This window comes from Chenopodium quinoa, unplaced genomic scaffold (assembly GCF_001683475.1).
Source record: "Chenopodium quinoa cultivar QQ74 unplaced genomic scaffold, ASM168347v1, whole genome shotgun sequence".
Taxonomy (NCBI): Eukaryota; Viridiplantae; Streptophyta; class Magnoliopsida; order Caryophyllales; family Amaranthaceae; genus Chenopodium; species Chenopodium quinoa.
Window position 1 is genome coordinate 2,783,617 of NW_018742287.1, and position 72,089 is coordinate 2,855,705.

The window sequence follows — 72,089 nt, forward strand, 5'->3', positions numbered from 1 at the left end:
CTTAAAACTTAAGTAAATTAAAACATCCACAAGTTGGACCAATATAAACATATCCCTTTAAAAACCAATTTAAAATAAAGCATAGTAATGTTAGTCCACGAATAATAAATCAATAATTCAAAATATAAAACTAAGAAAGTATAACAGATAAGTTTATGCACTCATTCACTTCATGCTTCAAGTACTTGTCACTTTCTCTTTATTTTAACCCCTCTACTCACCATAGAAACGGGTCATAGTAGGGTCAATCCAAAGGAAAGTCAAATACAAACACAAAAGTACGAATCAGCAAAAGCTGAGTACATATGCACCTATAGAACTAACACACTAACTTGATCATCCTAGCAATAATAATTAAAACATGCTCGTCATACAATTCACAAGTTAACTTATCTTTGACTCATAACTAGCAATATTAATTATTAATAAATAGCTTTGGATTACGCATTGAACGGGTTTCCTTCCTTAATTATCCCTTAATAATAAGGGACCTCTCACTTGGGAGCTAACCAAGCGAGTACCAACTAGTTCCAGCGCATAAAAATAATAAAAGGAAGTATAACGTCCTGTACTCCTATAGAAGCAATGGTTAAATATAAAACCCCATAACTCCCCCATATGTTCATACTCTAGGTGTATACGTTCCAAGAGTTTTGGTGCGTATACTCTTACACTTTACGTGATTTATCAGTTTAACATGTAATGACTCCAACCAATCAATCAAGAATAAACATAACAATAAACAATACATACTTCCATTTCAATCTTGAATTAATTATTGAGCACATACTATTTATTTTAATTAAGGTTCCATGTCTAGTTTTGTGCAATAAATTGCATGATTACTATCTTGGTGCATAAGATGCACTAATAAACTTCCTTGACTTAAACTCAACTTATATGAGTGAGTAAATAAATAAACTAACTTCTTGACTCAACTCCAGATATATATGAGTGAGAAATAAAATCATGAATCATGCTCAATAATTGTAATCTTAGCTCTTTTAAACATACATAAGCCTTGCTTATTTAATTCATGCTTCCTTGATACTTGAAAATAAAACATACTTCCTTGATTCATACATATTCAACTTGTATCATGCCTCAAATAACAGATCCACATGCTTGCATAATAATTCATGTTCAACCAACATCAAATCCAAGCATTCAATCCAACAAACATGCTACTAATTCAAAAGCATTCAATCCAACAAACATGCTACTAATTCATCACTTAATACATACTTTACATTCCTAGAATGATACTACGCATACACTAATATTCTAATGCGCATATGTACCTTGAATAACGCCTAAACTCGGCCACACTCGCTAGAAATCACCTATCTCAAAGCTTCCTACAAATAAAATAATAACCATAATCAATCCAATATTCTCACAAATTTTCAGCAACTATTATATACTTTAAACTTTACTAATTAACCCAATTTAATGGTTTAAAAACCTTAAAACCTTTTCTTTAGGTGGGTACTTAAAACACTTTAAAAAAGACTTAGTTTTCATAACTTAAATAAAATTCCAGCATACTTATTTAATATAAAACATCACTAATAAACCAGAAAACCATATTTAAATCAATTGAAAACCTTTTTCCTTTTATTGGTAATCAAACCCTAACATAATATATAAAAAGTAGTGTGTATAATAAAATTCCAACATTAATTGAGGGCTTAAAACTCATAAAAAACATGTTTTAATCATTGATTTAACAACCACAACAACCTAGAATTAAACCCTAATCATAAAATTAAATTCTAAATCCTAGGGTTTGTAAATTGGGGTTTTTAATCAAATTAAAATCTGAAAATTATAAGAATAAATTTACAACATCAACTACCCAAAATCAACATCCAAATATAATTAAAATCATGCTTTGAATTAATTAAAACAATCTTGGAAATTAAAATAGGAGAAAGTGTTTTTTTTTTTCTTTACTACTGAAACCGCAAGGAGGAGAGAGAGGAGAGGATGGCCGCCGGTGCTAGTGGCTGCTGCTGGTCGCCGGTGTGACTAGTGGTTGGTGGTGGCGTCGGTGGTGGTCGTCGGCCGTGAGGAAGAGAGGAGAGAGAGAGGTGTAGGAAAGAGAGGAAAAAGAAGATAGAGAAAAAGCTTGGGGTTTTTTTTTAAATTTGACAATTGCTAATCCTTGAGTTTTTGGGGTATTTATATCTCCTTTTAAAAACAAAAATACTTATTTACACAATTGCCATTACTAATCCTATTTCTCCTTGAATTCTCCTTTGGGGCCAACCTATTGGGCTTTTAAAAACTCTTTTATTCCCAACAAGTTAGGTCAATACTTTAACTCTTTAAGTGATTGTTGGCCCAATTTAAAATACTTTATTGCCCTAATTATTAGCTCATATTATTTTATACACACTTATTTTATATGTAAATAATTAAATCATTTAAAATGAAATGAATCATTTTAATTTATAAATAAAATAAGTAATATATATATATATATGTATATATATATATAATATTATAAAAATACAGAGTATTATAGCTTTGGGTCCGTCTTTAGAGTCACCTTAGACTTTAAAATGTAGGACTTCAGCAATCCTTTCTCGGCCAATTTATCCAACATCCACTTGAGGCTATAGCAATCGTTGGTGTCATGGTCTACATCCTCATGGAAATGACTGTATTTGTTCTTGTCTCGGTATTTAGCCAGACCTTTCATTGCTAGAGGCTTCTCAAAGCTCACCCGGTTCTTGATCTCCATGAGGATGGAGTAACAATCCTTGTTAAACTCATACTTAGGTACGTACGGCTTAACTTCCTTCTTCTTTTTCTTGGACAGCTGACTAGAATCATCAACCCGCCATACATCCTTTCTCTTTTTACTCTCTTCATTCTTTTGAGCCGACTATTCTTGCCGACTCCCTTTTTGTTTTTCGGATCTCTTTTTGATCCGTCTGATTGCTTGAGGAGCAAAGTTCTGACGCCTGTATATAGGCTTCTACCTCCCTCAAAGCTTCAGGAAGAGTGAAATTCTCTTCCGGACGAGGTCAAACTTTAAATCCGACCCATCTTTCAGACCTTTAAAGAAGTATTTATAAGCAACCTCATCAGACAGGCCTTAAATCTGGATTCTTTACAGATTGAACCGCCTTGACATATGAGCGAAGCCCCTCCCTATCTCCTTGAACTACCGCTCAAGTCTATACTTGTTTTCTTGGCTGGTATGTTCATGGAGAACTTTGAGGCGAATGGGAACGCAAGCATCTTATAGTTGTTGATGCACCCAGGCGGTAAGTTATCGAACCACTGTTAGATCATGCCCTTCTGGGTGGCTAGGAAGCATCTGCACCATGTAGCATCATCCATCCTCTGTAGATACATAAGGTTGGTGTATGCCATTAGGTAATCCTGTGAGTTGGTGGTGCCGTCAAAAGCACCAACCAACACATTCTTAACCTATTTCTTTGGAGAACGCAGATGGTTGTTCTCTAAGTTTGAGCAGACAAAGCTGCCAGTCCAAGGGTTGGACTTGATATGTCGCCTGACCTCCGTAAAAGCCAGGTTGTTGGAAAGCTTGACCGAAAGGACTGTATGATTATTGGGGCACATACGACGCCGATCCTATAAGATTAAAACCTGTGCGGACGGACTGGCCGCCTGACAGGTACTCTTGTCAAGACTAGGAGTACCTCAAAGAGGTAATCCTGAAAGAGCTGCCTGGCATTTTCGACGTTGATGTCGTTTCAGATAACTACTGGTTCTTGCCGAGCATCAATGTAAGTCATTTTGCTGCCATCCGGTTCTTGATGCCGGATGGGCTTTCTCTTAGGCGTCTTATGAAGACGAATCTTTGTCTAGTCAATGGATGGGTTTCCCCCCTCCTGCCGCTTGGGGTGAGGAATGGCTTCCCTATCCTTGACCGTCTTTGGCCTCTCAAAGTGAGGAGGCTTCTTTGCCGACTGACCGTTGTTGGGACCAGCCGTATGGCTTTTGATTAAGTTTTTCATTTCTCCCTTGAAGTTAGTCATGAACTTAAAGAATTCTGAACAGGTGATGTGAGAAGTTGGCTCTTCAGTTTGAGACTTGTCAGCTGACTTGCTCGCACTAGCATTGCTAGCATTCCTCTCCTTTCTGTCCTTGGAGCGTATGCATTTAGTAATGAGGGAGTCATCCGGGGTCGTATGTGTAGGGTTTCGTAGTGACCCGACATTACGCGGATGGAAACCCACCAAGACCCGCCCCTTAATTAAAGCAATTAAACAAGCATAATAAACTTAATCAAACAAGATTAAGGACAAGAATTATACCTTTGACGCGTGCTTCGCTCCCAAGGAGCTCTTACTTCAAAATCCCGAAAAGACGAGATCTCCGACGGATCGTACCCTCGACCCAACCCGAGCGTCCTAAGTCTTGAAGGTTAGTCAAGACCCGGACAAAAATAACTATGAGTTTTACGAATCAAAAGTTTACTCTTTTCTAGAGTTGCCTTTTTAATTCCACTCAAGGTTGTTTCAAATCCCAATACCAAGCTTGGTATTTATAGGGAAATGATCCCTTGATTTCCAATCTCCCATCAATGTGGGAGAGTTGGTAAAATGACAATTATTTAATTCCAAAATTAAATAATTAATCAACTCAATCACAAATCGACACATGGCACAAATATAGAGAAAGCCAAGTGAGGACCAAGGCTTGGGGGGACCATTGCCTTGATTCCCAAGGCCATGTATTGGTCCCCACACACCATGCCCAAAACCGGGTCAAGGTGTGCTAGCTGGATGCCAGCTAGCGTTCCAGATGGGGCTGCCTGCTAGCGTGCCTTGCTTCCCAGCACCCAGCAAGCCAGCCAGTGCACGATGCTGCTGGGCTGTGCTGTTGCTACGTGCTGGCGCTGGGCGCTGCTAGCACCTAGTGCTGGCATTAGCCCCAGCAGCCCACGCACTCACTCTTCGCGCCTCATTGGTAGCACAGCCAGCATGCGTGCTGCTAGCGAGCCACGCATGCTGGCCACACTGTCCCTCGCACCATTCGCATACCCCATTGCACACACGCACTGGCACGATGCCTACGCTAGCACTAGCCAGTGCCTAGAACTGCTTTTGCTTGATGCGAGGCATGTGCACACGTACACGCACTCGCATGCATGGCGCTGCTGCCTAGCACCTAGCCAGGCATTGCACGCACACGCACCAGTCATGCGCCACGCACCACGCACTGCCAGCCCACACGCATCAATGCGCCTGTGGTGCGAGGCTGCTTGTGCGAGGCCTGGCATCACGCTGACGCGCAGCCTCTCGCATGTGCTGCGATGCTTGGTGCTGCCATGCGAGGGCTAGCACTCAAGCACACGCACATGGCGCGCCATTTCCAGGCAGCTAGCCATGCCAGCACTTGGTGCTTGCGATGGTGCTGCCAGGCCAGGCACGCACGCACGCAGCACCTAGTGCTTGCGATGGTGTGCCTGGTGTTGCCATGGCCTACGATAGGCGCCATATGCACCCAGGCACCACGCTAGCATGCTTACTAGCTGCTATGGGCTGCCCGGTGCCTGTGTGGCCTGCGATGGCTGCCATGCGCACCTAGGCACCCATGCTAGCTTGCGATGGGCTGCTAGGGTACGCCTAGGCTGCGATGGTGCCTAGCACACCATGGTGCGCCTAGCATACACATGGTGCACCTAGGTTTGCGATGAGCTAGCCTAGCCTAGCTATGGCTACGCTCATGCTTGTCGATTGTGATTTTGCGACGCTCGGTATCGACGCCCTAGGCTCGATTTCCGACGTCTGTATTCGTAAAACTCTGTCGACTCATTAAATCCTTTCGGATTAATTCGACGTCTCGGATCGAAGATTCGATTGGGTTCGACCCGAAGGGTTCAGTTAAGATTAAGCTGTAATATCAATTGTACCCTGATATTACTGATCGGAAGCGGCCTCCACCTAGGCATTCCGATTACTTGACCTTACTGAAGAATTACCTCTGTAATAATTCTGAACCCTCTATCGGAATAATACACTTGTTGGAAGGACACCGTTCCTTTCAATCTCCCACTTGTCCTTCCGGACAAGTGTGCATATTGTGTATAGCTCATTTTCTTTGTCTCTTAATGTTTCTTCGTGAACTGTAAGGTAAGATTCTTTGTCATCCTTAATTCGTTCAGAAGTGTTTCTCGATCTCCGAGTTCGACTGTCAATAAGCAGATGATTTCTAAAATCCATCTGAGCATGGCCATGCATTTTACAGTCTCACTCTTCGAGCGGCCTTTTAAACAACAAAACATTTTCCCTATTGTTAGTAGGGGGACAATCCCAGTCTTGTATTGTAAGTTCTTCTTACTAAGAGGACATAGACTCCTGAGTGTTCCCGTTATGATCCCCAATTGCGGCAGACGTTAGGAAACTTCACAGTACTCATGGTCTGAGGAAATAAGTTCCGATAGCCATAATGAGAAATGTACTTATGACAAAATTTAATTTTCTTAAAGTACCCTCATAGGTCTTATCCAGTACAGTTCTAAACTGTACCTGTGCAAATGATTTATGACTGTCACGTCCTTGCAGCACAAGAAACGGCGCTGTAAATCATACTACACACTAATCTATTGCGGTCATCAATCGTCCATCTGTTAGACGACCTCGATTAGGGATACTTTTCGATTTAATATTCAATGTTCACTTAACATGTGTTTCTTTATCCAAGACATGGTCTTGATACCCTGTTTTGAATATTTCCGTAAATCGAATGGACTCATTATTTAATTCTAAACCACAATTAAATAGTAATGGAGTGAAGGATAATTTCACACAAAATTAATTACTCCATTAATGAATGGTTTTAGTACAGTGTCTTACATTAAATCAACCCTGTTTAATTAAAACACTTGTACAGGGAATATCAAAGCCAATCTCCTATGTGCTTGATTCCCATTACCTCAACGTGTTTGTTGTGTTTCACTTGAGGCAAAGGTTTAGTCAAAGGATCGGCCACATTATCATCCGTGCCGATCTTACAAATTCTGATTTCACCTTCGGATTTCCATTCCCTTACCATGTGAAATCGTCGTTGCACGTGTTTGACCTTCTGGTGTTCTCTCGGCTCTCTGGCCTGAGCGATAGCTCCATTATTATCACAATAAAGGTCTATCGGTCCCTTGATTGAGGGTACAACACCAAGTTCACTAATGAACTTGCGAATCCAAACAGCTTCCTTGGCAGCTTCCGAAGCGGCCAAGTACTCGGCTTCAGTTGTAGAGTCTGCAGTGGTGCTCTGCTTGGCACTCTTCCAGCTGAACGCTCCTCCATTCAGACAGAATATATATCCCGGCTGTGACTTGAAGTCGTCTCTGTCAGTCTGGAAGCTAGCGTCGGTGTAACCTTCAACAACCAGTTCTTTGTGGCCTCCATACACCAGGAATTTATCCTTGTTCCTTTTCAGGTACTTAAGGATGTTCTTGGCCGCAGTCCAATGCGCCTCTCCTGGGTTCGATTGGTATCGACTCATTGCACTCAGGGCATACGATACATCCGGCCTTGTACATATCATGGCATACATGATCGATCCGATTAGCGAAGCATATGGGATTTGATTCATTCTTTCTCGCTCAACTGGTGTCTGTGGACACTGTTTCTTGCTGAGAGTTATGCCATGGGACATGGGTAAATGCCCTCTTTTGACATTTTCCATGTTGAATCGAGCCAGTACCTTATCAATGTAAGTACTCTGGCTTAATCCAATCATCCTCTTAGATCTATCCCTATAGATCTTGATGCCCAATATGTACTGTGCCTCTCCTAAGTCCTTCATTGAAAAGCACTTTCCCAACCAGCCCTTTACGGACTCCAATAATTTTGTGCTGTTTCCAATGAGCAGTATGTCATCTACATACAGGACTAGGAATGCAATATCACTCCCACTGACCTTCTTGTATACACAAGACTCATCTGGATTCTTGATAAAACCAAATTTCTGATGGCTTCATCAAATCGCAGATTCCAACTCCTGTTGGCTTGCTTTAGTACATAAATGGACTTCTTCAGCTTGCAAACCTTTCCAGCATTGCCTGGATCAACAAAACCCTCTGGCTGTGTCATATACACAGTTTCTTCCAAAATCCCATTAAGGAAGGCGGTTTTGACATCCATTTTCCATATTTCGTAATCGTAATATGCAGCAATCGCTAGGATAATCCGGACGGACTTTAGCATTGCAACTGGTGAAAAAGTTTCATCATAGTCAATCCCGTGGACTTGTCTATAACCTTTTGCCACCAGTCTAGCTTTGTATATCGATACATTTCCATCTTTGTCTGTCTTCACTTTGAAGATCCATTTGCAACCAATGGGTGTATAACCCTCAGGCAAATTCACCAAGTCCCAGACTTGATTTTCAGACATGGAGTCCATCTCGGATTTCATGGCCTCTTGCCATTTTGCAGAGTCGGGGCTCGTCATAGCTTTCTTGTATGTCGCCGACTCATCACCATCCATAACTAGGATGTCCTGATCGTCAGTTAAGACAATACCGAGGTATCTGTCTGGTTGAGATCTTTGCCGTTGCGACCTACGTAGGGTAATCGGTTGAGCATTTACATTGTCTGTTTGACTCTGACCAATCTTCTCAGATGCTTCCAAAGTATCTAGATTGTCAGTTTTGTCAGGTTGACATTGTTGCTCGTCCTCTCGAACTTCATCGAGTTCGATTTTCCTCCCACTTGTCATTTTGGAAAGGTGATCCTTCTCCAAAAAGACACCATCACGAGCAACAAACACTTTGTTCTCGGATTTATTGTAGAAGTAATACCCTTTGGTTTCTTTTGGATATCCCACAAAGAAACACTTATCCGATTTGGGGTGAAGTTTGTCCGAAATTAATCGCTTGACATATGCTTCGCATCCCCAAATCTTGAGAAAAGACCACCTGGGAGGTTTCTTAGTCCATAATTCATATGGAGTCTTTTCAACAGCTTTTGACGGAGCTCTATTCAGTGTTAGTGCTGCTGTTTGTAGCGCATGTCCCCAAAACGAGATAAGGAGTTCACTAAGACCCATCATTGACCGAACCATGTCTAACAAGGTCCGATTCCTCCGTTCGGATACTCCGTTCCATTGAGGAGTTCAAGGAGATGTCAACTCTGAAAGAATGCCACATTCTTTCAAGTGATCGTCGAATTCATGGCTCAAATATTCGCCACCTCGATCCGATCGAAGTGCTTTAATTTTCTTGCCAAATTGATTTTCAACCTCTTTCTGAAATTCTTTGAACTTTTCAAAGGATTCAGATTTATTCGACATTAAGTAGATATAGCCATATCTACTATAATCGTCGGTGAAGGTGATGAAATATCGGTAACCTTGCCTTGCGGGTGTGCTCATAGGTCCACATACATCCCTGTGTATTAGACCTAATAAGTCACTTGCCCTTTCTCCCAACTTGGAGAATGGTTGTTTGATCATCTTGCCTAATAAGCATCCTTCGCAATTTTCAAATGACTCTAAGTCAAATGAGTCAAGAACACCTTCTTGAATAAGTTTCTTGATGCGTTTGATGTTAATGTGTCCAAGACGACAATGCCACAAGTAGGTTTGATTCGACTCGATGGTCTTAGCTTAGTGGTATCATCTTTTTGTCATATGTAAAACATGCAATTTAATTGAACATAAATTTGTAAACTTGAAACAACCATTGTCAAAAGTCTTACATTCGAGATTCCTAGGTGTCCAACACCATGGATCATAATATGTTCAAACCATGATAAAACTAGAAATAGTTTAATTACACGTCATAGACAAAATAGTGCATGCAAGCACGACCGAAAAACCATTTTCGTCGTCTTTTGCTCTTGCACCAACACTTGATAAGCTTCTCACTTGGTCCCTGAAAAGGCAACATTAAGTGAGTCATACTTGGTATCCAATACCTTATGATAAGCTTAATCCACAAGTGTTAAGGAAGATACCTGAGGCGGATGCTCCATTCCTCTCCTCCTCCTCCCGAAAGAGCTTGCATTCTCTCTTGAAGTGGCCTTGCCTGCCACAGTAGAAGCAACGCATCTTAGCCTTAACCTTGAGATCCCTCCTTCTTGATGGTCTTTTGGTTGCCCCAAATGAGTTGGCCCGGTGCAGAAGCTCCACCACATTCTTTAAGGAATGTGTCTCCTTTGAATCGGAAATATATGCCTTTAATGCATCATATCCTGAGTGAAGTGAGCAAAATATGACCAGCCATTCCATCTTCTAGTGGAATTCCGAGGAGTTCCATGTGCTTGAAGAGCTTAGTCATTCTTGCCACATGGGGTCGGAGGGGCATACCCGGTCTCAACTTAGTGTTGCAGACCGTAGACCAAAGATGGTACCTCTCTTTTGAAGACAACCTTGATCCGATGGCTTTACATTCATGTCCGTAAGTGACCTAGTCACTTCAAACAATAGTCCATCATTGTTGTCGTTGAAACTCTTAGAGAATCTCACACCGACAACATCCCTTAGTCCTCCAAGGAACAAATCTGGGAAGGAAAATGGAAGTTTTTCTTTCCATTCTTCCGGGATGGAGTTAGCCATGAGTTGTGACACTAATTTGTAGTCTTTCGACCATGCACAATAAGTTTTGTCACTCAAGAGGGTCTTGGAACAGAGAGTTGGGAGGGAAGTATCCAGAACATACTCCTTGGAACAACTCCGGAGAGTTTTCCTGAGTTCTTCTTCCCATTCATCAAGGTTTGTTAAGTTAAGCTTGATAGCTAACTTATCGGGGAGTTCCAGGCACACATGGTTGTTGTTTGAGTTACTTGCAGACATGATTTCTACAATTGAAAGAATTTGAAGTGAAAAACCATTCATACATCAATAAGTTGAAATTTAAAGCGTTCATGCATTTATTCACACTTATTGAACATTTTATCCACACATTTTAAGATTGTCCCTTATGGGCGAGGATAAAATGATTCCGAGATCCCAAAGATCAAGAAATGGATAAGCATGCTTTGGCTTGTCTTAACCATTAAATATCTTAAGGTAAGCAATCCAATTGCTAATAGCTCCAAGCTACTCTCGGTTTGATAAAATGTCGCATCTAATGCATACTTGACATTTTATCTCTTTTGCCACGACATCTAAGGACTCCTTACTGATATCGTTGAGCTTAACCAAGACAACTTGTATACCTAGTATACCTTACGTTCCTAGGGAAGTAGTGATGCCTCGCTTTGGCGTAATCCATCACGTACGCGCATTAGTTCGGTAAGTGTTGTTCTTGGAATGGCAAATTTTAGCTCAATATTATTAAGGGACCTAGGGTTTCTATGTTGGTTGATTTAAGTGAACTTAACTAATCATCGCAACATCATAGAAAACCTAGACATGCATCTAGCAAACATATATATATATATATATATATATATATATATATATATATATATATATATATATATATATATATATATATATATATATATATATATATATATATCAATATATAAGGCATAAAATAGATGCATTTGGCAACTAGCATGACCCCTTGAAATCTTCAATTTCCATGGGTCTTCATCTTGACTTGTCTTCGTCGAAACGCCGTCTTGAGACTTCTTGGCCAAAATGAAATAAAAGAAGCTAGCTAGAACGACTAGATTAATCTAAATAGTACAAAAATACTTAACGGTACGCAGACCGTATTTAGATTTACAAAAATACATAACGGAACACAGTCCGTATTTTCTATCCTAGTCGGGCCCCACTAGTTGCCATTTTCAAACAACCTGTTTTGAAAGCAGTCTTTCATTCACCCGTTCACTATTTGTGAACGGCCCATGTAATTTTACGAAATACACAATTAAACACGCAAAACTAGTAACTAACTTAGGTCGTTTATCCAATTAACGTGCCTAATTAAAACTAGTCATAGTGGTTTAATCCATTATTTCTAAACGCAAAATGCTAACGCATTTAATTAAGCTCCCACTAAATTCCGCATCCGTACTTAATTAATCCGATTAATTAAGTCGGCATAACCCATAATTTGTCAAAATTTTACAAAATCGAAATTTTGAGGTTTTTAGCCTCGTTAAAATAATTAATTAAAATTATTAATACGAAAAAAAAAACGCAAAATCATAGCTCAACCTTAAGCAAGAAGGGCATCATCCAATGATGCTTGGCGCACCATGTCTGCTAGGCAGCCCATGGCCCCTGCGCCATGGTGCGTGGTGCTGGCAGCTAACAGGTACGCCTAGCACAGCCTGCCTAGCATGCTAGCACCAGCAGCATGCTACGCATGCCAGCAGCTTGCTGGCACAAGCATCAGGGGCTGGCTGGCTGGGGCTTGCTGCCTCGTTGCCCAGCAGCCGCACAAGCGTACCAGCAGCCTAAGGCCCCTGCGCGCCAGCACATGCACCACACAGCTGCCCCTCCACGCCACACAGCTACGCACCAAGCGATGCACAGCCTTATGCACACCACAGGCAGCCTACATGTGGGCTGCTAGGCAGCCCGGCTAGCCTTGGTGACACTTGCGGTTTTGCATCGTTTTGCGTGCATGTAACTCGGAATTTAATTCCGATTTGTGTGAGACAATAATCAATTCTAAATCAAATTTTAGAATTAATTTTGAGGGGAAAATAAAATAAAACAAATGTTAATTCTAACTTAAACAATTTATTTTAATTGGTGCACAAGCCCAAATTTATCCAAAATTTCAATTTTGAACAAAATTAGGTCAAACTTTATGCTTAAAATAAAATGAGCTATGTCCAAAATTAATCTTGCCAACATGCAAATTAATAATGGATTTGACAAAAGGGAGTTGGAAAAATAAATTAACCATCCAATGATAAAAATTTTCCAATTTGCATACTTGTGTAAAATACCAAGATTACATCTTCCAATATGAAGATTAATCAAATTTTACTCACAAGTAATTGAACTTAATGGATTTTAATCAACCAAAACATGAAAAAATCCAAACTTTGTTCAACATGGAATTAGGGTTAGGGTTCCAATCATTTAAACACTTAAACATTAGAACTTTAACATTACTTGGGAACTTAAAATACAAAATCACAACAAGTTTTCACATCTTATTGCAATTTATTTGCAAAATTGTGAAAAACAAGTTTATGTGATAACTTGGTATATCAACTTAAGCACTAATAAACACTTCATTATTATGCTCAAGGATATTTTAAAACCAGTAGATTAGTGATGCAAATGTGCATTTAATCTAACCTTGTAATGCTTGCATTAATCAAGGCTTAAAAAGAATTAAAACTTTCGTTGAAAAACGAAAAACCCAGATCGTTGAAAAACGAAAAACCCCAGAAAAATTGGGTTTCTGGTTCGAATTTGGCTTCTGGACAACCCTAGAAGGATTGAAACAATTCCAGAATGTCGATTCCACCCAAAAATCACTATTTTTGAGCCAAAATCTGTGTTCAACAGCCAAATCGATAATAAAATCGAGTTTTAAAATTTAATTAAAACGAGCATCTAATCTAATTAGATGAACATGAACCAGAAAAATAAATTCTTTAAAACACCTTAATTAATCAATAATTGCAAAAATTAAAAGGAGCGTGGCTCCGATACCGCTGTAGGGTTTCGTAGTGACCCGACACTACGCGGAAGGAAACCCACCAAGACCCGCCCCTTAATTAAAGCAATTAAACAAGCATAATAAACTTAATCAAACAAGATTAAGGACAAGAATTATACCTTTGACGCGTGCTTCGCTCCTAAGGAGCTCTTACTTCAAAATCCCAAAAAGACGAGATCTCCGACGGATCGTACCCTCGCCCCGACCCGAGCGTCCTAAGTCTTGAAGGTTAGTCAAGACCCGGACAAAAATAACTATAAGTTTTACGAATCAAAGGTTTACTCTTTTCTAGAGTTGCCTTTTTAATTCCACTCAAGGTTGTTTCAAATCCCAATACCAAGCTTGGTATTTATAGGGAAATGATCCCTTGATTTCCAATCTCCCATCAATGTGGGAGAGTTGGTAAAATGACAATTATTTAATTCCAAAATTAAATAATTAATCAACTCAATCACAAATCGACACATGGCACAAATATAGAGAAAGCCAAGTGAGGACCAAGGCTTGGGGGGACCATTGCCTTGATTCCCAAGGCCATGTATTGGTCCCCACACACCATGCCCAAAACCGGGTCAAGGTGTGCTAGCTGGATGCCAGCTAGCGTTCCAGATGGGGCTGCCTGCTAGCGTGCCTTGCTTCCCAGCACCCAGCCAGTGCACGATGCTGCTGGGCTGTGCTGTTGCTACGTGCTGGCGCTGGGCGCTGCTAGCACCTAGTGCTGGCATTAGCCCCAGCAGCCCACGCACTCACTCTTCGCGCCTCATTGGTAGCACAGCCAGCATGCGTGCTGCTAGCGAGCCACGCATGCTGGCCACACTGTCCCTCGCACCATTCGCATACCCCATTGCACACACGCACTGGCACGATGCCTACGCTAGCACTAGCCAGTGCCTAGAACTGCTTGTGCTTGATGCGAGGCATGTGCACACGTACACGCACTCGCATGCGTGGCGCTGCTGCCTAGCACCTAGCCAGGCATTGCACGCACACGCACCAGTCATGCGCCACGCACCACGCACTGCCAGCCCACACGCATCAATGCGCCTGTGGTGCGAGGCTGCTTGTGCGAGGCCTGGCATCACGCTGACGCGCAGCCTCTCGCATGTGCTGCGATGCTTGGTGCTGCCATGCGAGGGCTAGCACTCAAGCACACGCACATGGCGCGCCATTGCAAGGCAGCTAGCCATGCCAGCACTTGGTGCTTGCGATGGTGCTGCCAGGCCAGGCACGCACGCACGCAACACCTAGTGCTTGCGATGGTGTGCCTGGTGTTGCCATGGCCTACGATAGGCGCCATATGCACCCAGGCACCACGCTAGCATGCTTGCTAGCTGCTATGGGCTGCCTGGTGCCTGTGTGGCCTGCGATGGCTGCCATGCGCACCTAGGCACCCATGCTAGCTTGCGATGGGCTGCTAGGGTACGCCTAGGCTGCGATGGTGCCTAGCACACCATGGTGCGCCTAGCACACACATGGTGCACCTAGGTTTGCGATAAGCTAGCCTAGCCTAGCTATGGCTACGCTCATGCTTGTCGATTGTGATTTTGCGACGCTCGGTATCGACGCCCTAGGCTCGATTTCCGACGTCTGTATTCGTAAAACTCTGCCGACTCATTAAATCCTTTTGGATTAATTCGACGTCTCGGATCGAAGATTCGATTGGGTTCGACCCGAAGGGTTCAGTTAAGATTAAGCTGTAATATCAATTGTACCCTGATATTACTGATCGGAAGCGGCCTCCACCTAGGCATTTCGATCACTTGACCTTACTGAAGAATTACCTCTATAATAATTCTGAACCCTCTATCTTGACAAGCTGCACTATACGTCAACCCAAGCTGCATCTTCCTCTCCAGGACTTCGAAAGGGAACTTTTGGAACAAACTGAAAGCGGCCGAGAATGAGTACCTATCCCTTACGGGAATCGAACCCGTGTCTTCGGTCCATTTTCCCACATAGTTCGTCGGTCAAACCAACGATTTCTTCTCTATTCTTATATGATGATGAACTATACAATTATTGGATTTATACGAACGAACAAAAAAAAACAGCTTAAGCAATGAATTTGCTAATAGAATTACAGTTCTAGACAAAGGACTTTTTTATATAGATGTACTCGATAAAAAAACTAGATTATGCAATGATAAAACTAAAAATAAAATTGAATATTTGCAAAAAAAAGAAATAAAATTGATACATAAAAAAAAATACCAAAAAAGATAAGAGGAGATTCGCCCGCCCCCTACATAGAATAATACACTTGTTGGAAGGACACCATTCCTTTCAGTATGTACGTCGACTTTCGGTTCAGACTCAGTGTCATGGTCCGAATGGACCTCTACTCCATCCAGATTTTCTTGAATTTCCGGATACGTTACAGGTTCGTTAGGTGCCATCTTAGAGGTACTCTCCTCACAGACGGCGCCAAATATTTCAGGGTTTCCTGATGCGTCCTGAGGGAGAGTTACAGCTCCAAGACTGGATCAACCTGTACCTATACCTGAAACAAATGGAAGCTTTGGTTGTTCGGAGTTCTGCCTCCGACGATTAAGTTAGTAACGGATGAAGTAGAGTAAATGCGGAAAGTAAAAGTTACTCTTCTCGGATCCCGAGATCTAGGTAAATTTGCTGTTGTAATAACAAATAAAATGTGTCTGAAATTGATGTGATTGTAATAATCCCCCCTCCCAAGGTAATAAATGTCCCTATTTATAAGGCATGGGAGTGCATGCCCTACCTTAGGTCATTTTACCTAGGTAATTGGGTTGTGCTGTTTTTACGGCGCATTGAGATTTGGGCCCATGAAGGCCGCCATTTCCCTAATGATGGGAGTGTCACGTGTCTTATCCTGGTTGGCTCATTTTGAGCGCCTCCTAGGGTGACACGTGTCACGATTTGATTTGTCCACGTGTCTAGGGTATACACAAAGGAAATACCCATCCCAACGACCACCATCTCTTTGTCTTCCTTATCTACACGTTTATCGTCGTTCTCTTCTTAACGGGGAAACCACCATCTTCTTCTTCCTTTCTCAACAATAATGGCCTCAAGCCCTCAATGTTGCTTCGCAGCGGAATTTAAATACACCCTAATAGCAAAGAGTGTAAACTAGGGCCATACTAACTCTTTAGGGAAAGCATCTCCTATGCAACATCATTTTCAACCGCAACAGATTTTGGTGGTGGTGGACTGGTGGTGTTGGTGTGGCTCGTGGACGAAGAAGGTCGTTTCCCATTATATCTGTTGACCTTAGTCCCATTCTTATTGCCTTCATGCTGTTAAATCATGTAAATTTACTTTACTACCCCTATTTAACCCACTAAAAGACAACTTTGCCCCCCTATAAACATCAGGCTGATGAACTTGTATATATTGATTCAACTTACCTGAAAAATTAATAGCAGCGAGTAGTACTTTTTTTTTAAACTAGGGTGGTTAATGCGCGCGTCATAGTTAGCAATGTCCGGAAGTTCTTTTGGTTAGGAGTTGTTAGTAGTGTTAATTAGGAAAAATATGTGAACAAGTATTTTTAAGGGTATAACTGTCCACACTATTCTTAAGAGTTTAAAAAAACAATTAATATTAATGAGGACAAATATATAAATAATAAACATTTCGGCGATATAATCGTCATAACACTATTCATAAAGTGTGGTCATACTTTTAAAAAAAGTTAAACACGTAAATAAACATTTTTAGAGACAACACTATTCATAAGAGTTTACTTGTACTTTTAAAAAGATAGGGAAAAAACTCGAAATCCAATTTAGTTTAGGTGTCAAAAGTCAAGAGTTGGTCAATATATATACTGTTACTCAATTACTCATCTTGAGTTGTTGACTTCGTTCTATCTGTCCCCTGCCGCTGCTTTAACTTCCGCCACCGCCGTCGTTTGATTTTTTATTCAGGTTATCTTCTCTATTGTGCTATATTATACTCTAAACATTGTCAATTTATAACAACTCATGTAATCAAATTCTATATATATACATCATATAAATTGTATTTCTAATTGGAATATTCAATATTGAGAATTAAGGAATTCGGGTATAGATTAATTTTTTTTGTTTAGAAAATTGAATCTCCGAGTCATTCCTAAATTAATGGTTGTTCTGTTTATTTATTTATTTATTTTTTCGAATTCGGATTTGGAGTTCAGTCGTGGGTTACATCCGTGACTTATATGATGAACTTAAAATTTGTTTGTTGTATGTAAGTTTTGAGAAACAATCATGTTAATTATGAAAATTGGCTACACTAACGAGGAAGCTCGTAATTTTGTTGTATTGTTTGATAAGGATGTTTCTTAATTTGCTTTTGCTAGAATTATATTGACATAATTGTTAAATTTTGGACAAAATTGATCATAAAGCATTATAATTAATAATCACAGACAAATTAAGATGCGGAAGAGAAACAAAAGGTCTCCACAAGAATCGATAGCTGATGGCAGTGATGAAGTTGGTAGTTCATCTAATGCCCAAGAGCCTTCTTGGGATGAGGCAATGCCACGATTGCGTAGTGCAAATAGGTCATCGTATGTTATGCTGACACTCTTTGCATTACTCATTTATATCTCCTGGAGTGTTTATCATTATCAATACGAGGTTTTACCGGTACCTTTGAGTGCTGATAAGGCTGGCAAACAGGGATTTTCGGAGATAGAAGCTATGAAGCATGTCAAGGAATTGACTCAGTTGGGTCCTCATTCTGTTGGTTCTGATGCTCTTGACCTCGCTTTGAAGGTTCTATTTCTTGAATATTATGTATCAGTCTCATTGTTCGGAACTTCTTTTGTCTTCAAATCACGTGCCACATTTGGCTAGTGTAGCAAATCAATTATTATTATCGGCTGTAGAAGTGATGGTGGTAGTTGCTATCTACAATGTGATTGTTATATCCTGTTTCTGTTTTTAATAATCTGTTGTTTGTAGATGTTCTGAATAAAATAATTGTAAAATAAAGTGACTAAAGTAAAATTAGCAACATATCACCATATTATCCTTACTATTGGATCCTTTGCACATCTCATTAGCTAAATGATTAGTGGTGTAAGTTGATAATGTGTATTTCCAAGGCAAATGTAACCATTTTCTTTAACGAGGAGGGAGGGTACATATCAAAGTGACTAATGTGCTTTCATGTTGCTGAATGATCTTACACCCTAGACGAACTTGTATTCTTTTGTGTTTGAAAATTTGTATGTGAATGATCGTCAACAAGGAGGGCACTTCAACAGAATTAGCTTTGTGGCGTCTATCATCGTACCATGCACCTGTTTCATTTGTGCAGTTGTATTTTGTGGTAAAGTAAAATTGGTCTTTAGGTGGAAGTGATGATAATGTGAATTTCTCTCTAATAATCGGTGAAGGGCTGCTGTTCTCAGTTTACGTTGGTTGTAGAATATGTTTTGACTTATTACTAGGAGTGGTTACTATTTGTCCTACCCATGATGCCCCAAGGAATTTATTTTTTCCCATGATTTAGCTGTTGAACCCAATCTAAAAGGCGGTGAGAATATCTGAGTCAGCATGTAGCTCTCCAAAATGGAACTTGAGTGCCACAGAAAAGCCTAGCTTCTGGTACTGTTTGGTTTGTTTCTTGTTTCAGGGTCTCTACTGAACATACTAGCTCAAACATAGTATAACCTTAAATCTTACTACCGTTATGCGTTATCTATACAAACCATTTTCTTCAGTTTCTGTATTGTTTGTCCATTTTTTATGCAAGTTGTTATGAAGTAATAGAGCTAAATATAGGAAACCAATTCTCTGCTGGATGGTGTTTCATTTTTAATTGGTAAACTGCTGGATAGTATTAGTCTTGGCATTCATGCTAATTAGAAAGTCTGAATAGTTGTGATGTTTCATGACTGATCCACAAGAATCACAACTTGTTAGTGAAAAATTCCATTGGGGATTAGAAACTAAGCTAACTTGTTTCGACAAAATATATGTGTAGCTCAGTAGCAGTATATTTGGTTAAGGAGATAGGTAAATTATGATACTTTTAATTTGAAGGATCCTTTGGTATTAAAGTTTCTCCCTTGGTTTTTTGTCTGACTTTCATTCTTTAGTTTCTCTTTTGTTTTTTTTGTCTGACTTCACTCTTTAGTTTCTCTCTTGGTTTTTTGTCTGATACTCTGGTTTTGTTGGCCCTTAATTGTCTGGACTGCTTTATGCTCTCTGGTATTACAATTTGCACACTTAATAAGCCTCTTCTCATGGCTTTGGCATTACTTGCATTTCACTTGAGTGATACTTAAGATTTTGTCAACTGTGCAATTATTTTATTGAATATAGTTTCGCTGAACTTCTCATATTTATTCATTCTCATATGGGTTTCCTTTTCCTATTGGGAAGTATGTGCTGCTTACTGCAGAAAAGATAAAAAACACATCTCATTGGGAAGTTGATGTTGAGGTGGAAGAGTTTTATGTCAAGCAGGGTGCAAATCATCTTAATGGCGGCTTATTTGTTGGCAAGACACTTATGTATGCTGATCTAAATCATATTATCTTGAGGATCACACCCAAATACGAATCTGAAGCCAAGGAAAACACTGTTTTGGTTTCATCACACATTGATACTGTTTTCTCAACGTACGTATGTGGTTATAGTATCTTTCACTGTTGTTTTGACTTTTAACTGTCTCTGTATTTGTGACAAGCTTCTGAGGAAGGGTTTAGTATATACTTATTGTCTTGAAACATCTATATCTGTTTATGCATCTCTGATGGACTAGAGCTTGGACCTGTGTTGCATGTCTTTAAAGGATCGGATGGAGTTAATCTGACGCTAAAAAATAGCTAGTAGCATTTTTTGTTTCATACAAAATTCCAAAATACATCCTTCTTTACTCAATAAAAATTATACGCCCTCCACTGTTAATATATTTGCATTTGCTAATCAACTTCAGGAAACCACATCTTACTACTAATACATTATTACCTCACCAGTAGTTGTTAATAGAATCATGCCTACTGTTATGTTAAAAAGCTACCTTTACTATACATATTGTGTAAGAATTAAGTTCTGAACTTTGTTTTCCGTATTAGTTAGATCTATAATAGTGAAGTACATGTTATCTAGATGCTCTTTAGGATAAAGTTTTTATTTCTTTTGACCACGAGCCATTAGTGAAATGCGTTACACATAAATTCTTTATGAGATGATGTTTTGTTTTTATAAGTTAGGAATTCTTTGCTGGCCACAGTTTTTGTGTGAAGAAAACATGAATAATAGAGACATAGTGTATTGGTCATCTCCTGGCTGCATTGGGAGATTTTTTTAATTATAATTTCACTGTCTTCTTTAATCTCTCTTGATTCTTGGTTAGAGAGCTGAATATTTCTATTTGAAATCCTTCCTGAAGATTTCTAGTACGAAGAAAACTTTTTAATATATCAGATAAATGATTAGATTAGACTAATTTCAACATTCTAGAAAGTAAAACTCCTTTTGAGTGATGAAAATAAAATATAAGTTAGATATGAAACTGTCAAGTGCCTTTGTCTCCGTTTGCAAAAATTGACTATTCTCTTATTTTCCTTTTTTTTAGGAATGAACTTACATTCTTTAGGAATTGTTATATCTTTTTTATGTTTATTGGGTTTTGCTTCCTCATTTCTAGCTCAGGCCATTAGGTGATTGGGGTTTGACTTTGTCTTTAAATAACCAGGGCTGCAGATCCCCTTTTGAATTACTAGGGAAAATTCTGTGATGTCCACATGGGGATATAATGTGAACTCTTCTATGTTATCTTGACATTGCTGTGTGACAAACCATGGACCACATACCTTGCTCCTCTTTGGTTGACATAATAGTCATCTTTTGAATGTTTTTGGAGTAGACCGTGGTTTTCTCTCTGACTGAAACATGCATCAAGCTTTCTGTAACTATTGTAGTATTACACAATAGTTGTAAATCCTGAACCTTTGCCTAAGTGCACTGTGCATATTTTACTGAAAACTTATTTATTTGCTCTTTGTCTTAATCTGTTGAGAACTGTTTGTATTTTAGGGGAGGAGCTGGTGATTGCAGTTCATGTGTTGCAGTCATGTTGGAACTTGCCAGAGGAGTCTCACAATGGGCTCATAGTTTCAAGAGCTCTGTTATTTTCTTGTTTAATACAGGTGAGGAAGAGGGTCTTAACGGTGCTCATAGCTTCATTACCCAGGTATCTTACATATCTACATGCTCAAGGGGATAGCGTTTTCTTTCCATATTATCACGGGAAGGAAGAGAATTGGTATAGTAGAGTGGAATTTAAGTTTGACCTGCTATCTATATGCAGCATCCATGGAGCGAAACTGTTCGTGTTGCTATTGATTTGGAGGCTATGGGCGTTGGAGGAAAGGCTGGCATTTTTCAGGTCAAAAACTAAATATTTTCATGCCATAGGTTTCCATAGTCTATCTCACGAATAAAATAATTTAATTTAGTTAAACTCCATATTATTTTTTGTTCTAGTGCTCTATGCTTTTCCTTAAACTCTAGATTCTTATATTTTGTTGCTTATACAAATAATACTGCCTGCTTGCATTGGAAATAAGAAATCATGAGCTATTAAGTTGATGTGCTCTGTACATATATATTTTCAGGCTGGAACTCATCCTTGGGCTATCGAAAAATTTGCCTTGGTGGCTAAGTATCCATCTGGTAATATCATGGCTCAGGTTAGTTCCTTGTGTGCTACATTTGCAGTTTTAAATAAGAGCAAATGTTGGATGTATTTGCCAATATATACGGAATCATGACAAATCAATATTTTTATTCCCAATATGGCCTACATATAGCAATAAAGTACGCTAAGGCATGTGATCATGCATGAATATTGCCACTTTATTATTACTCATGGACCTGGGACCATGATGTGCATCTAAATGTACTCATAATTTTTGAACTTTATGTTCATTTTCGCTGCTGACAGTGGCGGACCCAGGAATTTCCGACTGGTGGGTCACAATCGATAATCAAGTATATAAAAAAAAAAAAATTTACCGAACAACCAAATAATAGTACTAAAAAATACATCCAAATATTCAAACAGTACAAAATACAACCAAATGTTCATATAATACTACAAAAGACAACTAAATAGTAATGCAAACTTATTACAATAGTTCTCGATGAGTTTTCATGTTTTGATATCGATTCATGATATCTTCCATGCTAACATTCAAAAATAAATCATTCTCCAAATAAGTAATTAAACAATCATTCAACATTTGATCTCCCATGCTATTTCGTAGTTTGTCTTTCACTTGCTTCATGCCAGAAAATACCCTTTCCACACTTGCCGTTGCGACAGGAAGAAGCAACACCAACTTCAAAAGTAAATAGACCCTATCATGAGTTTCAGACAATCCCGTTTCAACCAATTTGATTGAAAGCTCACTAAGATCCTTCAAATTCCAAAACCTTTCATCTCCTCTAACAGAACAAATGTAACTCTCAAGTGTATGACCAAAGATTATCAATTCTGAACTTGGAAATTCATTAGGATAGAATTTCGCAAGCTTAATCAATTTTTCCTTGTCAAACTTAGAAAAACGATCCACAGGACTCAAACAAGACATACACACAAGTAGTTTTTTAGTTATTTCGGGAAATCGATTTTCAAGTTCTTGCAATTGAAGATCAATGACACCAAAAAAAACTTCAACTCGAAAATGATGTAAATTAGACACTTGTGGGCATTTACCTCGAAACAACCTCCTCCCGGGAACAACATATTTAGCCTCCATATCTGGAACTGCAATGTCATAGTCACCAATAAAAGAAATGACCTTTTCCATATGAGAATCCCATCCTTCATCTCTCATTTTTTGCAAATTAGTCTTGGTTACATTAACCATGGCCATTGCATTCACAATGTCTTGATCGTGCTTTTGTAAGGCCACATTCAAAGCATTTGTTATCGCAAATATACTAACCATCAAGTGTGCCACAAACACAAAATCAAAGGACATCGGATGAATTGTAAGTGTTTGAGCTCTATTAGAATCTATTGTATCAGATACTTTTGCAATATCCTCAAGAGAACCAAGGATTACAGGGAATAAATCAAGTACATTCAAGATTGTCTTGAAGTGAGATTCCCAATGAGTATCACAAGGTCTACCTAATCCACGTTCTTGATTTAAACCTGAACCCGTTTCAAGTTCACCTAGAGACAAAGCATCCACCACTCTTTGAGCTTGATTCTCACGAAGAAACTCTTTCCTTTTTGGTGAACCCCCCACAAAGTTCAACAGAGGTGCAAGTACATCAACAAATAACCAAGCACAATCTGAATTCTTATTAGCTAGTGCAACTTGAGTCAATTGAAGTTGGTGAGCAAAGCAGTGGACAAAATAAGCTTCTTTACACTCATTCTCTATAAGAGTCCTAAGGCCATTAATAGAACCTTGCATATTACTTGCCCCATCATAACCCTGACCCGTACTTGAGAGAAAGACAAAGAATGCTCCATTAATAAGGATTCAATAGCAGTTTTGAGAGTCAAAGAAGCAGTGTTTACAACATGCACAATACCAAGTAAACGCTCACACACTTCTCCCTTTCTATTAACATATCTCAAACAAAGAGCCAATTGTTCCTTGTCAGAAACATCAGCAAGGATAGAAAACAAACCACCATCAATATCTTCAAGCATTGCTTTAGTTGTCTCTTTTGCACATGCATTTATGATATCTTTTTGGACTTTTGGAGAAGTAAGTTGACAATTACTAGGAGCATTTTTCAAAACAACTTTAGAATATTCAGGGTTACCTTTGGAAATAAGGGATAAAAGTGAAAGAAAGTTACCTCTTCTTAAGGAACTTTCTTTTTCATCATGACCACGGAAAGACAACCCTTGGAGTAAAAGCCATTGGATTGATTCAATTGAATCTTCAAGTCGCTTCCTATATGCATTTGTACTCTCAGCGGTTTGTTTTGTCAAGGCTTGTGTGATGCTTGACTTTTGCTTCTTGAACAAATCCATAGCTAACACTGCATTATTATGTGCACTCAAGTGTTTACCCACATATTTTCTTATTAAATCCGATCGATTCCATGATTTGAAACCATCACTAACAAAAGCATCACCTCCAAATGCAGTTTCATCCTTGAATAGATAACAAGGGAAACAATAGGCAGCATCCTTTTCCACACTATACTCAAGCCAAGTCCAAGTATCAAACCACTTAGCACAAAAGCGACGGTTTTTGCCAAAAATAGAAGTTTGAGGAAATATAAAGTCTTTGGGCTGACAAGGCTTTCTTTGAATGTAAATTCTTCTCACTAAATCTCTATCATCTTTATGAAATTGACTCATCTTTCTCCTCTTTCCTGGATCTTGTGGAAGATTAGCAAATTCATGTTCACTTAATCTTTCACCAAAGATTGGGGCATTAGGAGAACATTGACCTTTTTCATTTTGAGGGGAATTTTGAGTTGAATAATGAGATGGAGATGAATGTTGTTCACTTTCTTTGAGGTGGAGTTATAGTTTGTTCACTTTCTTGAGGTGGAGATATAGTTTGTTCATTTTGTGTTGGATGTGGAAGAGAAGTTGAAGTAGGATTCTTTTTAGCAAAGAAGCTAGTAATGTTTTGCATTTCATTTGGAGTGCGTTTTCTCTTCATTCTGAAAATTGAATGAATAATCAACTAAATCAAACAATATTCCCAAAAAAATTATTTACAAAGATCATTAGATCATCCAAATAGAAAATTGACAAGATTACAATCCTAACTAATAATTAACAAGCTTAAAATTGACAAGACTAAAATCAACAAACTAATATCTCCACTAATCTATACGGAACTTCCAGCCGAATATGCGACTAGCACCACTAAGCACTAACCAGTCCACACTGTAATCTAATTATAAATTTATAATCCTCCTTACACTAATAGTTAAATAGTCTAATTGCTGTCTTATACAATGTCCGGCATCACATATTCACAATTTCAAATAATGACATAAACAGATAAACTAATAAGTTCAATTTAACAGTCAAAACACAATTTACACAAATAATGCAAATTCAATGCACATTTACCGTATATACTAATTTTAAGAGACAAGTAATGCAAATTTGATCAAAAATTCACAAAAAAAAAAAGAATAAATTGATGAACCTACTACCTACCTTGCCGGACTGCCGGAGGCGGCAGGCGCTGATTGAGGCGACTAGGCGAGCAGCGGAGCAGCCAGCAGCACAGCCCGCACAGCGAATTGGCTGAATTAAATTGAAGATTGCGAAGTTTAATAAAATTAACTAATTAGACTGAATTAAATTGAAGATTAGAAATTAAAAATAAAAATTACAAACTTACTGGCGAATTGGCGATTGCGAAATGCGATTATGCGAAGACTAGAGAGTAGAGGCGAGATGATTAGATGAAGAAGTGAAGAACTGGAGTGGAGAACTGGAGTTGGAGATGATTGATGAAGGATTGAAGGGAAGAGGTGAATTGGCGATTTGGCGAAGAGAAGAACCGAAGAAGGCTAGGGTTTGAACTGAATTCGTGATTTGGGGAAAACTGATTTTAGTTTTTTTTTTGTTTTTTTTTTTTTTTTTTTTTTTTTCAAAAAAAAATAACTTTAAATTTTTTTTTGGGCCTGGTGAGTCACTTGACCCACCAGGTCTAAGCCCAAGTCCGCCACTGGCTGCTGAAGTAAGAAATGAACTATATGGCCGTAATATTTGAACTGCAACGATTTGTTTATAAAAATTTAACTACATGTTCGTCTAGCGCACATCTTTATCCTGAGACTAAGTTAATAATATTCAGACTTGTCATTGTGACTGCGAGTGTAATATAGAATTTTCTATTACATTGTGCACCTTCATATCGTTTTTGTTTCATTAGCTTCTTTACACATGAACACTTACAATTGATTTAGTGTCGCAGGATTTATTTACATCCGGTATTATCAAATCTGCTACAGACTTTCAAGTTTACCAGGAAGCTGGTCTATCTGGACTTGACTTTGCATATACAGACAATACAGCAGTGTATCACACAAAGGTTTGTTTGCTTGATTTCAAACTTATTAATATGTTTAAAGGGTCTCTTTTGGGGAAAAAAAATTCTCCCTCTGTCCAGTAATGTCTGCACACTTTGCAATCTTTGACTTAAACATCTGAATAAATATCAAGTGGTTTGTGAGGTTGCTTTTTCTTCTGGGATAGGCATAAATAATGAGAAAAAGCACTTGGGAAAGAATTCATATAGGTACCCTTGCTAAAATTCTTTAACAAAGAGAATAACATGCGTATCCATCAGGCCTCATTTGGTTGATATGGGAATTAAATTCCCATGGGAAGCATTTCATGGCAAGTTATTTCCCTAATACAATTCCTAGGGATTTCCTTAATTTGTTTGGTTGGCATTGTAGGAATTTAAAATTCCCATGAATTTTGATTGATCAATGGGGGCTTGGTAATATACTTCCCATATTTTGTGGAAGTATTCTCACCTCCTCCATTTTTACTTTTGTGTGTCAACCAAACAATTATCCAACTTATCAATTCCAATGAATTTCAATTTTCCCATTATATGTTGTCAACCAAACAAGGCCTTAGTTTGGTTTAGTTTATTTTTATATTGATTTTATGATGTGTTGTTATTCAGAGTTTTCATTGTACTTCCTCAACCCTTATTTAAATTTAACGTGGTTGGAGGGAGGTGGGGTTGCACAATTTTTAAGGAGAGGAGAGATAAAATGAGAATCACTAGCCAAATTAAACAATGTTGCAATTGTTTTGGAACTTACAAAAAGGAATATGCTGTGAATAAAAGGGAATGGAGGAAATACTATTTACAACATACCAATCAATGGTCATCAATAATTCAGATTGGTGCAGATTTGATTTGGGTCAATTTTTGAGTGGGAAAAAAAAAAATCTGTAAGTATAGTTTTGATTTGGTCATCATACTCATATTTTAATTTGATCCTTTATAGTGAGTGATTGAGTTTATGTGACCAACTTAAAAGCTTAAGCTAATCATATATTTTTACTTCCTCCATTTTTTTAATCGCACCATTTGGATTTTTTCACTATTCACACATCTATCTTTGACCATCTTTTGTATTTTATACGCAAGAAAAAATGTAGTCATGTGTTATTTTATTGGATTCGTCTTGAATTATGCTTTTCAAATATAAATCTTTACAGAGTACTCCCTTCGTCCCAAAATAACTAAGACGTTAGACTTTTTTTCACTATTCATATATTAACTTTGACCATAATATTTTACAAAAATAATAAAAACATATTTTGTCATAAAATATATTGTTAAATAGGTATTACTGGGACAGAGGGAGTATATTTTTACTAAAACCAAATTAAAGATATTAATATCCAAAATTTTTCATTGGCAAGTGTAAAACACTAAATGGTTCATTTAAAAAAAAAAAAAAAAGAGGAAGTATTATTTTTAATTCTGGCATTATATATTGTGTGGTCTAAATTCTGGGTAAGAAGATGCTGCCATCTGGCATGTCCACAATGTGTTGGTGTTTTTAGTCGGAAAGAATTAATTTTTTTGTTTATGCAGCTGTGAAAATTTGTCTAAAACAAGTTTTTTCTCTTATATATGAAGATAATTTTCTTAAAGAACAATGAAAAAGTGTAGGTTGCAAATTACACATTATTTATTATCAGTCAAACCTCCTAAGAAAATGATACTTTGCTAAATGATACACGTACGCAGGCTTACACTCTTACCAACTAATCAAATTTATTACGAGTAGCACCTGAATGATACCATGTAAATGTGCAAAATTTATTCCAGGAAAATCCACAACTAGAAAATCTTTCTAATACCCTCCCATTCCTCCTGAAAGTATAGTTCAGTGTAGAATGCAAATGGTACATGGGAGCTTGTAACACTCATCTTTTCTTCATAGTAGAAAATAATTAATTTATTTTCCTTTTCATTTAAAAGTAAAAGTAACTTTTTTTTCTCTAAACCACATCAACTTTTGATTTTTGACAATTCAACACTTTCTCTTAATGCCTTTTTTTTGTAAATAATTCCTTGTTTAACAATATATTTAATCCCAGTGCAGCAAAAAGAATAAAATAAAATAGGTAGAGTATTAAAAAAGTAAGCTAGACAACAATGCAAGAACATAAGACTCATGAAATTCCTTACCACCAAGGCACCAATAATATATTGAGCACTTTAAGATTGTATGACTTGTACCCTATCACTTCCATTTAGGGTTGCTTTAATTACCAAGAGTTTGGTTATTTTGGTGAACATTCTGTTTGATTTTGGCCCAAATTGAAGTGTCAAAATATCTGATGAAATGAAGAGTTGAGTAAATAGTTCTTGGTTCTAGGTTTTATGATCTAACTAGTTGTTGCTAGATCTGTAGTCCTTATCACTATCTTCATATGCTTTTAAATTTTAGTGGAGGCCATGGTTTGAAAGATACGGTTTTGGTCACGTTCAAGGAAGCGATCATTTGTTGAGGAAACATAACTGATGTATTGGTTGCGGTCCGTGTCGCGGTTGTTGCAATATGAATATGAATTTGATTTTTAATTTTCTTTTAGGTTTTTTAATTGATGGTATGATATTAGGGTAGCTATAGAAGACAATTAGAGAGACATGGAGAATTTCCTCACAAAAAAAAAAAAAAAAAAAAAAAGGAAGAATCAGTCACTTGAATAACAAGTAACATTTGACTGAGACACATGTAACGTTCAATTCTGGGCGATTTGTTGTGGGATTATTTGATTTGGACAAGATCGCGGGTTTTTGAAACATCCGTTATCGAATGGTCAATTAAAAATCCTTTGCAATATAGCCTAGCCGGAAATAATGCGGTCGTATTTTTGTATCATGGTAGAGGCTGCAATACGAATGTTAGTCACTTCTAGTGAAAGCATTTTCTATTGCTGTTTTGCATGAAGGATAATATATTTTGCATTGATATGAGTCATATGACATTGTAAGATAAATATAGATTTTGAATTGAATTTTAACGAATGATGCTTATAACACTTAATGACTTGAGAATTATTTGTTGAGCAAGCTTAGTAAGTGATGCATACTAGCTGATATGTTTCTCATTGGTAAGATTCAAACTACCCCAAGGTGATCCCTGTCACTGCTCTTTACGCGCTATAGAAAGTCTTGCATAGCTTTCTCAAGACTGACTCTTGTGTGCAACAGCAACAGCATGTTTTTATTTGTTTATTTATTTATTTATTTATTTTTTCTGTTGGGAGTGGTAAAATACTAATAGAAATCATGAAAATAGTAATAGTGTAATACATAAGGCCATAGGGCTACTACTCCCAAGAGATGTGATTGGATAGTTGTATTGTGCCTTACAATGCAATATGTGGTTTCCTTCACCAATCAAGCTTTCTGTAGACTATGTCCACAGTCCACCACATGGCCCCTCTCATGAGATTGGTGATTAAGTAGCCTTTTATCTCAGTTGATCCCACTAGCTCACAGCTTCCTTAATTAACCATATTTTAATGAAAGAGAATAATATTTTGAATATTTGACAATATTTTAATGAAAGAGATAATCTCCATGTGCAGAATGACAAAGCTGAGCTATTAAAGCCTGGTTCCCTTCAGCATCTTGGAGAAAATATGTTGGCGTTTTTGCTTCATGTTGCATCTTCAACTGATCTTGCAAAAGGTTTCAGAGCACCTGAACATGTCGATCAAAACTCTGCTATTTATTTTGACATATTGGTAATACTTGTGGAAAGTTGATTATTGTTTGATTCTACTTTGTGTATGCTCGATATTTAGTTTCCATACATTTTTTTTTTTTTTTAAATTTTTTGTAAATAATACCTATACCTTTGCAATTGTCAGGGGAACTACATGGTCGTGTATGGTCAGGAGTTTGCAAATTTGCTGCACAACTCTGTGATTTTGCAGTCGCTGTTGATATGGTTCATGTCCTTATTTATGGGCGGTTATCCAGCTATAGTTTCGGTTGCTTTGTCAATATTAAGTGTTATCCTTATGTGGGTAGTTTCTTTGAGCTTCTCCATTGGTGTTGCTTTCATCCTATCAAGCATATCGTGGGCAGCAGTGCCTTACATTGCTAGTCCGTGGTTCGTTATTGGTTTATTTGGGTTCCCTTCTCTTCTTGGGGCTTTTGCTGGTCAAAATCTTGGTTTTCTCCTTCTGCAAAAGTATCTTTCTAATGCATATCCCCAGGGAAAGCAGACTTTATTGTCATCCGTTCAAGTCAATTTAGCCAGGTTAGAGGCTGAAAGGTGGCTCTTTAAATCAGGAACAATGCAGTGGCTGATTATTTTGGTTCTGGCACATTACTATAAAGTTGGTAGTACATATATACCCTTGGCTTGGCTTATTGCGCCAGCGTTCTCATGTGAGTGAATGCACTTGTGTATGTTAAATTCTGTATGTAGAAAAATTAATTGTAGACTGACATAAAAATTAATAGTATAAACAAACAAAATAGAACCTTCTCATATCTATTTTATATACCCCTTCCATTTCGCTGAGATTACAACACTTGCTAACTTAAGATGTTTAAAAATAAATCACAATACTTAATTTATTGTAACTTTTACAACTTCACCCATTTACTCTACTCATACTTGGCTCACTCTTTCTCTCTCTCTCCCTTCCTTTCTGTCTTCTTATACTTCTTGCTTTTGTGTATTTTGTGTTTATTCCATGTGCAAGCTTAGTGAAAGAAGGCATTGAATATCTTCTTTATTTGCAATTTTTGCAATCATTTTTCCGAACTAACTTTTGTTGAAATCTTCATGTAGATGGGCTACTAGAGGCAACACTGACCCCCATTCGGTTACCCAAGCCGCTGAAGATTGTAACCTTGCTTATTGCTTTATCAGTTCCTCTCTTAGTTTCTATTGGTTCGATCATTCGAATAGTTGGTGTACTTATTGGGACTGCTGTACGCTTTGACAGGTAAAAGTTTTATTAGTGATATTAAGTATCTGAAAGCTAGTTGTCACATTCTTTTTCCTTCATTTTTGTAAGGTAATAATAAATAGAATGTTATAAAAAAAAAAAAAAAAAGCAAAGGAGAAAGGAAAAAGGAAGACAAGCTAAGTAAAAAGAATAAAAAAAGAAAAAAGAAATAATCCTTGAACAATAGTTGGCTGCAAAGTATGAGAATAAACTCTGCATCATGAAAAAGAAAACATATCGGGGGCTTCTTAGAGCATTCTTGACTGATCTACAGTTCCCATATGTTCATGATGTATTGCAGCACAAGGATTCATCGATTTCATACAATTCATCTTCTTCTCATTGCCATATGGTTCTAATTTTTTCTTCATCACATTCTGTATTATTGTGTATCTGAGATTGTAAATATAAATTTCATGCCCACCCTAGGCAGGAATTTAGATTTGTGCTGCCTTACTAGGACAATAGTAAGACTGTCATTGAGCCTAACTTTCCCAACTTGCTTCCATATTTTCATAGATCATTATCAATAAATATGTGCAGAAGAGTTATTGATCCTTATATTTGCTTGTAACAATATCTTTCCAGTTCAAGATTATTACTGAGTTGTAACTGCTTAAATTAGCTACTTGAAAAGTTGATGTTATAGTAGACTTCGTGATGACCATTCCTGAAATTGTAACAAACCTTGTCGTATTAGGAAAACTGCCATGGGTGTGTGTCATGATTGAAAGAAGTTTGTCCATTGGGCTTAAGAAACTTGGCTGGAATCCCTTTGTCTTGGCATCAACTTTAAAATTCCTTTGACTGGTCATGAAGGTGGATGCTTTTGCTTTTAGATGGATGAATTTTCTGTGGGTTTCTTAGACTTTTATAATAGGTGTAAGTTAGCTGATAAATTGTCAAAAAAAAAAAAAAAAAGGCAGTTTATGTTTATCAGGCACTCAGAGTGATGCTAATTTTGCTGGTTTATTACTGTGCAGAAATCCTGGGGGTGTTCCTGAATGGCTGCTGAACGTAATTGTATCTATAGTTGTAGCTGCTACAGTATGTTTGACATTGGTGTATCTACTTTCTTACATCCACCTTTCAGGTTTGCTGCTATACATCTCTTGCATCTTATATTCCTAGTATGCTTGCTTGCATGATTGTTAGGGAGTTTTTTTGATATTGACATGAACCTAGTCACTCAGACATACCAATCTAGATTCATAGTTCCATCCTTCTATAGATTGGTTGACCATGAAAAAATCTGATTCCATGGGCAAGATTACAGAAGAATTTTCATTTTTACTGGCTTTGTAAGAGAATTATTTTATTATTTTGTATATAAAGAAATTTATGCCTTTCAAAAAAAAAAAAAAAAAAAAAAAAATAAAAAAATATATATATATATATATATATATATATATATATATATATATATATATATATATATATATAAAGAAATTTTTGGGGTTATGTGGTAGTTTACGCTGAGGGATTATATACCCTGCAATAAACATGAACTCTGGGCTGTTGGGTGTAGTAATTGAGTAACTTTGTGGTTATTTTGTCTGTTGTATCAAGTTCATTTTGTCATTGGCTGCAGATGATCAAAGTTGAAGCTATTGGAAGGAGTTTTTCCATATTTACATTTAGTTTTAGATCATTAGTCTTCCTAAATCCCTATAATTCTGTTGGAAATTTAATGGTGAAATTAATATGTAAGTGCGGCTACAGAGGAATTGTTGAAAACTACATCTTCAAATTCCTACAGAATTTTTTATTAAAAAAAAAAGAACCTTCTTGAACTTGACATCAGGCTATTCGAGAGAAATATTATGCATGAATGTAGTTCATTAATGACCCATTATAATCTCCCCCCTCCCCGCTTGAAGAAAAAGATGTTAAACTTTAAATCAAACTCTCGACCAAGTCACTGGATCATGTGAATTCTCAATCAAGTTCTCATTTCCAGTGTTATTTTTTCTACCTATTCAAATATCAAATACATGGACCTGTAATCAGGTTAATATGTATATCCCTGAGTTCTAACTAGTCTCACTAGCATACTTGATTCTAGATTTCAGATAGGTTAGGTTTTACTGTGGGCAACAACTTTTTAATGTTGTACAAAGCCTATGACAATCCTTCATGGTTATTGCCTATGTAAAGGAGAGGGAAAGACTTTCACCCGCATGATGGAAGTTGCAGTCTTCTACCATGTAATGGACTGGATTTTAGTGCGATAAGGTAATTTGGCCTTTGTCTTTCTCTTCCCATGGGCTCACCTTTCAAACAGATCAACTTGCTATCACCAGAAACCTTTCTTCTTCAGTTTTCTCAGTACTTGATTGTTTTCATTGTTAATCCCTACCTTTTAAAAAGTATGAGAAAACACTTATGAATATTGAACAGTGTGAGGACAATTATATCCTTAAAATGTTTGTTTACCTATATGCCCCTATTGGTATGATGTTAATTGCCTATTTCCTTGTGTGATTTGATGATTTAACTCTTATGAATAGCGTTTGGACAATCATACCCTGTAGAATGTTTATTTACTTAATTTCTTTCATTAATGTTAATTGCCTTTTTTTTTTTTTTTTTTTTTTTTTTTTTTTTTTTTTTTAATTCTTAAGAATAGTGTGGACATTTATACCCCTAAAAATATCCCTACCTTTTACAAAGTATGAGAAAATATATGAATAGTGTGAGGACAATTATATCCTTAAAATGTTTGTTTACCTATATGCCCCTATTTGTATGATGTTAAATTGTTAATCGCCTCTAAGCATTTCCTTGTGTGTTTTAATGATTTGATTCTTATGAATAGTGTTTGGACAATTATACCCTCTAAAATGTTTATTTACTCATTAATGTTAATTGTTTGTTTTAAACTCTTAAGAATAGTGTATGGAAATTTATACCCCTAAAAAATATTTGTTTACATATTTTCCCTCACTATGTTGCCAACAACTAAAAGAGCTCCCGGACATGGCTAGCTATGTTAGCCACCCTAGTCGTGAAAAAGAATGAGATTGTCAAATGTTCTGTACATGTTTTATTCCAAATTAATTTACAGTTTGTGTTTTTTTGCAACATGTCTAGGAGCTAAAAGGTCTATCATTATGGTGAGTTTTGTTTGTTTTGGGCTCTCCCTGGCTGCAGTATGGTCTGGTGCCATTCCAAGTTACACTGAAGAGACTGCTAGAACTGTGAATGTAAGTCACTGATAACATATACTTTTTCAGCAGAAAAGCTGTTCTTTCATTGCCATAATCCTCAGCAATCAGCATATTGTTAAAATAAAATGATTCTGCATGTGATTACTTTATGAACTTAGAAGTTGCACATATTTCTTTATCTGACCGGATCTGATATCTGTTGATATAGTATTAGGATTGAGCTCAGCAAACTTGTATGCTGTCTAAGTACTGTCGTAAACCTTTCTCCTACCTTCAAATAATGATATGGATAGTAGAAACAACAGTCGCACTTCCACTTGCACACTAAATTTAATTTATGGCCGATATGTGGTATGGAATATAAATCTTTTTTTGATGCTCTGAACAGATTGGCTAAGTAATATTTATGCGTTGTGTATTCAGAATTGGGTAATATTTGATGCGCAGGCAATCTGGCATGGGGGTTGACTGGACACTAAGTTCCTCTAGAATTGCTGCTGCAAGTTGTGTTAGTTTATGTTTGTTATTATACTTTGTATATAAATATAAATCTAGAAGGCCTAGAATGTTAATCTCAGAATACTATAGGTCTAATTGTCATGGACTCCTGTTCTAAGATTTCCAAGCACATTAGGTGTTTAATGTTAGTTACTTATAACTTATAGAACTCTTTCATTTAGGAAATTCTAAAAGTTATTTATTGTTTCTAGCTATATAAAGCCATAGACCGTATTACCTCCGTTCCTAAAGGCTCTTTGAGCTTTCCCAATAAGTACTTCCTTAATGGTTTACACTTCTACTCTATTCCATTTTTTACCAGGAACTTTTACCATTTTACCCTCCTTTAGTCCACCACAACATATCCACATGCAAATTTAAATAGATCATTTGACCCACTTGCACGGTTAGGCAATTAATAGCAATTTCTTTATCACTTGTTCCCCACCTTTACTCATTCTACCCTGATGCCTTAATTCCAGTGAAAATAATAATTGTCAAGAATATTAAGGAACAAAGGTAGTAAGAAGTAATATTATACAGAGAGTTGAATATTGAGTTAGTGTTCTTGAGAGAATAGTTAGCCTCTTTCATTAGTTGTTTGTGTGCTTTCAAGAGTATCATGACCAGCTGTCCTTTCTATTTAATGTTATCTTATGTTCGTGGTTTTGGTGACTAAGATACATTCATGTTAAAAGAATAAAACTATATAACCCTTGTTTCTATGATCAAAGTGCATGAAACCAGACAACCTAATTCCCCGCCTTTGTGATCTCAAAGAAAAAGTCTCACCTTTTCTAATCTTAAAAGTCTGGTAAGCAAAGTTATTAAAATCGGGATTGTACTTTGAATCAGAAAGGGCTCTCACAATCGAATCGTAAAATCGAATCTTAGAATCGTAAGATTCTACCGACATGCATAATCAAGACGTCATATCTAAATTTAATTAAATATATTTAAATTATGATAGAGGTGTCAAATCGGGAATTCAAGTCGGATTCAGGTCGGATCATGCCAGGTTTCAGGTCAAATTCAAGTCGGATCATGTCGGTTTTTTCTTACTTACAAGTCGGGTTTAGGTTGGGTTAGGTCAAGTTCGATTCGGATTATGACAGACTTTATATCTTTTCGGTTGCAATTCAGGTTTGATTCGAGTCAATTTTGGGTCGGGTAATTTGTTGGGTTCGGTTTGTGTCAAGTTGGGTTAAAACAAGTTTAAAGCAGGTAAATTTCGGTCGGATGAACTTCAGGTCGGTCATTCTTAGACTCGGATCAAATTTAGTCAGGTTGGGTAAAGACAAGTTTTGATAAAATAAACCACAATAAAGCCATGTCACTCTTAGGCTCGGCCGGTAAAGGTGTTAATTTGAGTGATCGAGGCGGGTTCGATGAGGTGAGGTCAAGTTGGGTTGTGTCTAATTTCAAACTTAAGTCATGCTAAATTATTAGGCCCATGCAAGTCAAAATCTAAAACGGATATTTTTTTGGGTCGGTTTTAGATCGATTGTGCCGAGTCAGGTTTCGACACCTCTAGGCTCGTGTCAAATATGAGTTGAATTAAGTAGTAAGTTATTTTAGGTGTTTACTATTTAAATTAATCAAGTTGAGTGTTATTTCGGGTTCAGATCATTGTCAGGTCAAATTGATTGTCTGCCAATATCCATTCGGGTCGGTAACAAGTTGTTACAAGTTATAGTCGATTTCAGGTTCTACACAAGTCGAGTACTAATCGGGTTTGGATCATAATCAAGTCGAGTCAAATCGTTTTTCGGTTAAATCAAGTTGATTATAGGTTCGGGTTTAGGTCATAAAGTATCAGGTCTATTCGGTTATCAATTAATGTCAGGTTTGTTTCGGTTCAAGTTACATGTCACTGTTTTCACCTATTCTTCGGATACGGGTCGGACACAGACCGTTGTCGGTTCAAGTCAGTTTTTCGAGTCGGGCCAGATTTTGACAGCTCTAAATTATGAGTTTGAAACCTAATTATTAATAGGAAATAGTTGTTTACCCATTAAGCAACAAATAATTGACAATATATATTTAGAAATAACTATGTAGACATGTTTTAAACTTGTAAGGATTTCGTTATTTAAGAGAAATATGTAAAATTGGGTAGAATCGTAAATCGAATCGAATAACATACATGAATCGTAAAATCGTAAGATTCGAAGATTTAAATCGGAATTTTAATAACAATGCTGGTAAGGCTATATAGGATGAATAAACATTGAAGCTAAGAGAACTGGTATATTTGGAAAAAGCTTTAGGATAATGAAGGTTTCAAAAGAATCTAAGAGAAACCAAAGATGACGTGTGAAGGGAGTTAATAATTACATGATTAAATCAGGTTTTAAAGTGCATGTGGCAAAACTGGCAATAGATAGAAGTGAATAAGGTGGAGAGATTCTTTGTGGATGACCGCATGAGATTTAATTTTGGTTAATGTAGCCTACTATATACTTTTTGGAATAAAGATTTTGTTTTGTTGCTTTGATTTTTTGTATTATGCAATGAGTTTCTTTTCCAAAAAAAATTAAAAACTAAAATTCAAAATATAATTCATATACAAAAATACTTAGTAGGTCTTATTACCTGGTTCATCAATCATTTGAAAATAAATTGTTCATATCATGTATTCATGTAGAGCTGCATGATTTCTTATTATTGCTGTGTCTGATTTCAACATGCACTTTTTCGAAAAGATGACCTTTACTTAATGCTTCTCAGGTTGTTCACGTTGTTGATACAATGGGTGGACATGATAATGGAAGAGACCCTACCTCGTATGTTTCATTCTTTTCCTCAACTCCAGGGAACTTGGATAGGGAGATCGAACAGATCAAAGAAGGTTTTGAATGTGGTAGAGAGAAGGTTGTGGATTTTGTTACTTTCTCTGTGAACTATGGCTGCTTCAGCTACAATGAAACTGAACAAGGATGGAGTGACCTTGATATTCCCAAAATTGAAGTTAAGAGCGACAGGAAGATGGATTTAAGAGTGACTGAGCTTTCAATTGACACAAAGGTCTCCACAAGATGGTCTATTGCAATTAATACAGATGAAGTAGCAAATTTTGAATTCCGAGGTATAGTTGTTCAAATAACTCACTGCATCCTCTTTTAATAATTCTCAATCACCATTATCTTAGCAATTTCCTGTTTATACGAACTATGAATTGGTTGCCTATGGACCTGGACCATTTTTGTATATAGTAGAAATTAGAAAAACATATTCAAACAAAGCAGGGATTTTGAAAACTTAGTAAGACACCCTTTAACTTTTAAGTAAAGATTAAGCCTTAAAGTTAATATAAAGATTCTGTATTACTGGAGAATTGGGAAAGCCAAACATATTTTTGTTAACATGGTGTATTTGATTCTTATGATGATTGGTTAAACAGCCATTCACTATCTAGGCTAATCTGATGAGGATCACAAGATTTGGTAATAGGAAAAGAAGACATGCATTAGTATCTCTTAAGTTTATTGTGTTTGTAGTAAAATAAAAATAACAGATCTAAGAATCTTTTCTTTAGTAATATATACAAATATACAATGAATTGCTTTTTTTTTTATTATTATTATTATCTTATTTTTAATTATTTATTTTATTTTTTTAACAATATCGCTCATTGTTATTTCCTTAGATTGTTGAAATGGAGTTTATTTGGTGATAGCAATGTATACCTTGTAAGATCAATTGTAATATGGCATTATGATTTTTTATTTAGGAAAAATACACTTTAATACTCCCAATGGGCGATTTACTTTTAATAATCTCAACTAAGGTTTATTATCTAATAATCCTACCTATTGGGTATGTTTGCCTCCAATGGTCCCAATAAATATCCCAAAATTCCCAGCCACCCTTTCCCCATCTCGAACCTCGTCGGAAACTGGCCAACCACCCTCCTTAACCACCTAATCTGGCTGGCTGACCCCCTTTAACCCACCCCCGACCCCCGAAACACCTCTTAGCCACCCGACCCCAAAAACTCGAATTGTTCAAGCTTCGTATTTGAGGCTCTGGCGACGATAATGTCACCGAATCTGCCCGGGGGTTTCTCCACCTACTTCGAAGCCATCGCCAAAGAACATGCCGGCATCTCACCACCTCCGTCGACCAAAAATTCGCAACGAAGGTGTGACTGCAGGTGGTGGCGGTGACTGCAAGTGGTTTTTGGGGGTCGAGATTGGCTGGGTTGGTGGTTTTTGGGGTCGGGGTTTTTGGGGTCAGGGTTGGTCGGCCAGTTGTTTTCGGTGGCTAGAAGGGGGTGGCCGACCGGTCCGGCGAGGTTAGGGGGTTAGGGTTTCACGGTGGGAAAGGTGGCTGGGATATTTTTTTATTTTTTTTTTAATTTTTTATTATTATTTTTTATTTTTGGATCAATCACGTGTTGACATGTGTTATAGTTACCTGTCATAATAGGTCGTTGACTTGGTGTTTACCGGTTGGGTCCATTAGAGGCAAACACATAGCATAGTTGGGATTATTAGATAATAAATCTTAGTTGAGCTTATTTGGGATTATTAGATAATAAACCTTAGTTGGACTTATTAAAAGTAAATCGCCCATAGTTGGATTATTAAATTGTATTTTTCCTTTTATTTATTAGAGTTTTTCTTTTAAATGGGATCGAGGCTAATATATTATCATTGTTGGAATTTTATGTCCTAATTTATGGCTCAGTCTCTTCTAAATGATTTTTTTTTTTTTTTTTTCGCTTTATGTGAAGCAAAAAAAATAAAATCGTACAATCATATATCTATTTTTTATTTTGACATTTGTGTGCTCTCTCAGTATCAGGTGATCATAAGGAGCTAGTTCCAATGAGCAATAAGAGTAGCACTGGTGGTTGGCATGTAATTCAGTTTTCTGGAGGAAAGAATGCTCCAACAAAATTTGATCTCACCCTTCAATGGATCAAAAATTCGGTGCGTTCTAGAAGTCATGCCAATACTAACGCACAAAAATATCTTATAAAATTAAGGACGGATATAAACAGATTAACTCCAAAATCAGAGAGAGTTTTGATGAAGCTTCCTTCTTGGTGTTCTCTTTTTGGGAAGTCCACTTCTCCATCTACCTTGGCATTTTTGACTGCTCTTCCAATTGATTTCTAAACCAATTTTTTAGTTTCGGAAATTTGTGTAATATGTGCAGAAATTGTTATTTTTGTAGCAAATCAAGAAACCTATATAAACTTTTGAAATTAGCATAACCTTTTTAAATTATATAAACTTTCTTTTTAGTTGCAATATTAATGACTTGATTTTAAAGAGTATGATAAAGTAAATAGTAATTTAGTGTAGTAAACAAGAAGTAATCTAATCTATAGAGGAAGATAGAAGCACAAATAAGATTTACTTTTTACCGGATCTTAAAGGTACATTATTATCCATAGCATCATCAGGCTTATAGCAGTGATTTATCGAAAAATTTAAATTTTGTATTGTTTTGAATTTCACATGTGATATTTTTTTATTCGTCTCTGAATACAAATGAGGTATCAGTCGTAGCACTACATTGTCACATACCCAATTATAAAGTATTTTGAGATTAATTAATAGATTTGTAATGAATTTTAGTTTGTCGAATAGTTTGATAAATTATATGGGAATGAAGAACATTATCTTAGTATAATTTAGAGGTAGTTCGCACTTTATCAATTTGGAGAATTCCCTTTTCTTTTCATGCTTCTCACTGTTTCTTGGTTTTATCAGAGAATAATCAAATTAAGATTACCAATTTCTTTGTTCATTTAATTAGTATCCCCTTCATCGCTAATATTTTGCTCCTTGACTTTTCGTGGTTTTCAAGATGCGTTTTAAAATGATTTTATCTTCATTTTCATACGTGTAAAAATTATAAAACCTAGCTATTAATAAATTATATAGTGAGTTGAATCCAACAAAATTACACATGACTATATTATCTCTTATAGATTAAGAGTATTTTATGGTCAAAACTATTAAAGTTTGACTCATATATTTGCAACGGGGCAAAAAATTAGGGAACAGAGGAAGCTGAGTACATAAGAATGGCAATACTTTATAGACTTCCAAATCCCTACCCTAGATACCTCCTAGTTTTAAATGCTTCTAAACTCTTCTTGTGGAGGTTTATATACTTTTGCTCTAGAATGCTCCCACTTTTAAGAGAGCTTACGTACAAGAAGGTTTTATAAAATATCTATTTTAATTGATGATGATGAAACAGGTCATGATAAAATTGCTAATGTAGTCACCAATAAATGGCTTTCCAAAAATACCCGATGATTGAAAAGTACAACTCCTCTGAATTGGTTTAAAACTCTAAAGAAATGCTAGTTATTATCTCTCAAATTACCCCATATGAAGCTCCAAGCAATTCAAATCTAGTTCAAATCCAAATTAAGCCCAGTCCAAACTCAATTTAAGCCCTTAAATATACCTTAGTAGGTCCAACAAAACTCAAAACCCCATTAAAATAGGCCAATTTCGTTCAAAATCCTAAATCGAAGCCCTAAGTTAAATGCTGCATTTATAAAAAAAGTTAGGTCAAGCGTACCACACTCGCACTTGCGCATAGTGCTCAAAATACCTGTTGAATAATAAATACAACGCAAACGGACTACATTACAAAGTTGGTGGGTACGATGAAACCAGTTCATTATGCTAGTATGCAAAGTAGCATGCTAGTGGCCATCGTGGTGCAATGGCTTCAATAGAAACACAAGGTTTATCGATTTTGTTGCAATCCTCATTCCTTCGTTGTTGCCTATATAAATAAACCTCAAGCCTTGATTTTAACCACGAATAAGCAACACAATAACAAAATAGTATTTCTAGCCATAAACCCTTCTTAGACATCCTAAACGCTCCCTTTTCAAGTCAATTCAAGCATTGTTAAAGTCTAATTTAACTCAACTAATTTCAATGAAGGCATATCAAGGTTCATTTAAAGTTCAAATCCATATAAAAGACAGTAAAAGGTACAATTCTTGATAATACTTTAATATAAATGAAAAATTTGTCATTTACTACCCCATAATTGTGCCATTTGAAAATTAGTACCCATAAAAAAAAACTCTCAATTAATTTCCTCCTTATATAACCCTCCCCCCTAACATTTTTTCCCCAAACGTCAATTGAAGAAATTCCCATGCGAAGATTTTATCGGGCAACAAAATAATCTCAAAGGAAGATTCCGAAGCTTAATTCGTCTAAGATAATCTGTAATTGCATAATTGATGTTAATTTGGAAGATGTAATGAACGATATAAGTGTTTCTCAATTCCCGAGTTTGACTGTTAGAGTTTGACTGTCAATAAGTAGATGATTTATAAAATCCATCCGAGCACGACCATGCATTTTCACAGTCTCGCTCTTCAAGAGGCCTTGTAAACAACAAAGATATATTCCCTATTGTTAATAGGGGGACATTCCCAGTGTTGAACCATAAACTTCCCTTACTAAGAGGACCTAGTCGCCTGAGTGTTGTCGTTATAATCCTCATTTACGACAGACGTTTGACAACATCAAAACGACTAGTACTCAAACAAGAGAACTTGCAATACTCATGGTCGAGGAAAAAGGTTCGCATAGCTATTGATTAGGGGATTTTGCTCCCACCAATCGAAATGCGCCACGTGGGCCAATCAGGCCCTGCCAAGTGTCCCCCAGTTGGACCTCTCAGGGCTTGCCACGTGGCACACGCTTATTCGTCCACCCTGGACTTATTATGTCATGACACGTGGCATACTCCATGCCTAATGGAGAAGCCGGTCACCTAGGCCCAACTTCCGAGGGAAGCCCAATCAGCCCAAGGTTAACCTAAACCTAGATTGGCACGTTTCCCGAGGTTATAAATACCTCCCTTAATCCTCATTAAGGGAGGGGACGCGAACAACGCAGATTACACACATTAAACACTCTCACCTAGAGAGATCCAATCACTTTAATTTCCGCATTAATTACTCCTTAATCAAGTACTAACTTGACCGTCGGAGGCGGATCTCCAACCATCCGGAGCATCCGTTTGTTTTGCAGGTACAGGCGTCCGGTTCCAGTCTCGGAATTGTAACTCTCCCGCAGGACATCAGAAAACCCCGAAACATTTTGGCGCCGTCTGTGGGGAGAGTACTTCTGAGATGGCACCCACGTTTGTACCGGATCCTGAAGAGAGACGTCCCCTGGACGATCCTCCGACTAATGGGTCTGCTCCCATCACAAGGAACGAACTCATGACCTTCATGAGGGACTTCAAGGGAGAAATTCAAGAGTTGATCAACAAGAAGTCGTCTGCTCTTGATTTCACAAAATACCGTTTTCCTACTCCAGGAAATAGGAAACCAGTTCGTCATATTCAGGCGGACGGGTCGAGGAAAACATACACAGACGCTCGGCTACTGCTAGAGCAGAAGAAGAGTGACCGATTGTCAGAGTCGGCCTCTACTTCATACTTCCAAGACAGTCTGCGAAATACCTCGATGAGGCATACTCAGTCGTATCATGGTTAAGGAGATCTCATCAGTAGCAAATGTCTGTCGAAACTAAAATATCAGACTGATTGCATACATCCGGCATCCCACCCTTTAGTAGGGTTTGGAGGAGGAGTCGTCCACCCAGTGGGACGAGTGGATTTACCCATCCGCCTGGGCGAAAAAGGGGAAGGACGACACATGGTAGTCCAGTTCCTGGTAGTAGAAGAACTCTCGGCCTACAACATGATTCTGGGACGACCAACCCTGAATAATTCCAAGGCTGTTATAATCCCATCTCTTATGTTGCTCAAGTTTGAGAGGGATAATGGAACAGTCGGGTCCCTAAGGGGAGATCAGAGGATGGCCCGAGAGTGCTATCTCTCGGATGTCAAGCCCACTGTTATGGCCACTGGGTCGAGCGGTGGAAAAATAGACCTTGACAATGTCAAGGAGAGTGCGCCTGTTCAAGAAGCAGGCGGCAAGAAGAGAAAGGAATCCCAGACAGGGGCCGCAAGAAAAGACAGAAAATAGCAATCATTGGTAGAGGAGCGGTCGGATGAATTCCGCCCTCAGCCGGCTGGTGAGCATACGGACCTGATCTTAGATAACTCGCGTTCTGACAGAGCAATCAAGGTTGGGACGACTGCTCTAAGGGACCTGGGTGACGACTTTCACAAACTATTGAAAGAATACAAGGACATCTTTGCATTCGAAGTCCATGAAATGCCAGGCATTAGTCCTGATCTGGCGGTACATAAACTGGCCGTGGATCCGAAAAAGAAGCCGTACGGCAGAAGAAGCGGAACCATGGCGAAGAAAGAAGTCAGGCGGCAGCCGCCGAAGTTAAAAAATTACTTGATGCAGGGTTCATTCGGCAATGTTACTTCCCAGACTGGGTTGCAAATGTGGTGCTTGTTAAAAAGCCGAATGGCACCTGGCGAATGTGTGTAGACTACACAGACTTAAATAAGGCGTGCCCCAAAGACAGTTACCCTCTTCCTAAAATTGATAACCTGGTCGACTCAACAGCCGGCCATGCTTTGATGAGCTTTATGGACGCCTACTCTGGTTTCCATCAAATTCCTTTATGGAAGAAAGATCAGGAGAAGACGACCTTCGTCACTGATCAGGGGTTATACTGTTACACAGTCATGCCGTTTGGTCTTAAGAATGCCCCGACCACTTTCCAGCGAATGATAAACACTGTGTTCTTTGATCAGATTGGGAGAAATGTTGAGGCATATATTGATGATATGATTGTCAAGTCTAAACTTCAGAAAGATCATCTGTCGGACCTCCGAGAAACTTTCGCCACACTCAGGCGGCACCATGTCATGCTCAATCCCAGGAAATGTTTCTTTGGAGTTGAGTCTGGGAAATTCCTCGGATTCCTTATCAATCAGAGAGGAATAAAGGCGAACCCTGAGAAGGTGCAGGCGGTCATCGACATGCAGTCGCCTCGTACCATCCAAGAGGTTCAGAAGTTAACAGGTTGTCTGGCGGCCTTGGGAAGATTTCTAAGCCGATCAGGCGACAAATGCCTATACTTTTTCCAGGCAATTAAGAAAAAGGCAAGGTTTGAATGGGGGCCGGATGCTGAGGCGGCCTTCCAGAAATTGAAAGTTCACTTGCATTCCTTGCCGAGGCTGGTCAGCCCTTTGCCCAAAGAAGTACTCTACATGTACCTGGCCGTCTCTGATCATGCGTTAAGCGCTGTTCTCCTTGCTGAAAGAGACGGCTGTCAGCTCCCGGTCTACTTTGTCAGTCACGTACTGAAAAATGCCGAGTTGAGGTATCCCTAAGTGGAGAAATTTGGTCTTGCACTCTTCATGGCTGTTAAAAAATTGAAGCCCTACTTTTTGGCACATGCAGTCGTCGTGTATACAGACCAACCTATCAAGCGGCCACTGACCATCATGGAGTCGTCGGGCCGAATGATCAAATGGGCCATAGAAATACAGAGCCTCGAAGTTACCTTCGAGCCTAGAAAAGCAGTGAAGGGGCAAGCCTTTGCTGACTTTATTGTTGAGATGACTCGTCCTCCTGACTCTCAAGTTCCAGACCAAGTCTGGAAGGTATATGTGGATGGAAGCTCTACTTCAAATGGTTGTGGAGCAGGCGTCATATGTCAGTCGCCAGAGGGCGACAGGTACGAGTATGCTCTACGCTTCAGTTTTCAGGCCTCAAACAATGAGGCAGAATATGAAGCTTTACTAGTCGGAATCCGCATGTGCAAGGCGACAGGGGCAAGAAAAATAGACGCCTGTTCCGATTCACAATTGATAGTGAGTCAGTACAATGGCGAATACGAAGCAACCCATCCGGCCATGATCAAGTATTTACAGGCGGTCCGACAAGCAGTCGGCTCCCTTGAGGATTTCCATCTGACCCAAGTGCCGAGATCAGAAAACAACCAGGCGGATGCACTTTCAAAATTAGCATCATCCGCCTCCTGTGATACTCCTCGAACTGTTTTTTGGGAAGTAATGGAGAAGAGAAGCATCGAGGAAGACCCTATTGGAATCCTAGACAGAAGCTCAACCTGGATGGATCCAATCAGGGCATATCTGACAAACGGTACCCTGCCGGATGATCATCAACAGGCGACAGCACTGAAAAAACGAGCAACCAGTTTTGAAATAATAAAGGGAGAACTTCACAAAAGGGGGTACCTTCAACCCTTCTTAAAGTGTGTTACTCCAGAAAAGGGACGAGAGATATTAGACGATCTTCACTCTGGTTACTGTGCTTCCCATATAGGCGGTAGGACGCTTGCTCAACGGGCAAGGCGGCAGGGCTACTTTTGGCCTACTTTAGAAGAAGATGCAATGGAGATGGTGAAAAAATGTGACAAGTGCCAAAGGTTTGGCAAGCTAATTCACCGTCCGGCTACTGACCTCACTACCATTCATAGCCCACTACCGTTTGCTAAGTGGGGCATGGATATTCTGGGTCCATATACGACTGCTACAGGCGGAAGGAGGTACATACTTGTTGCCGTCGACTACTTCACTAAATGGGTAGAGGCGGAGGCTGTAAAGGGAATCAAGACGAAGGATGTAATTTCATTCATTTGGAAAAATGTCATCACTTGGTTCGGGGTTCCCATGTCTATGGTGTTTGATAATGGTCCCCAATTTGAGACGCCTGTTCTCAAAAGCTGGTTGGGTGACCAAGGAATTGCACACTACTTTGCATCTGTTGGCCGTCCACAAGCAAACGACCAGGTAGAAGCCTTTAATAAAATCATCTCAGACGGTCTCAAGAAAAAGATTGAACGAGCAGGCGGCCTATGGGCGGAAGAATTACCACATGTTCTCTGGGCCATTAGGACGACTGAAAAAGGGGCGACTGGAGAAACTCCATTCCTCCTAACTTATGGTGCGGAAGCTGTTCTTCCAATAGAACACTACGAGCCGACTCTTCGAGTAATGCTATATGACGAAGAGGCAAACTGGGAAGCCATGCGCCTGGCATTAGACTCACTTCCTGAAAGGAGGGGCAATGCTGTCTTGCGCCATGAAATTTACCGCCTGAGAATGACTAGATCATACAATAAAAAAGTACACAGGCGTCCACTCAAAGTGGGGGACTTTGTACTTAGAAAAATGGAAGCAGTTGGAAGGGCTAATGAGTCTGGAAAACTAACTCCCAACTGGGAAGGACCCTACCGAATCTGTGAAGAGGTCAGGGACGATACCTACCGTCTGGAAACACCAGACGGCCAACCGTTGCCTCGAACTTGGAATGCAGATAATCTTAAGAAATATTTCTTTTGAATGATATAAATAGTCAAGGGCTACTTAATAAAAGTTTGCATACTTAATATTCAATTATGTACTAAGGGGGGCACGCCTACTAACAAACAGTCGGCTACTCTCCATACTCAGTTTTCATTTTTACTTAAGAGGGGCATGCCTACTGACAACCAGTCGGCTACTCTCCATGTTTAATTTTTATTCTTACTTAAGAGGGGCAGGCCACCTATACATTTACAGTCGCCTACTCTCCATTGAGTATTTCACTTTATCATCAAAGGGGCATGCCGTCTGTACCTTTACAGTCGGCTACTCTCCATTGAGTATTTTACTCTATCTTCAAAGCATGCCGTCTGTACCTTTACAGTCGGCTACTCTCCATTGAATATTTTACTCTATCACCATAGGGGCATGCCGTCTGGATATATAGTCGACTACTCTCCATAGAAGAGGGCCGACTGGTTCCAAAGCACAAAGCCACCCCCCTTATACTTAGCTAAAAATGATCAGGGCCTGGCCGACCCTGTGCCTAAACAGGCGGCTACCCTCCTCTTACTTAGCACATACGTTCACCAAGAACTAACCAAGGCCACAAGCCGAATGATCAGTCCAGGCGCCAAGCCAACTGATCCAATCTTTAAACTAATACGACCTGTCCCAACATCATAGCAGGCGTCCGGCGGCATCCCTCCGGATGAAATTCGTCGCAGAGAGCAGCTCCCTTTTGGGTGGAACATTGCTCTATAAACTAATTACACGGCACCTATACGACTGTCCCCAAGGGCAACCACGTAGCCGTTTTTGAGACAAGGATAACTCTATCACTAACCAAACCAGTGGTAGCAGTTGACATCTGAGTCAGATGACCGCCTGTATTACTTGGGATAAATGTAGGGGGTACCTCTTGAGTTAATAGCCAACAAACATTGGCGAATCAAAAGATTCAGCCGGCCTCCGCCGCCTGGTACCTTTACTACTCAAGCAGGAGTGACAGCGACTGAGTAACACCAAAGTTAACTCATAGTCACTCTCTCAAACTTAGTATGGAGCCTAAAAGGTATGAGTCGTCCGCCTGTTTTTAGAAAACAGGGGCTCTCAACCACTACTCCTGCTAGGTTAACAACCTATGAGTTAAAAGCCAACAAACATTGGCGAATAAAGGGGAACAACCGGTACCCACCGCTTGATACCTCTACTACTCAGTTACTTGGTCACTCCTTAAAAATTTAGTATGAAACTAAAAAGGTGTTCATACAGCACCTGTTCACACTAGATTAAATGTGGCGGAGAACAGTAGGCCTAGACGACCTAAAGTCTCTAGCCTAAAAGCATGACAAGTAGGAAACCACTTTCCTACTTGGTTAATTTTACAAATGACAGGACCGCCTGCCTAAAGGGGATCCAGTCTTTAAAATGTTTCGAATACCGATTGGATAAATGGCCGACTAATCGTCTAGCCTGGAAACAGACAACCAGTCGTCCAGGGGCATAGGCGGCGTGACTAACTATCCGTACCTGTCTGCAACTATCGGCCATGTAAAACAGTCGGTATAGTGTACAATTGGATATCAGAATATTCAATACTTAAACAAATTTGAAGCAAAACAAAAATATTCATTAAAAAGAAGCCGATCATTAAAGACCGGCAAAATATTCAGAGCCCCGGCCCCCTGGCCGGGTCAATACAAACAAACGGCACGCAGGCCGGGGAAAGAAGACATAAAGCTTATGAAGGGGGCAGATCTTCAATATTAGTAGCTGCCGCCTGGTCAGCACTCTTTTTGCTGGACTCGGCTTCAGCTGCATCCTTCTTTAATGTATTACCCCCAAGCGGCACAAGCGCCACCACCGGCTGCTCCTCCTCCTCCAGTGCCTCTTCCTCAGCAGCCGCCAGGATCTCTTGATTATATCTATCAGAACACTGGCGGTACGTTTTTTTCCAGGAGGCAAAGTCGGCATTGGGGAAGAGGCGGCCCCAAGTCATGCGCTGGATTTGAGCAGAGTCTTCCATCATCTCCCGGACCAACTCTTTCTTTTCTTGCTTGGCCTTTTCCGAGAGCTCCTGAGTAAGACTCTTCTCTTGGGTCACCAGGCGTACCTTTACGCTCGCCAAGGATTTCTCCAAGGTTTCGTATGAGGACATCTTTTGGCGAAGAGGTCTCAGCTCGGCCTTGAGGTTGTTGATGGTCGCCTCCAGCTCGCTATTCCTCTTCTGGGCCGCCTCTAACTGAGCCCGGATAGCGGCGGTAGCCTGCGCCTGATAATAAAGAATATCAATGGTCAGAACTTCATTTTGGGCAATTTGAAACATTTCCTTATCACAGTCAGAAGCGGCCATAGCTTTTGCAGCCTTTACCTCTTTGTTCTTCCGGTCAAGCGGCTTGCGAAGACCGTTCACTCGGAGCAGGGCCTAAGTAAAAAGGGGAACAGGCGTCAGTTTCCAAACAAAAAAGAAAACAGGCGTCCTGGAATACAAATACTAAAAAATATGCTAAGTATACCTCAGCAAGGACACCTGCAATCCCGTCTAGGTCAAGGGTGCCGACACCCCTGACCGCCTCCCTTTCAGCTGGAGGAACGGCTTTGATCATAGACTTGGCCACTTCGACCAAGTCAGGCTCCTGAGGGACGGCTGCATCAAGCATAAACAAACGGATTAGACCTAGTAAAGGAGGGAGCAAGTCTAAAATTTACAAGGACAATTTCATACTTCTAGGTGGCCCAGCTGGAGTTTTAGAAGAAGTGGCCGGCTGTTTCTCAGCCGCCACATGTTTCCTGGCAGAACCAGGAGAGCTTGCAACAGTCGTCCTCCGGGCCTTGGGGTCCGGCTGTTGGGAAGAAGAAGCTCTTGGAGCGCCCGTCTAAAAAAGAAGAAAAGAGTCAGTATATGCATAAACACAACTCCAAAAAGAGGGTGAAAGGTTCGAAGCCCACCAAGGGTGCCCCCTTGTTGGGGGAGTCGGTTGAAGACTGTTGCATGATGGAGGCCCGCAACATGGCCGCCGCAGTCTTGGAGGCGGTAATTTTGCTCATGGCGTCCGCTGAAAAAACAAATAGCAAAGTTAATAAAAGTCATAACAAGAAATGCATGTAACAACAGATTATTCGACAGGCCGACTACCTCTTGAGCACTGACTGCTGAGGCCACAGGCGGCCAAAAAGTACTCGTCGTAGAGCCATTTGAAGCTCGGGACGCAGTGCAGGGGTACTTGCTCTCGTACCCCTGAAGTAGAGTTCACCTTCGACTCTACTTTGAAGAGTCCTTTATCTAGGATCTCTTTCTTAACCTTGGGGGGAACAGGCGGCATGCTGCGGCCGCCTGCAAGAAGGGGCGGATTCCTGTTCCACCTGTTGAAGCGCTTGTTCAGCTCTGTGTCTGAACTCTCAATGATAATGAAGGTGCTCCGCCAGCCCTTCCATTTGTTTGCTTTACCTCTCGTCATGAGGTAGCCCCTGTGGCTCGTCAATTGATACCAGCTGGTACCGCCTGCCTTAGGGGTCCGGCTGAGGTAGTTCATGTGGGCGAAAGCCTCGAAGTTCGGCTCCACCCCGTGCAGTTCGCACCCGGCCACATAGCCGAGTACGTTGACCCAGGAGTTCGGGGCTAACTGCCATAACCCCAACTCATACCCATCCAAGATCCGCTGAACAGCCGGATGTAGTGGGAAGCGTAGCCCAGCCTTGATGGCCGCCTCGTAGCAGCCAAAGCAGGCGCCATCATAACTGGTACCAGCCGGCCAGACGACTGTGTCTTCTGGATCTGGCACGAACACTAAAAAGCCGGGGCCCATTGTGTGGTTTGCGATAAAGCTCTCCACTTTCTCTTGCATGGCCGTGATCCGGCCCCGAGGTACCGTGCAGTAGTAGGGGGTATTTTGCTCTCGGTGAGAGGCGGATGGCTCCGCCCAATCGTGCCCCTTCTCAACTGCGTGAGAAAGCCTCGCCTCTTGTAGGCGACTGTTTTTCTCTTCTGTGTCCAGAGAAGCATGGCCAGAAGAGCTAGACTCGGAATCGTCCTCTGACGAGTCCGAAGAGGAAGACTTCTCCCCTCTCCCGGAGGGGCCCGCCTCCTCTCCTTTAAAAGGAGCAGGAGAGAATGTAGAATTGTCAACTGTAAAATGGGAAGGGGTCACTTTGACTCCTCCCTCAGAACTGCCGGCTTTCAAGCCGCTTTGTTTCACTTCCACATCTGGCGCCTGGTCAGATGTTTCACTAATCGGCACCCTGTGGGAGGAGCCGTCTGAGTTTGAGATCTTGGCAGTCTTTTTTGTTCTGGCCATCATGCTGTGCATAGACACAGATACAGTCGGACTTTGTATAAAGGGCAAAGATGGGTCCAGAAAAGGGCAGGCGACACTCCTAGTCCTAGATTCAGCCGTCCCCGGTGACCGACTGATCACTAACCTAGGTCGTGTCGTGTGCTTCTGTGGTGCCATTTCAAAAAAGAATAAAGTAAAGAGAAAATTAAGAGTAAGAGAACCGACGGTTACCTGAACGAGTGACGATTGATGAAGTTCTGAAAATCCTTTGCAGTCGGCTTGTCAGAGCAGGCGGTAGGCAGAAAGGGTCCAAAATGTCAGAGCAAGTTCAGGGGTCCGAATGTTCTCTCACAAAGTTTTCAAGTGTGAAAATGACCGAAGTCAACACTCCTTTATATAGGCAAAGTGAGAAGGCGAAGGGTCACTTCCAGAATTCAAAATTTTGGCGGGAGAATCTCTCGGCCTCTCGCCGAGTGACACCTGTTACAGGGCGATACCTGTCACAGGTAACACGTGACCAGTCACGTGCCACCTGTGAGGGGCAAATGATTAGGGGATTTTGCTCCCACCAATCGGAATGCGCCACGTGGGCCAATCAAGTCCTGCCAAGTGTCCCCCTGTTGGATCTCTTAGGGCTTGCCACGTGGCACACGCTTATTCGTCTACCCTGGACTTATTATGTCATGGCACGTGGCATACTCCATGCTTAATGGAGAAGCCGGTCACCTAGGCCCAACTTCCGAGGGAAGCCCAATCAGCCCAAGGTTAACCTAAACCTAGATTGGCATGTTTCCCGATGTTATAAATACCTCCCTTAATCCTCATTAAGGGAGGGGACGCGAACAACGCAAATTACACACATTAAACACTCTCACCTAGAGAGAACTAATCACTTTAATTTCCGCATTAATTACTCCTTAATTAAGTACTAACTTGACCGTCGGAGGCGGATCTCCAACCACCCGGAGCATCCGTTTGTTTTGCAGGTACAGGCGTCCGGTTCCAGTCTCGGAATTGTAACTCTCCCGCAGGACATCAGAAAACCCCGAAACAGCTATAATGAGAAATATACTTATGACGGTTTTTTAAATCTCTTAAAGTACTCTCATAGGTCGATCTGGTACAGTTCCAAACTAGTACTTGTGCAAATGATTTATGACAATCGTGTCCTCGTAGCACAAGAAACGGTGCTATAAATCATACTACACACTAATCTCAAGTGGTCATTAATCGTCCATCGTTTAAATGACCTTGATTAGGGATAATTTTTGATTAAAATATTCAATGTTCACTTAAGAGGTGTTTCTTTATCCAAGACATGGTCTTGATACCCTGTTTTGAATATTTTCATTAATCGAATGGACTCATTAATTAATTCTAAACCACACTTAAATAGAAATGGAGTAATAATAAATTTGCTGAAACTTTAATTGCTCCAAAACTGAATGGTTCAACATAGTGTTTTACATTAAGACATCAAATTTAATTAAAACACATATATAGGGAATTCAAAGCAAATCTCCAACATGCTTGATTCCCATTGCCTCAACGTGCTTGTTGTGCTTCACTTGAGGCAAAGGTTTAGTCAATGGATCGGCTACATTATCGTCCGTTCCAATCTTACAAATTCTTATTTCACCCTCGAACTTCCATTCCCTTATCATGTGAAATCGCCGCTTGACATGTTTGACCTTCTGGTGTTCCCTAGGCTCCCAGGCCTGAGCAATAGCTCCATTGTTATCACAATAGAGGTCTATCGGACCCTTGATGTAGGGTACAACACCAAGTTCACTAATGAACTTACGAATCCAAACTGCCTCCTTAGTTGCTTCTGAAGCTGCCAAGTATTCGGCTTCAGTTGTAGAATCTGCAGTGGTGCTTTGCTTAGTACTCTTCCAACTAAACGCTCCTCCATTTAGGCAGAATATGTACCCTGACTGCGACTTGGAGTCGTCTCTGTCAGTCTGGAAGCTTGCGTTAGTGTAACCTTCAACAACCAAATCATTACATCCACCATAGACCAGAAACTTATCCTTGTTCCTTTTCAGGTACTTTAGGATATTCTTGGCCACATTCCAACGCGCCTCTCCTAGGTCTGATTGGTATCGGCTCGTAGCACTCAAGGCATATGATACATTTGGCCTAGTACACATCATGACATACATGATCGATCCAATAAGCGAAGCATATAGAATCTAACTCATCCTTTCTCGCTCATCATGTGTCTGTGGACACTGCTTCTTGCAGAGAGTTATGCCATGTGACATGGGTAGGTTCCCTCTCTTGGCCCCCTTCCATGTTGGATCGTGCTAGTACCTTATCAATATAAGTACTTTGGCTCAATCCAATAATACTTTTAGATCTATCCCTATAGATCTTGATGCCCAATATGTACTGTGTCTCTCCCAAGTCCTTCATTGAAAAGCACTTACCAAGCCAGCCCTTTACGGACTCTAACAGTTTGGTGATGTTTCTAATGAGTAATATGTCATCGACATATAAAACTAGGAATGTGATGTCACTCCCACTGACCTTCTTGTAAACACAAGACTCATCTGGGTTCTTGATAAAACCAAACTTACTAATGGCTTAATCAAATCGTAGATTCCAACTTATGCTTGCCTGCTTTAGTCCATAAATGGACTTCTTAAGCTTGCATACCTTCCCAGCATTGCTTAGATTAACAAAACCTTCCGGTAGTGTCATATACACAGTTTCTTCCAAAATCCCATTAAGTAAGGCGGTTTTGACATCCATTTGCCATATTTCATAATCGTAATATGCAGGAATCGCTAGGATAATCCGAACGGAATTAAGCATTGCGACTGGAAAAAAGGTTTCATCATAATCAACGCCGTGAATTTGCCTGTAACCTTTTGCCACCAGTCTAGCTTTGTATGTAGATACATTTCCATCTTTGACTGTTTTCAACTTTAAAATCCATTTGCAACCAATAGGTTTGTAACCTTCGGGCAAATTAACCAAGTCCCAGACTTGATTTTCAGGCATGGAGTCCATCTCGGATTTCATGGCATCTTGCCATTTTGCAGAGTCGGGGATCGTCATAGCTTATTTTTATGTTGCTGGCTCATCTCCATCCATAACTAGGATGTCTTGATCTTTGGTTAAGACAATACCAAGGTATTTGTCTTGTTGAGATCTTGGCCGTTACTACCTACGCAGGGTAATAGGTTAAGCATTTGCGTTGTCGGTTTGACTCTGACCAATGTCATTACTTTGATTGTCCGTTATGTCAGGTTGACTTTGTTACTCGACCTCTCGAACTTCGTCGAGTTCGATTTTCCTCCCACTTGTCATTTTGGAAAGGTGTTCCATCTCCAAAAAGACACCATCACAAGTAACAAACACTTTGTTCTCGGATTTGTTGTAGAAGTAATACCCCTTGGTTTCTTTTGGGTAGCCCACAAAGAAACACTTGTCAGATTTTTGGTGAAGTTTGTCACAAATTAATATCTTGACATTGCTTGGCCACCCCAAATCTTAAGAAAAGACAACCGTGGAGGTTTCTTCGTCCATAATTCACATGGAGTCTTTTCGACAGCTTTTGACGGAGCACAGTTTAGTGTTAGTGCCGCAGTTAGAAGTTCGTGTCCCCAGAAAGAGATAGGAAGTTCATTAAGACCCATCATTGATCGAACCATGTCTAACAAGGTTCGATTCCTCCTTTCGAACACTCCGTTCATTGTGGAGTTCCGAGAGGTGTCAATTCTGAAAGAATACCATTTTCTTTTAAGTGATCGTCGAATTCATGGCTCAAATACTCGCTACCTCGATCCAATCGAAGTGCTTTGATTTTCTTACCAAGCTGATTTTCAACTTCACTCTTAAACTCTTTGAATTTCTCAAAAGATTCAGATTTGTTCGTCTTAAGGTAGACATAGCCATATCTACTATAGTCGTCCGTGAAGGTAATGAAATATCGACAACTATTCCTTGTAGGTGAACTCATTGGTCCATATACATCTGTATGTATTAGACCTAATAAGTCACTAGCCCTTTCTCCCAACTTGGAGAATGGCTGCTTTATCATCTTGCCTAACAGACATCCTCGCAATTTTCAAACGACTCCAAGTCGAATGAGTCAAGAATACCCTCATGAAGAAGTTTCTTGATGCGTTTGATGTTAACGTTGCCAAGACGACAATGCCACAAGTAGGTTTGATTCGACTCAATGGTCTTAGCTCTTTTGGCGATATCATTAATTTGTCTAAACATATGTAAAACATGCAATTTTATAGAACATATAAGCAAGACATTTCAAAACCAACCATTGTTAAAGTCTTGTGATCAAAGTAACTCGGTGTCCAACACCATAGATCAAAAATATGTTCAAAAGCATGAGAAACAAACATTGTTTAATTACAAGCCATAGACAAAATAAATGTGCCTACAAGTACGATCGAAAGACCATCTTTGTCGTCCGATTGTAGTTGCACATCCACTTGTGAAGCCCTCTCACTTGGTTCCTGAAAAGGAAACATAAAGTGAGTTACACATGGTATCCAATACCTATGAATAGCTTTATACACAAGTGTTAATGAAGATACCTGAGGCAGATGCCACATTCCTCTCCTCCTCATCCTTTCGGAAGAGCTTGCATTCACTCTTGTAGTGCCCTTGCCCACCACAATAGAAGCATCGCATCTTCGCCTTGTTCTTGAATTCCCTCTTACTTGTTCTCAAGGGCCTTTCAGTTGATCCATAGTAGGTGGCTTGGCGAAGCAATTGCACCACCTCTCTTGAAGAGCGTGTCTCCTTTCCCGCAGCTATATGCACTCTAAGTGCATAATAGCCCGAGTGGAGTGAAGCAAGCAAGATATGACCCGCCATCTCATCCTCCTATGAGATTCCGAGAAGCTGCATGTGCTTGAAGAGCCTAGTCATTCCCAGCACGTGAAATCGGAGGGGCATACCGGGTCTCAATTTGGTATTGTAAACCCTTGTCCAAAGCCGGCGCCTTTCCTTAGCAAGACAACCCACTTTCGATGGCTTTATCTTCATGTTCGAGAGTGACCTAGTCACATCAAACACGAGTCCATCATAGTTATTGTCACCCTTGGTGACTCTCACATTGACAACGTCTTCAAGTGCTTTGAGGAACATGTCCGGAAGATAGAAGGAGAGCTTTTCCTTCCAATCTTCCGGGATGGAATTAGCCATAAGTCGTGAGACTTTCTTGCAATCGGAAGACCATTTATCATGAGCCTCATCACTCATGATTCCCTTAGAGAAGAAGTTTGGAATGGGAGTATCAAGAGTGTACTCCAAGGAACAATTCCGAAGAGTTTTCCTGAGTTCCTCTTCCTATTCCTTGAAGTTCACCAAGCTAAGGCTAAAAGCCAACTTGTCGGGGAGTTTCGAGCACAGAGAGTTGTTGTTAAACTTACTTACAAACATGTTTCTACAATTGAAAGAATTTGAAATGAAAAACCATTTATAAAACCAATAAGTTTGAAATTTAAAGCGTTCATGCAAATTTTCAATCTTATTGAGCATTTTATCCACGCATTAACATTAGTCCCTTTTAGGCGAGAATTAAATGATTCCAAGATCCCAAAAATCAAAAATTGATTAAGCATGCTTTGGCTTGTCTTAACACTTAATATTTTAAGGTAAGCAATCCAATTGCTAATAGCTCCAAGCTACTCTTAGTTCGATAAAACGTTGCATCTAATGCTTCCTTGACATTTTATCTCCATTGCCAAGACATCTAAGGACTCCTTACTGATATCGTTGAGCTTAACCAAGACGACTTGTATACCTAGTATACCTTACGTTCCTTGGGAAGCGGTGATGCCTCGCTTTGGCGTAGCGCATCACCACGTGCATTAGTTCGGTAAGTGTTGTTCTTGGAATGACAAATTTGGCTCAATATTATAGGGACCTAGGGTTTCTATGTTGGTTGATTTAAGTGAACTTAATTAATCATTGCAACATTTGAAATCCTAAACGTGCATCTATCATACCATTCATTCATATATAAACACAATTATATATAAGACATAAGTAAAAGATGCATTTGGCAACTAGCATGACCCCTTGAGTTTTCAAATCTTCAAGGGTCTCCGATGCAACTTATTTGGCTTGTCTTCTTAGAAACGCCGTCTTCAAGACATCTCCGCCAACTATGCACCTACTAGCTACTACGTCTAGGAATAATCTAAATATTAAGGTACCAAAATACACAACGGTACGGAGATCGTATTTAGATTTACAAAAATACATAACGGATCGCAGTCCGTATTTACTATCCTAGTCGGGCCCCACTAGTTGTCATTTTCACAAAACCTGTGAAACAATATAGATTCCATTCATCCATTCACTATATCTGAATGGCCCATGCATTTCACAACGATAAACAAGTAACAATACATAACACGCGCAAACTAGTAACTAACTTAGGTGGTTAATCCGATCAACGCGCCTAATTAAAACTAGTTAAAGTTATTAAATATTTTATGTGATTAAGACACAATTAGTTCAAGCAATTAACGAAGCTCCCACTAAATTCCGAATCCAACTTAATTAATCCAATTAATTAAGTCGGTTAACCTAAAATTTTGTCAAAATATTTTTGCAAGAGTTGGAAGAACCGAGGCCTAGCCTCGTTAAAATAAATAAATAAATAATTTAAACGGCCCCAATTACGCAAAACAATAGCCCACAAGATGCCCCTAGTGCCTAGCATCAAAGCCACGGGGATAGGCTTGCTAGGCACTAAGGTCGTGGCTGCTTGCCTAGGGTGTTGGGCTGCGCACCATGGCTGCCTTGTAGCCCCTAGGTGCCGTGGCTGAGCGTGCTTGCCTGCGTTCCTAGCAGAGCACGCCATGCTTGCTGGCACCACATGCATCGCAGCAAGCTACGCATGCTTACGTGCATGCTGGTACTGGCAGCGTGTGCTGGGCTTGCTGGGGCTCGCTGCCTTGCTGCCCAGCAACATGCATGCACCTTCACACAGTACACGCATCATCCTTGCACAACCATAGCACCAAGCGCAACCTTTCACACACACACACATCGTAGCACCATGCACCATACTTGCACACACACACATCGTAGCATCATGCACCACACTTGCACACACTAGCGCATCCACGAGGTTAGGCAGCCCATCACGCACCTTGGCAGCCACATGTGGGCTGCTTGAGTAGACCGGCTAACCTAAGGGCGTGGATTGGGCAATTTTGCCTCGATTTGTGTGCACTTGCCTCGGGATTTTAATTCCCGGTTTATGTGTGATAAAAAATTAATTCTAAATTTATTTTAGAACCACTTTAGAGCAAAATGAAAATAAAACAAGTCTAACTTAATTAAATTCAATTTTAATAGTGCACAAGCCTAAATTATTCAAGAGCCATTCTTTAAATCAATTTAGGTCTACCTTAATGCTACAAAATTGAAGGGCTATACTCATAATTAATTTAACCAAATATAAATTAATAATGAGATTTGACAAAATTAAAGGGGTTGGAAAAATAAACCCTTTCATTTAATGAAAAATTTCCAACACTAACTTGGGTATAATTGAAAAATTACATCTTCCAATATGAAGATTAATTAAATTTCAATAACAAGTTTTGAACTTTTAGGACTTTAATCAACTAAAAAATGATTAAATCCAAAAATTAGTTCAACATGGAATTTAGCAATCAAAGTTCCAACCAAATAAACAATTAAAGATTGGATCTTTAACATATTAGGGACTTCAAAATTACAAGTTCACCATAAACATTCACACTTGAAGCAATTTATTTGCAAAAATGTGAAAGTTTCAAGTTTATGTGAAAAATGAACTCACCAAATTAAGCACCAATTAAGACTTCATAAACATGCTTAATAAGGTTTATAATTGCATTAGATTAGTGATGCAACCATACATTTAATCTACCTTTAACATGACATAATTAATCAAGGTTTAAAGATTTAAAATTTTTCGTCAAAAATGAAAAAACCCCTCGAAAAACATGTTTTTGGGTGGATTTTGGCTTCTGGACAGCCTTGAAAGAGAATAAAAAACGATTTAGAACATCAATTCCACCCAAAAATAACTATTTTTAAGTCAAAATCTGGGTTCGTTGGCCAAAATCAGTAAAATACGAGATTAAAACTAATTAAAACGAGCTTCTAATCTAATTAGAAAGCAAAACCAGAATTTAATTCCATTTTAAATCACTTCAATTAATTATTAGTTACAATAGTTAAAATGAGCGCGGCTCTGATACCACTGTTGGGTTTCGTAGCGTCTAATGCTACGCGGAAGAGAAACGCGCCCAAGACCCGCTCACTAATTAAAGCAACTAAACATGCAATCAAATAATTAACAACATAAGAGAGAGAAAGAGAAAAGACATTCTTACCCTTGACGCGTGCTTCGCTCGATTCACGAGCTCTTACTTCAAAGCTCGAGCCTCGCAAGTGCGACGGCCTCCAACGGCTCGCACCCTCGACCCGACCCGAACGGTCTTAATCCCGAAGGTTAGTCGGGACTTGAGCAAACAAAACTAGAGTATTACGAACTTAAAGGTTTTCTCACTTTGCAAGGAAATGCCTTTTTGAGTTCAACTCAAGTGATTTTTCCCAAACCCAAAACTTGGGTATTTATAGGGAATGGAGACTTAATCTCCCTTCTCCCATCAATGTGGGAGATTAGCATTTTCCTCTATTCTATTTTAATCAAAACAAAATAAAAATGCTATGCAATCAACAAGCTCCAAGTGGCACAAGGAGGGCGAGAATAGGTGAGGACCACCAAGGGGGGACCAAATGACCTTGCTCCCCAAGCCACTCACCAACCCCTTTGGTCCCCTCCCATTGACCGGCTGACCATGCCACATGGCTGGCTGGCAGCCTGCCTTGGCTGCCAGCTGGCGCCTAGCACCAAGGCTGGGCTGCCCGGCCAGCACACCTATGCAGGCGTGCAACTAGCATGCGGGCTGATGCTTAGGCACTGCTATGTGCGTGTGCTGGGCTTCTACTACGCGATGCTTAGCACGCATAGCGTGCTGCTGCTTGGTGCCCCATGGCTGGCACGCAAGCACAACATGCAGCGATGGCTGGCCCAGCTTGGCTAGCAAGCACGCATAGTGCTATGCGCTGCCTGCTTGCTATAACGAGGCCCAGTAAGCACTTGGGTGCTGCTGGCCTTGTGACGCTTGCGGGCTGTGCTTGGCCATGCCTAGCATGTTGCGATGGCTAGTGCTTCTATGCTGGCAAGCACGCCCAGCCATGCTTGCACAGCCACAGAAACGCACACACGCATGGCACGCATCTTGCGATGCTTGGGCCATGCGATGTGCGTGTGCTAGGAAATGCTAGGCACGCATGACACGCATGAGATGGTGACCTGGCCTAGCCTAGCACTCGCATGGCTTGGCCAATGCGAGGCTACGGCTTGGCTCTAACTTGTCGCTTGCTTGATTCCACGTCTCGTCGAATTCTTAATTGGACTCGACTTGCGACGCTCTAAGCTCGATATCCGACTTCTTTGTTTGTAATACTCTAATAACTCATCTAATCTGTTGGATTGATTCGTCGATTCGGATCGGTTATTCGATAGGAGTGCGACCTGAAGGGTTTAGTCAAGATTATGCCGTAATATTAGTTATGTATTAATATTACTGATTGGAAGCGGCCTCCACCTAGGCATTTCGATCACTTGACTTACTGAAGAATTAGCTTTCTAATGATTCCGAACTCTCTATCGGAATAATACACTTGTTGGAAGGACACCATTCCTTTCAGTTAAAGGCAACCTCTTGTCCTCTAGCAATCGAGTCTAATTAGGATTGGAGAGATGTGATATCAAAAGAAGAAGGAATATAATAATTCAACGAAGGAATATAAGGGGAAGGAAAAGAAGGCTCACCGCCCTCATGAGATGAGGGGATATCATGATGTTGTTGTTGTTTTTATTGATGATGGTGAGTGAAAGAAGATGGAGCTTGAGTAACCATTGACGAGAGCCTTTCTTGAGAGTGGGAGGAATAGTATGTTGAGGAGTCCGAAACGGGTGTTCATCCCCATGGCGAACAATGACATTGACTCGATGAGGGACAAGTGACTAATCATGAGTCTTGACAACCTTCCAAATGTAGAGAGAAGAGTTCTTGGTTTGCTAAAGAAATTAGACTTGATCATTGCCATTATGTGGAAGAACATGGCACCAATGCCATTGTTATCGGGATCTTGAACATGGGGCATATCGGCGATCATGGATTTAAAAATTTTATCATTATCAACATGAAGCACAATCAAAGTAATCATGCCGCCTAATTGAATGTCACCACCCCTAGGGATTCCATCCCTAGTCTCAATGAGACGTTGAACCAAATGACCAACCAAGTGGATGTGACCAACCGAACCCTGTGGCTTGTTGGCCATCCAAAACCAAGCTACCTCCTCATGAGAAAGAGTACTGATGGAGCATTTAGAATAGAAAGCATGCAATAGGATGCGGGAGAAATATCAAAGCACCATGTGTAGGATGGTAGAAAACTTTGAATTTCGTGAACTATAATCATGCTCCACCAAAATTAACCTTTGGTAGAAGGGTAAATCAGTTGTTGGGCAATCACCCTAAGCCAAACAATATTTCTACCTAAATCAACCTAAGACAAGTCTAGGGTAAGTATAGGATCTATCCACTGGGAATGGGTATGAGTACACCGAGATTATGAAACGGTTGTAATCTAGTTCGGTCACAAATTAGGGGTTTTGATTAATTAACTACTATGAGGACAAACACTAGGGAGAAATGGGAATCGACACCAACCAAACCAATGGATCAAAACAATAGGCAAGCATGAACGTAAATTGGGTGATAGAAAGGGCACTCAACACTTATTTCTTTCGAAGCCACAACACTAAGAATTCCTAAACCAAACTCAACTAACAAGATAAGCCAACCAAGTCTTAATGATGGGAAGTAGACTACTAACTCGGGTTTGTCTTTCGGTCGGTCCAAGATAGCATTAAGGCACAAGTAACTGGGATTTCTCACCTAAGTATCGCAACTAAGACTACTACATCTTCCAAACAAGGAATCGTAATCAAGATAGATATTAAGTTTAATCATACAAGAAAAGGTTCATAAAAAACTTCATCTTTCAATGCAAGCAAAGGAATGAATACATGAGCAATAAGTGGCCATCCAATTACACATGCAATTAACCAATTCTCTAACAATCAAACATCAACCCAAAATGAACATGCAAGCATAATAACAATCAACACATGGCTTGGTTGGGTCTTCACCCAACCCCTAGCTAATAAACTACTTACTAAACATGGTGAAGAACAACATAGTTACAAGTTCTAATTATAACATCAATCTAACAAGTTAAGAGGAGTAATAAAATCTAAGTTGATTTAACATGCAATGACAAATAGTCAAGATTAGAAAAGAAATTAACAATCCAAAGCAATTAAAAACAGAAAATAAAGAGTAAGAGATAGAGGAAAGAGATTACTAAAGAAGCTTCAAAGATGAGAAAATCTTGAAATTGATAATATAAACTTCAATTAATCTACTTCAATGATTGAGTTTGAGAGAAACTAAGCTAATTAATGAGAGTTTAGGGAACTAGCTAAGAGATAAGGGTCAAAGAAAACTAAGGGAAGAGAAGTTGATTAAAATTGAAGCCAAGGGTCGTATTTATACACCCCGAAATTACATTGTAAAATCCGTCAAAATCGGGCTTCAGAACAGTAGGAGCGCCCGCTCCAGCATATAGGAGCGCCCGCTCCTCTTTCAAGAGCGCCCTCTCCTCTTTCAAGAGCGCCTTCTCCTTACTGTAGCAGGCTGGAAAGAATGGGGAAGAACAGTGAGGAGAGTCCGCTCCTCCAAGGGTGCACGCCCGCTCCTTGAGTTGCAGCTTGAGGAAGTTTTTAGTCTAAGGATTAGGAGCGCCCGCTCCTGAAGATAAGTGTGCCCGCTCCTAAGCTTGCTGAGCTTCTTGGAAGCGTCTTCGAGCCTAAGCTTAATCTTCACCTGGCCTTTGTATTTATAGACACAAGCACACACAAAAGGGGAGTACAAATACCAAAAGCTACAATTATGTACAAAATGAGTTAGAAAGAGGGATTGAAGTAGGGGAAAGAGTACAAAATTGTGTTAAAAATACCATGATAAGTGGACAAATTAAACACTTATCAACTTCCCTCAAGCTAGCTAATTGCTTGTCCCCAAGTGTTTCACTTGGTGCAAAAGGAACCGATAGATTAGTCCGCTAAAAGAAAAGCACATGTAAAGATAAAAGAATCCTTAAGCAATAAAACTCCAGCATGAGGTATATGCCTAAGATCAAACACGGTCATAACTAGCCAAGGCCTAGCTAACCTTCCCGAATGTACTCAACTTTGGCTCATGCAACCGATCTTACCGTGTCCCCAACACAAAGTTCAAATTCCCCCTAAGCTAGTGTCTCGTGACTCCTCAAAAGAGCCGGAAGAAAAATAGACAAAAGAAGGTTTTAGAACACTCGACATCTCAATGATAAGTACCCTCTCTATATGCTTGCGAACCAACTCCCTCCACCGACAATGGCTTCAACTACTCTTACTAACATCACACAAAACTTGAAGATTATGACACAAAGTTAAGGCATAGAGGAAATTAGAAGTGTTTTGCAATTAAAGCCAAACTAAGATGTATAACATTAAGAGCAAACCTAAAGAGGTTTCTAACTTTGACCCAAATTACAAACCATGAATAAACTCGAAACAAAAACGCACCTCAAGCTTGTTTAATTGCTAGGGTGGTGGCTATTCATCACTTCTTCTTTTTATTTTTTTTTTCAAACTTGAACATTTACATCACATACTACTAATTACAATAAACAAAGGAAATAACTAAAGAAATAAGGATGGTATGCCTTATCCTTTCCTTTTATTTTTTTGTGAATAAACAATACATAACAACCTTCATCAATACTAAGAGAAGTTTAGGCCACGATCTTGGGAGTTGGGACTCAAGTTCTCGATCTAGGTACTAAATCAAAGAGGATCCTTGCCACTCATTCAAAATGTAGTAGGCTTCAAAAATATTAAAAACCTCACTTTTGGGAACAATGCGGGATCAAATACTACCTTTCGGGGTTCAAATTCCTTTGATATGGGCGACACCTTCTTACCACAATCCTAGAATTTAGGTCTCGTACATTCAATATGGTTATTCTCACACTAGCCTAATCTAGCCAATTCTATGTTCAACTAAGGGCATCTAAATTAAACCATGCTCGAAATTTTATTATCAAAAGAAAGCAAATATCCATCACATACAATCCAATATCATCATTGAGGGCTAATCTAAAAGCAAAAAGATTTTTCATTTTTCCGATTTTTTAAATTTTTTTTTTTAATTTTTAGAGGAGATTTTTAATTTTTAGAGGAGATTATAAACAAGAATAAAAAGGAAGGAGGATTACCATTGACCTTGGTGTAGTAGTATCTTTCATATATACAAGATGATAAAAGAATAGTAATTAGTAGTAAAGCAAATAAAGAATATCATGAGTGGATCATATAGGTAGGAGCCAAACAATCATTCCACAATTCATTGATAAGTAGCTATTACTTACAAAACTAAAGCAATTATATCACATGCTTACTTGAATTCATTTTACCATCAAAGATACTAATCAAATCATTAAGCCAAATGACTACAAGCAAAAACAATATATACAAAGTCCATTCTAAAAGAAAACACAATTTTTTTTATTAATTTTTTTTTTTTTTTAATTAGGAGGGGAGAAGAGGAACTAACAAAAGTATTTGGATTAAGGGAAGAGGAACTAGCAAAAGAAGATTAGGAGAGGAGGAACTAAATAAAGAATTTGGATTAAGGGCTTTGGATTTTTGGGAAAGAGAGGAGGCTCATCAACAAACATCATCATCAATGGGAAGCACATAAACCAAGCCAAGTTCATTATAATGCAAACATTCAACCATTAATTAACCAACCAAGACAAGCGGAGCATAATCAAATTAAGCACAAAACTAACAACACCAACTCCCAACTCTATACAAGGTCTAAATGTTCCCCCAAGCTAGACATTTAATTACCGTTTCAATGAAAGAAAATAGGCACTGACAAAACCTCCCCCAAGCTTGGGATTGGCACCGTCCTCGGTGTCCCAAGGATTAAAAGGGGCAATGAAACGATAAGTAACATGTCTAGATCTTCTAATCTTACCGGCGCCTCGGTGAATAATGAAAGTTGTAGTTAATATCTACATTACTAGGAGCAGCTGAGGCATCTACATAAGGAGGTAGATTGTAGTTGGGACAAGTACAGTAGTGGCCAAAATTCGGCACACCTTGCTCACCCCAATCACCATCATAACCGGGTGGAAACCCGTAATGCCCCCTTAGGGGGGGATCAAGTACCTCCGTATATGAATTATCACTACCAACCTCGGGGACGTAGTAATAGCTAGGGTCACCCCTATAATCACTACCCCCGAGTTGTGTGGAGTCATAAGGGGGATAGGATCGAAGCTCCCCAATAATCGAGCTACGTGAGCCTTGCCAAAAAGGGTAGGTGGGTTGGCCATTGGACCAACCCGGAATCGGCCCTTGCTGAATGGGATGGTTGGGAGAGTTGAGGTAAGTGATAGTTTCTTTCCGCTACAAAACTTTGATATTCATTGTGTTCTAAAATTCTTTGGTTGGTTAAATTTAATTGGTTGAAAGCATTTTCGACATCAAAGAGGGAAGAGGAGGAGGATGAACCATCTATCCTAGATCGGGGAATGGAGGATGTACTCATACGACGAGGTATAGGTACATCCTCGTCATCGTCGGTCATAGCTCATGGGGGTGGATCACGTGGCACTTGCCACGTGTCCCCCACGGAGTTAGTGACAGCATTTGGGAGCGTGCAATAATGCCTCCCATTGACCTTCCAACTAAAGCGACGAACCCGACCCGGAATTTCAACAAGGAACTTCATATCATAAAGTCCCTTGATATCAAGCAAGTTAGAATCGTGGATCGGGGTCATTTGTTCTAGGAAAACACCAAACCCCAAGTTCCTTGCTATAATTGAAATCATCCCCCCACATCTAATCTCACCACTCATCTCTCCATTTACCCTCATTTCCATGCATCTCTTAATGAACATGTATCCCATGTTCACGTTCCTTTCCACATTTCCTTCAAATCTTGTAGCTATGAAGAGGCATTTGATCTCCTCTTTTGATAGTTCCCCTAAGTCTTGCTTAGAGAAACAAGCATAGCTCATGAGTCTCATGAAAATTCGAAGGACTGGGTGGATAATGTGGCTAGCATGGCTAGATCGGGTTGTGAAATTGGGATAACCCGCAATGGTGTTCCACCAAACTTGCTCCTCATAGCTTGAGAAGTAAGTACCATTGGGGTCGTAGATTTGGTTGAAGGTGGGCCATTCGAAAATTTCGTTCAATCTCGTTAAAGTTAGGACATCTCGACATTGAACATCTTAAAATTTATCTCACAATCTAATGGCTCACCTTCTAGGTTTATGTGTTTAAAGTGAACGATGAGAGGAATTCGAGAGTTAGGGAAGCATAAGTTTCTTCCCTATTCTTTAAGAAGTTTAGCCAACCGAAATTGTTGGCTACCCTTCTTATTCCTTCATCGACCCCTAATAGCACCATTGATTCTTGATGTTAGAAACGGGTTGGGATAATTTTTTGTTTGGAAAGGTCATTGAATGCATTCTTACATCGGTCATGGACTTTTAGTGTAGGTGGGGGGTTAGGATTTTCTTGTTGTGAAGGAGTTGGGGATGGTTAAGGTTCACTTTCCTTTCTCTTCTTACTTCCTCCAAATAATTTTTTATTTTTATTTATTTATTTATTTTTTAAGGGAAGGTTATTCAAGAAAGTCACTCAACAACAAACAACAACACCACACACACACCCTTAACTTTGAACCCCCTTAAAAATCTAAGTACCTGTTTCACAAGATATATAACAACACAACCAAATAATATATCCCAACACACAATTTCTCAAACACAATCAATTTCACACAACTCAAATTCACAAATTCACCAAATATATGCAATTTTCAACCACAATTTTCAACCACTCCAAATGTCATTCACAATTTTCTACAAACAATTCTCATTAAGCAGCAATATTTGTTAAAATTTCAACTAATCATGCAACTAACTACACAATTTATATGAAATTAACAAAATTAAGAAATTTGAAGAAGAACCTCAAGGTTCAAGAGGGAAAGTGAAGTAGAGAAGAAGATTATACCAACTAGAGTATGAATTGAAAATACTCTAAATTCCTCCAAGACTACTCAAATTTGCTCCTCTTTCCTCAAGTTTTCACCAATTTGAAACCGTTCTTGTTATGGAGAATTAGTGGGTTTTCGGATTCTTTTTCAAAATTGTGAAAATTTGTGATTTTTAGAGAGAGAATTGGATGGAGATTATGAATTTATGAATTTTGAGTAAACAAAATGAAAGATTGATGATGTTTTTGAAGAGAGAAGGTAGAGGGAGTGAGGGTTTTAGAGTGAGAAAGAGATGGGGAAAGAGGAGAGAGAGTATGAAATGTGGATAAAATGTGTGGTAAGAAATGAAAGAAAGAGATTAAAAGAGGAAGTCTCTTTTTTTTTACACGGCTGGGTAGGAGCGCGCGTGTAGGTGGAGTGGAGCGAATGCTCTTACCATTTGAAATGGATTCTGATTTGGCCATCGAAGGAGGAGCGGGCGTGCTGAGGTTTTGGAGCGCCCGTTCCTAGCTGAATTTCAGATTTTGCCTTGCTTTCTTTGCTGGTGGAGCGGGAGTGTTATACACTCGGAGCGCCCGCTCCTATTCATATTTCAATCTTCTGATTTCTCTTCAAATTTTTATTTTATTATTATTTTTTTCTTAATACCTGATGAGAGGAGCGGGCGTGCACTCGGTTTGGAGCGCCCGCTACAACTCTGGTCTGGAGTTCCTGCCACTGCTGTTTCAATTAGGAGCGGGCACGCACTCTTCTGAGAGCGCCTGCTCTTACTCTTTACTGCTGAGTCTGCTTCGTCTGCTTCAATAGGGAGCGGGCATGCATCTTCAATGAAGCGCCCGCTCCAAATGGCACTGGAGATTCTGTTTTCTTGAAGTAACTAGGAGCGAGTGTGCAAGCTTTATGGAGCGCCTGCTCCTTACTGGATGGCCGAACCTGCCTCCTTTTCATCTCCCTTAGCAAATCACCTACAACAAAGTGAAACACCAAACAAACACTCAAATTGTAAGTGTTAGCTTAAGTTCTCTCATCTCTCAATTTTTTGTTTTTTATTTTTTATTTATTTTTTTATTTATTATATTTTTTTCTTTTTTTTTAAAGGAAAAACAAAATACTCGGGTTGCCTCCCGAGAGCGCTTCTTTAACTCACTAGCTTGACACAAATTTAAAAAATATTCTCAAGGTGGGATAAAGTTCGAGACCATTTTGTCACCGTTGTTTTCACTATTACAAATTGCCTTCATGGGCAAAACCAAATTGTTTTCTTCACTAACACCTACAACAAGTTTATTCTCAATTTTCTTTGAATCTGTCTTCTTCTTTCTTTTTCTCTTTGCCTTTCCCTTCCTCTTCTTCTTGGAAGCTTTGATGTCAACCTTTTCATCCTTGTGAGCATCGGAATCACATTCTTCAAGCATCGTCTTGAGGCAAGTAAGCATGGAAATCACCTCATCAAACCTATCCAAACCTTGCTTTGACTTTTGAACATCAAAAAGAGGATTAGTGGCACAAAGCATTCTCAAATCATGCAAATCATTATCACTAATAGCATCTAGTGTCATGCAATCATTTGTGGGGGAATGACATCCTCTCTTGGGATCAATAGTAAGACAAAATTCATCATCACCCACATTCAATGTGAGTTTTCCTTCCCTCACATCTATGATTGCACCACCTGTTGCTAAAAAAAGTCGGCCTAGGATGATAGGGGTGAGGGCAGCTTCCGTCATTTCTAACACAATAAAATCAACTAGGATAATGAAATTACCCACCTTAAGCGGGACATCCTCAATTTTACCCTTAGGGAATTTTGTGGATCGAACGGCAAGTTGAAGAGTGACATTGGTGGGTATCAAACCACCTATACCAAGCTTCTCATAAACCGAAAAAGGCATCAAACTGACACTAGCTCCTAGATCACATAAGGAATTTTCAAAGGAAATGTTCTTAATAGAGCAAGGAATTGAGAAACTTTCGGGATCTTTAAGTTTAGTGGGGGAATGGTTCTTGATAATTGCACAACAATTTTCGGTTAAGCTCACTGTGGTGGACTCACTCATGACAACCATCTCATCGTCACTTAACTTAGACACCTCACATTGTTTCTCTTCCTTAACCTCCTCTCTCTCACTTTTCAATTGCAAACTCATGGGTGGAGTATCATCAATGGTAGTCCCACACCTAGTCATAATTGCATTACAATGTTTTCTAGGATCAATGACTTGACTAAGTAAAGAGGTTATAGGATTGTTAATTTTAAGTCCATTAACTAGTTGAGTTAATTGAGTTTCTAGCATCTTATTATGGGCTTGCACTTGCTTGATAATCTCCTCTAAGTCATTGGTTTTCTTTGTTTGCATGTTAAAAAAAAATTCCATTTCTATTTCTAACTCGACTTAGGAGGGGGAGCTTGAATTTGGAGAGGGGGTTGAGGGATAGGAGCAAGGGTAGGTCTATTTCCTCCATTAAAACTAGGTGGGTTATTGTTAGAAGAATATTGACCTCTTTAGTGGTATCTATTGTCATTTTGATGGTTTGCTTGGTTATTTGACACATAGTTACCATTACCTTGGTTTCTATAATTTCCTTGATTATTATTTTGAACATTCCTTTGGCCACTATATTGACCTTGACCATTTCCTTGGGTTTGGCCCCCTTTCCAACCAAAGTTTAGGTGATGTTTCCATCCCTCATTATAGGTGTTGGAATAAGGCTCATACCTAGGATTGGTTTGGCCGTTATTAATTGCATTGACTTGTTCCATAGAAAGGGAGGGGGAGCATGAAACATTTAGAAAATAACACTCCGAATTCACATGATCATCATTTCCACAAGTATCACAAGACATCATTTGTATTGACATATTTTCATTGGATTAACTAGATGCATGCGAATTTTGATGTGGAGAAAGGGATAGGGAAGAGGATCACAATTGATCAAACTTAGAAGACAAAGCATCAAATTTTTAATTAATCATGTTGATAGCATTTACCTCATACTTTCCTCCTTTCTTGGAAATGCTTTTCTCATCAGGGCTCCAATCGGTGTAGTTTTGAAATACATCCTTTATGATCTTTAGTGCCTACGTAGGTGGCTTGTTCATGATTAGTCCACCCGATCCTCCATCCAACAATATGCGGTCTGCTCTCAAAATACCTCTACAAAACCCATGGAGCAAGAGCCAATCTTGCATGCCATGGTGTGGGCATTGTTGTTGATAGCTCTTGAATCACTCCCAAGCATCATAGAGAGACTCGTCGGGGTCTTGTTGGAAGTTTGATATTTTTTACCTCAACTCCGCTGTTTTCCTAAGAGGAATGAACCTCCCAAGGAATGCCGAAGTCACCTCATTCCATGTGTTTAATGAGTTTGGAGGCAACCTATCAAGCCAATCACTTGCTTTGCCCGTTAGAGAGAATTTGAACATGCTTAATAAAATGTATTCCGAAGTCACTCCATTTTCCTTCACAGTGCTACAATACCGTGTGAATTGCTTAAGATGCGCAATGGGATCCTCATGCTTTGCCCCGGAGAATTGGTGACCCTATCAAGGGGATAAGGGCGGGCCTTATCTCAAAGTTAATTGCTTCGATAACGGAAGTAGGAATCCCACTTGCTTCTTGATATGGTGGAGGAACACCAAACTCCCTCAATGTTTTATTTGGAAGAGCCATTTGAAATTGGTGGAGAGGTGGAGAAGTTGGAGAATTTTTCCTTGGTGCTTCTCATGGAGCGATGTCTCCACTAAACTCACTAGAACTAGAATAGTCGGACTCAACCACCAATTGTGGCTCACTTGAAGTAGCTCCACTATCTCTCGCCTTCTTTTCTCTTCGATTCGCCCTTACTACTCTTTCAAGCTCAAGATTTAATGGCACAAGAGGTAGTGCTCTATTATTGCGTTTGGGCATAAAAAAAAGAGGACTAGATTGGAGATTAGTAGGTTAGTCAAAGAAAACAAAAATAAAATAAATCTATACAAATGAACTAGTCTCACATATTTTATAAGTAACTCAAATGTTGAACGCTATTCCCCGGCAACGGCGCCATTTGGGTAGAAGGATAAATCGGTCGTTGGACAATCACCCTAAGCCAAACAATATTTCTACCTAAACCAACCTAAGACAAATCTAGGATAAGTAAACGATCGTATCCACAAAGAATGGGTATGAGT

General features: G+C 39.4%; 1 protein-coding gene across 3 annotated transcripts; it reads left to right on the forward strand.

Moving 5' to 3' along the window:
- Positions 1-17,366: 17,366 nt before the first annotated feature.
- LOC110685462 (endoplasmic reticulum metallopeptidase 1-like) lies at positions 17,367-40,417 on the forward strand. 3 transcript variants are annotated; one of them, XM_021861990.1, is made up of 14 exons: positions 17,367-17,477; positions 17,963-18,314; positions 19,932-20,170; positions 21,591-21,747; positions 21,865-21,942; positions 22,172-22,246; positions 26,477-26,593; positions 30,136-30,294; positions 30,421-30,946; positions 31,356-31,512; positions 32,499-32,608; positions 34,609-34,721; positions 37,914-38,271; positions 39,987-40,417. In XM_021861990.1, the coding sequence occupies exons 2-14, from the start codon at positions 17,973-17,975 to the stop codon at positions 40,307-40,309; spliced, it is 2,754 nt and encodes a 917-aa protein (XP_021717682.1). In that variant the 5' UTR covers positions 17,367-17,477; positions 17,963-17,972; the 3' UTR covers positions 40,310-40,417. The 3 variants fall into 3 exon arrangements, with proteins under 3 accessions (XP_021717682.1, XP_021717686.1, XP_021717688.1); XM_021861994.1 differs by having other exon boundaries at positions 20,016-20,170; XM_021861996.1 differs by lacking the exon at positions 17,367-17,477 and having other exon boundaries at positions 17,995-18,106; positions 18,219-18,314.
- Positions 40,418-72,089: the final 31,672 nt, after the last annotated feature.

What these genes read in the sequence shown, in the direction of transcription:
- LOC110685462 (XM_021861990.1), top strand. Translation starts at nt 17,973, where the DNA reads ATGCGGAAGAGAAACAAAAGGTCTCCACAAGAATCGATAGCTGATGGC. An exon ending in ACTGCTGTACGCTTTGACAG is followed by an intron (nt 31,513 to 32,498) that starts GTAAAAGTTTTA and finishes ATTACTGTGCAG; the next exon opens with AAATCCTGGGGGTGTTCCTG. An exon ending in TTCTTACATCCACCTTTCAG is followed by an intron (nt 32,609 to 34,608) that starts GTTTGCTGCTAT and finishes CAACATGTCTAG; the next exon opens with GAGCTAAAAGGTCTATCATT.